At 40.6% G+C, this 72,089-nt stretch overlaps 3 protein-coding genes across 4 annotated transcripts in view; 1 reads left to right on the top strand and 2 right to left on the bottom strand.

Annotated features, from left to right (window-relative positions):
• Window positions 1–799: 799 nt before the first annotated feature.
• On the bottom strand, window positions 800–21,757 carry LOC115788455 (beta-1,3-galactosyltransferase 5-like). Its single transcript, XM_030741490.1, has 2 exons — window positions 21,656–21,757; window positions 800–1,904 (listed from the first exon to the last, which is right to left on the bottom strand). Exons 1-2 carry the CDS (start codon window positions 21,697–21,699, stop codon window positions 800–802), a joined length of 1,149 nt encoding a protein of 382 aa, XP_030597350.1. The 5' UTR covers window positions 21,700–21,757.
• A 1,418-nt stretch (window positions 21,758–23,175) lies between these two features.
• On the bottom strand, window positions 23,176–55,809 carry LOC115789410 (zinc finger protein GLIS2-like). Its single transcript, XM_030742814.1, has 7 exons — window positions 55,303–55,809; window positions 37,002–37,182; window positions 35,888–36,081; window positions 31,443–31,628; window positions 30,059–30,192; window positions 29,277–29,395; window positions 23,176–27,509 (listed from the first exon to the last, which is right to left on the bottom strand). The coding sequence occupies exons 2-7, from the start codon at window positions 37,165–37,167 to the stop codon at window positions 26,836–26,838; spliced, it is 1,473 nt and encodes a 490-aa protein (XP_030598674.1). The 5' UTR covers window positions 37,168–37,182; window positions 55,303–55,809; the 3' UTR covers window positions 23,176–26,835.
• A 9,981-nt stretch (window positions 55,810–65,790) lies between these two features.
• akap8l (A kinase (PRKA) anchor protein 8-like) overlaps window positions 65,791–72,089 on the top strand; it is a 9,687-nt gene continuing 3,388 nt past the window's right edge. Inside the window, exons 1-7 of one of the 2 annotated variants that reach the window (XM_030730533.1) lie at window positions 65,791–65,924; window positions 66,731–66,769; window positions 66,972–67,191; window positions 68,627–69,227; window positions 69,763–69,877; window positions 69,996–70,048; window positions 70,477–70,507. In XM_030730533.1, the coding sequence (XP_030586393.1) occupies window positions 65,900–65,924; window positions 66,731–66,769; window positions 66,972–67,191; window positions 68,627–69,227; window positions 69,763–69,877; window positions 69,996–70,048; window positions 70,477–70,507 (1,084 nt within the window). In that variant the 5' untranslated portion in view covers window positions 65,791–65,899. The other variant, XM_030730540.1, reaches the window with a different exon arrangement.

Consider the following 72,089-nt stretch of genomic DNA (forward strand, 5'->3'; position numbering starts at 1 on the left):
AACCTTGAAAAGTGCATACCAGCTTACTACTACTGTTATACTGTTATATTACCAGGCTCAAGTATTTGAGTGACTCCTCTCATAAACTCAAAGATAACGCTGCAAGTTATGGGAAACATATTAATGAAGAAAAAACATCCTGGAAAGTACATTTACTACAAAGCACAACCTTGATCTGCAAAATAAACAAAAATCTTGAAAAAATATTTATACCTTTTACTAGCAGTCGATTGCAGATGATTAAACCCAGATCTATTATTTTTTAAATAAAATCAAGTAAACCCAACATTCCCTGGATATCCTTAAGACACAACTTAACCCGCTGAATTATTTTCCTGCTGCTTCAGTAGCTGTAAAGTGTTTTTATTACCCTGTGCTTGTTTTACCTTTCAGTGTTCAGTAGTAGGTATGTATATATTTTTTTCCCGCCTTTGTCTTGTTACTTTACTTAAGTTCAACATTCAAGTGAATCACAGTTAACAGAAATGAGGATCCAGGTATCAGCTGCTCTTGTGGCATGTGTGTCTGCTTTTGTGCATGGGTGAATACAAGGATACGAGAAGAACAGTGCTCAATAAACCCAGTAGGGCTCAAATTATACAAATTCGTATTTCCTCATGTCAGAGCAAATAAATATTCCCTGCACATTGTTTTTTTTTCAATGAACGAATGTACTGCAGTAGTTTACCTTCACTTTTGCAAACCAGTAACCACAAATCTCATTTCAAAAATAAATAATTCCAGCAGTAAGTAGTAACAATCTATAACTACATTAAAACTCTAGCATTAAGTGAAGGTGTTAAGGACAAGGTGGCTCAGGTTTTTTCAGATCTGTCCAATACTCCACCAGGTGTTTTGAAGAATCAAGAATGTATGTGATGACCTGGGAGAATTCACAGCGATTATATCTTGTGTTATAGGGCATGAACTGTGAGGGTTTCGGTGGTGACGTTGGCGCGAGTCCAAGCTTTTTCATGCACATTCCAATGTAAGCATCTTCGATGTTAAAGGGTTTGACTGATTTTGAGATTTCCACAAATTTCTCTGGAAGATCATTGGAAAAGACATATCCCATCCCCAGAGTGTAGGTCGGGTAATTAGGCTCTGGGTACATTTCCTCAGACACGTACCACTTGGAGCTATTGGTACGAATGACTGGCCTGTTCCACATAAGCAGCCCTGTCAGGTAGTTCATCTTGGGGATGCCTGGCTGTTTTAGCATGATCACTAAATTGTCAATGTTCAGGAACATGTCAGAGTCAATCTTCATAGCATAGGCTGCTGTGGGGCAGTGTGTCGCCAGCCAGTCCATGATCACCATGGTTTTGATGGTCAGGTTGTGATAACTGTCTATGAAGTTACTCTGTATCAGGTCATGGTGTTGCAAATTCTCTTGTTTGAGCTTCTCAACATCGTTTCCCCCAGAAACACCCAACAAAAATAGAGTGACCACCACCTCACCCTGGACCATGCTTTCTTTGGCCCATGTCTGCCGGATCGCGTCTCGAGCTTCCATATTGTCTGGTGCCACTGGAACCATCAGGACCAGGAATGGGATCTTGTTCTTGCAAATCTCTGTATTATCCATAATAAATTGGTAGTTGCGAGGAAAGGCTAGATGGTACTGAATAGGATTCACAGTAAGAGGTTCGGTGGTTTTGTGAATATTATTTAGCATAGCTCTGTGTTTCGGATGAATGCGATAAGGAGGCATATTAAACATGTTGGTCTGATTTGTAAACTGCTGGTAGTCCTCATGGAGTGTCAAGTTCCGCCACAATGACTCTGAGCTGTTGGTCCGGGTGTAACACAAGACAAAGGCCAAAAGACAAACCAGAAGCAGGAACTGGAACCAGGAGCGAAACAGGGGCTTCTTCTGTGGAATCAGGTTCTGGACAAGTTGGCTAAAAAGACAAGAAAAACAAAGACAAAACTGATGAGTAGCAGATCTTTCTATGCCCTTGTTAACCAAGTGCACAGCTTTAGAGCAGCGTTACAGTGATGAGTGAAGTTGAAAAACAAATTATGGTCCCGCAAAGCACAAACCAGATGGGATGGCAGGTCTCTGCAGAGTGCTGTGGTAGTCATGGTGATTAAGTGTTTTTGGATTTTGAATAAATCACCAACAGTGTCACCAGCAAAGCACCCCCATACCATCATACTTCCTCCTCCATACTCCACAGTGGGAACTACCGTATTTTCCAGACTATAAGTCGCACTTTTTTTCATAGTTTGGCTGGGGGTGCGACCTATACTCCGGAGCGACTTATATGTGAAATTTATAACACATGAACCAAAATACTCCAGCCACTTGACATCTCCGTGAACCGGAGCTTTAAGGCAGTCTTGCGTAACCTGTGGGCGCAGTGGATGATGGATGGAGAGCACAGCTTAACGGCAACTGGGAGAATGCGCCACACAACTTTCCTGAAAGTCATTGGATGGATCAAGAAAACATGGGCTTCAGTGACAACCGAAACCATCCTGTCGGGATTCAGAAAGGCTGGAATAATTGGAATTGCAGCTGACGACGAGTCTGACGAAAGCGACACAGAAGAGGAAGCGGCGCTTCGTCTACCTACGGAGTGTACGGAATTGTTTAGAAGTGACACCGAGGATGAAGAATTCAATGGATTGATGGTTTGGTTAACTTGTTAGTATGTTCTTTATGCTATGGTTATCTGGAATTTGTTTTTTTCGGTCTGTTTACATGTTTTATTATTTGCACAGAGTACTAGATGTACAGGAGTAACACAGGAGGAAGCACTCTGGTGAAGTCTACTTCACTGCAGACTGGCTTTTTAAAGAACAAGTCAGCCTTTTGCTATTTTTGCTCTGTATCTTTCCTGTTTACATTTTATTAGCACAGCTGTGAGTCTTTTGTTATGGAGGAAAAAAGCATAAATTTATTTGAGCATTATTACTTAAATATGTCAATAGTTTATTTTTGAGTACTTTCTCATGTACCTACTGTATAACTTTTGGGAAGAAAAAATATCGATATATATATATTGTACATTGCCATTCAGCTAAAAAAATATCGAGAAATCCTTTTTTGGTCCATATCGCCCAGCCCTACACTGCGTACCAACTCTACCTCTTCAAAACACAACTGAGAAATTCAAGAAAGGAACTCTTGAAAAGGCACAGCTGGTAACTGAAATTATTATTTTCATTTTAGAGCACAGAGCACTGACATGCAGCACATTTCTCACTACCTCCCTTCCCCTTGCCCAGCCACTTGATTACCGTATCAGATTGGGTTGACAGATTTCAGATCCCTTGGTTCAAATTTCCTGAAGACTTGATGGACTGTTTGGAGAGAAGGGAAAGATCAAGCCCACAACCAAGTTTGGACACAAACTTTTGACTGGTACTGGACATGGAGAGAGCCACTTGGCACCCAGAAAAACGGTGAGATTCTGATTCACTGAAAAAACTAACCTGTGTAACAGTTAAAGATGATTTTAATAGGTGAGGCCCACTGTCATGTAACACTGTGTGGCAGGCAGGATAGGACCCCAATATGCAGAGTCTGAACATGGGACATAAACTCAAAAAGCACAACAACAAAGATCAGACCAGGAACTAAAGTGGTTGCACAGTTCAGTGTGCATTCATTTAACAACAGAAGGTTCCAGGTTCATTTATTTAGGTAAGTGTAATTCTGTTAGTGTATGCATTTGTAGAAGTTAAGACTGCATAAATCTGGGCACTAAAATATCCACTGTGATTAAAACTACTTGCCTGTGTCGGCTTTATGGGCATTTTCAACATTTGGTCACTGTTCCTTCTGTTTTTGATTAAATTGGAGGATAGAGATTTTTCTTATTTGTTAAGACTTTGTTCAAATTAAAGCACTGCTGCCACCCGGTGTCGCTTTGTTGTCCTGCAGTTGTGGCCAGAAGTTTTAGAAATGAAGTTTGCTTCAGTTATTTAGATTTTTTTGTTGTTGTTGTTGTTGTTCTTCATTGCAGCAGAGCTGGAGAATGCAGGGCTGCCTACTTCACAGGAGTGTGTGATGTACAGCACTTCGATTCATCATCAGTTTTTTGAGGTACTGATCATCAATGCTTTTTTCCTTTTGTTTTCTATACCTGACAAAAACTTAAATGTTAATATCAGTAATTATAAGCCCCATGTGTTTCTATAACCTTAAGAGTGCAGTGCTTAATGCATTTTAGACCACCTGCAATAAAAAGAAGAAACAGCATCACAAAGTGCTTTAATGCACAGTCTTTGCTCTTCAGTGAGTTCTCCGAGTTTTACCATTTTTAACAGCACTGAGGGATTTCACACTGCAGTACGGTTTTATACCCAGCACACTGGACTTCACTGAGGTGTCAGAAATTAATCAAACATAACATTTAACCACTAAAACTAATTTTACTGTTCAGGTTGCGAGTAAATAACTATAATTTGGCATCTTAATCAAAAAATTATAATGCACTTTTCTATTTTTTTCTGGGTTTTGTGAAACTGAAAATGAATGGATGACAACAATAATTATATTTTACATATATTAAAAATCTGACTTGATTGAAGAGCTTGCACATGCTGATGGAATAAACTTACAGAAACATAAAAAAGGTTTTGGTAGTTACTAAAACTGTTACTGTAACCTTACACTGGGTGGTGGTTTAATACATATGCTCAGCACTGTTTTACACATTCTTTTTCTCTGTCATTTGATTTTATTGTTTTTGCTGTGAAAAGCAGTTTTTTTTTTAGTAGTATTATTACAGTTTTATTTATTTTTTATTTAATTCTGGCTGCAGAGAGGATCATCCCGGTCCACAGCAAACAGCTGACTGACATGTCCATGTGAAACTCTGTCCCATTCTGAATATGGTCTTCAGTCTAATCTGGACTCATTACTCTTGTTCAGCGAGGCAAGTGACTCTTTCATGTCTCTTCATTCCACTGTGGATTATCTTCATATTTATATGGACACATGCTATTTTAAACACTGCCTTACCTGCATACTGGACAAGTAATTGGATCAATTATACCTTTTTCACAAAGAATGTATACATGCAAAAAGTGTTTTAAGAGTTTAAGAATGTGTCTTTGTTTGCAATGGGCTTTAAATTTAAATTTGGGCTTTATATGTTATTTTCTTGTAAAATCTTAGCCAGTGTTGTGCCAGTGTTGTCAGTGGTAATGCTGTCCCTAGCATCCTCCTCTATCACACCAACCCTCTGCACGTCCTCCATCACTACATCCATGAATCTTCTCTGTGAGTTTCCTCTTTCCCTCCTGCCTGCACCTTCAACTATCCCTCCTCTACACATGTCCAAATCATCTCAGCCTTGCCTCTCTAACTTTGTCCCCAAACTGCTCAGCCTGAGCTTTCTCTCTGATGTGCTCATTTCTAACCTTGTCCATGCTCGTCAATCACAACACTGACACCTCCAGCTCCACCTCCTGTCTTTTTGTCAGTGGCAGCATCTCCAAACTACACATCATAGCAGGTCTCAGTACCTTATTAGAAATGGTCTAAGTGGACGGGCGGCTGTCAAGAAGCCGTTCTAAAAGTAGGGAAACGGGGAGAAAAGGCTGAGCTGTGCCAAAGTACACACGAACTGGACTGAAAATCGGTGGCAACAGGTCTTATGGAGTGACTGTCTAAAAGCCACTTGTAAAATACACAAGAAGAGTAAGAATAACTTTACTGATCCCAAAAAATTCATATGTGTGACATAGCTCATCAGCTATTTGTATGAGAATTCAACAGCCTGATTCCTGTGGGTATGAATGGTTTTCTGTATCTCTCCATTTTACAGCAGAGAGAGAGGAGTGTTCCAGTACTGATGTTTCATTCCATAAAATAACTGATCGGAGTTGTTCAAACATTGGGCACAAAAAGCAGCCAACATCCAAAGGAAGGTTTTGGAATGTTGTTCAAAAAAGTCTGGAGAACTATTCCTGAAGGCTGCTTAAAGAAATCACAAGAAAGCTGCCTGAGAGAGTTCAGGCTGAGTTGAAGCATAAAGGATGTCATACCAAATATTGACTTTAACACTTGTTTGAACTGCATGAACTGTCTTTGTCTCATTGATTGTATTCATGTTTGCAAATCTATGTTTGTTCAGCAAATTGCTGCAAATGTTTTTCATGTTCCTAGCAAATTTTAAGGGGTGGCTCAAGTTTCACAGAGGCATACTATAAAATTAGATGAAGCCCTCTGAGAGTGCAAACCTCCTCCAACGCAGCTGACTCTCTGGGTAGCATTTACTTTTAAGGAAACAGAATTATATTTTTTATACCTTTTTTTTTCTCCCTTGTTCCTTTTAAATGTACGTTAAGAAGTTTGTAGTCAAGTGAAAACAAGTGCAGGCTTTTGTTATCCGCGCTTTTGAAACTCATTTTAATGTACTTGACATAATTTAGAGTAGATTTTTTAAAAATGTGGCTATAGTGCATGTGTAGCATTCATTTCATTGTTTGTTGAAATGTTCAGTAATGATCATCAAATGAATAAGGTTTTTGATCCAAAAAAATCATGAATGTTGTGCATGTATTAAAATACATGTTATGTATTTAAGCAATTATAAACTTTTACTGTAATATACATAACAAAGTTATAATAAAAATAAATGTTCCAATGCAAACAAAGGCAGTAGAATTTTAAGCATAGTTTTAAAGCTAAAAGACATTTTATTAAAGTTTGACTTTATTTGACCTTGAAGAAGAAGTCCAAAGTATTTGGAATCCCTATATTACATTCCCTATTTCAGGGATGGTGCTAAGATGCGTCCATGCATCCCTAAACACATGGACGTTGTCACTGGATGCATTTTGGAACTAGAAGTTCACCCCAGACAACATCCAGTAATTGGCATCCATATTGTCTCCCAATTAGGGGCCGAGAAATGTTGGAGCCAATGTGAACTTAAGATGGTGCAGCTTCAGTTTGTAGGTGTATCGTGTGTTCTTTATTTGTTATTGTTGGTTGTTGTTACTACTGCTTGTGTAAGGCATTAAATGGCATTAAATTTGATGTTAAAAATCCATTTGTTCTGTTGCTCTAGTTAGCTGTTAAACTAGGCTCTGCGCATGCTCACTAGGACACATGTTAGAACTGAAGTGTGGATCAGCGGCAGAGCCAAGTGCGGTGTAAAAAGGTTTTTTGACCGTATTGCAACTGTAATTCAAGATTGATGCTGTTATTATCTGGCTGCCACCTACAGCGTGGATCATCTTAGGGATATTTTCATGTGTGTCTGATCTGAGAGAAGCTCGGATGTATGTAGATGGAAATGTAACCTGGATGAACACGATGGTGGAAATGAGCGCTCAAAACTACAACCTGGTTCTTATTTGACTGGAGCAAGAGGAAGAACGGTGCATACGCATTAAGCCCATCATTCTTGCCAGCTGCTAGTACTGGCGAGTGGGTTTGAAATGACGTTTCAAGTTCACAACAACAGGTACCAAAACTTTTGTCCACTGCTGTTACTGCCAGCTGGAGCGGCCTGAGGTCGTAGGCTGTGGTACAGTATGAGCATTGCAGCTGTTTACCACCTCTGTTCTGTCCTTTTTTCTGCTGGATTCTTAACATAAATGTCAACATTTATATAAATGATTCCTCTTCTGAGCAAAACAGTGTTTTTTAACACAACAAAAATGTTCAACCATTTCTTCATTGCAGCAGAAAGTTTATGAAGGGCTTCTACAAAGGTCGCCACCTGGATTTAACTAAGCAAATAGGCACGAGCCTCCTGTTGGATAAGACTAAAGGGCCGATGTTGCGGTCAGCTGGCAACATGTGACTTTGAACATGATAGTAGATATAGACAGATAGAGAGAGAGAGAGAGAGATAGAGCGAGAGAGAGATAGACAGATAGAGAGAGAGAGAGAGAGAGAGATGAGAAGAGATATAGAGATACACACAGTAGAGAGATAGACACAATATAGATATATACAGTATATATAGATACATTATATATATATACATTATATATAGATATACATTATATATATATACATTATATATATATACATATATATATACTATAATATATATATATACATTATATATATATATATATATAAATTATATATATATATATATATATATATATATATATATATATATATATATATATATAATGAAGAAATTACTTGTTTTCCAAAAATATTTGACTCTACATTATTGTAGAGTCCTTTCTGGCTACTCTTTATAGAACTGTAATTAGGGCTGGGCGATATATCGAGTTTTTAAAAATTATCGATATTTTTCATACTTGATATAAGATGAGACGATATCGTTTATATAAATATAGTCTAGGTCGCGTTACAATCATACTTGTAGCTCCACCAGTTCTCCCTCCTCTTCCCCCAGTTTGTCTCTGCACAGCTTAAAACTGCCCTGCCTCTCTCCGCTTCACCTGTTAATCATGCAGGAAGTGACCGCATGGCGGCGTTCCCAACTTAGTGACTTTGTTGCTAGATTTAGTGGTTTTTCAGACGCCGCTGGCAACTTTTTCCCCAAAAGTGACTAGCAACAAATTTAGAGACTTTTTCCGGTGAGGTCGGAGAGTTTCACAAACCTGAAATCCTCCATTGTCGCAGTGTTTTGTGTACATACAGCCTTTGTCCTGCGTCCGTTTGTACGCTTTGGCATCGCCCGGACTTCCAAGAGCCCAGGTGTTGTGCCAAAAAGTGATCGCTGCCAGAAATCGATTGCGGGCCGCTGGAGCGCGCAACTCCTTAAAGCTACAGCGCCTAGCTTAACGCTCCTACCGTACACATAATAGGCTGCTCATTTCGGGATTGAAGTGACATAATGTGCAAATAACCACAATTTTATGCTCTTTTTATAAGGTAAAGATATGTATGAATGTATATATGTATGGAACTTTAGTGTGTCTTGAAAGTGAAAGATAACGACGTGGTTTGCAGTTTATAGCCCAGTCACGAATTAAACAATATAATTTATATCTATATGATAGTATGTTTACTATCTTTGTTTACCTTAGTTCAAAGTCTGTAGGTTTTGTAGAGTAAATAAAGACCCCATGCGCAACTATACTTATGACTTTGTACTGTTTTTGAAAGCAACAATTGAGAACAAGGAGTTTAACAGCTGCCAAGAACTGATGACAGTTCATAAGCCCCATATGAGACAGGTTATACTTCAAACACTCCCTTTATAACAGCAGAAATTACTGTAAAGGGACATCACAACTTAAAATATCTGATTTCTGTGCTGCCAAAAAGTGATTACCACTCATAATATGAGACAAAAATGTAATTTCTGCACAATATAATAATATTGTATCATTTTTAGTGGGTGAAATATAATGGGAAAACAATTAAAAAATCATCATTAGAAAACAAGTTTAGTGATCAATGTCTTAGAATTGACTTTTTTGCAAATATTTCTGATTTTCACCCATATTCTGTGTGTTCCCTTTAATGTTTTAGCAGATGTAATTTTCCTCAGCATCCTGGTCTTTGGCCTGGAGGTCAATTTATAGGCTGAAGGGTCCTTCAATTAGCAGTGCACTTTGACAATTAAAGAGTCATGGATCACACTTCGTATGCGCAGATTGTGTCATATAAAACTAACGAAACATTTCCAAACGAGTTTTCAACAACACAAAACTCAAATTTTCGTCAAAAGGCTGAGAGCTTTGAGGTTCAATTAGTACTTACGATTAGTACTTTTTACCCTGTCACTGTTATGCTTGCACTAGTTTGTATTTGAGACAAGATTTTAATTGTAGTTTAATAAAATACAGCGCACATCCGCGAACAAATGTGGTGTAACCTAATTATGTTTGTTGGGTATTTTATAGCCATTAGCAAGTCCCACTGTCCCCTACAAGTGACACTGGATAAAACCTGTATTTTTACAGGGTTAACAATATTGTACATTCCTTAAATTGCATAAACTTACGGTTAAGACTTTCATACTGATGAGGAAATATAATTTTTAGCAACATAAATAATTTTTGAAAGAAAATCAAACACTTCAAACACTTAAAGGGAAGTGCATGTGCTCTGTCAGCCACACCTCCACAAATGTGACATCAGTAGAAAGCCCAGGATGTCTTCTGTACAGTACAGTGGGACTATCATAGATTGGAAATGTAATTCTTAAAATATAAGGCTGAATATCATGTCCCCCACAGAGGACAAAAATGAATTGATGGGTCTCAGGAGGATACATTTGTCCTATAGCATTTATAGTCTCTTATATCATTACCAAGTGACCACCGTCATCACTGTCACCGCCATTAGCAGAGACGGTGCAGACTCGCACACGGTGCAATTTCTGGATAAGTGTTAAAGGTCTGCAGTAGTTTAAACTTAATTTGGTTATCAAAGCAAACAGTTTGTGAATTGTGTTTGTGACGCCAACACGATAACCTTTTATTTCTTTGTACAAATATAAATATTTTGCAGCAAAACTGAAGCAGTAGCAACAGAAAAATGCCACTTTCATGTTCACAAGTGATATTTATTCAGCTGTGGTCCAAACACAACAGTCAGCAACATAACAGCTTGTGTTCTTGTGCCAAAGTCTTTCCTTACAAGTAACCAGAAAAAATAAGCTGTTTTATTTATTTATTTTTACGTGCTGCTGTTGATCTTTGAACCGTGGGCATTTGCTAAGAACTACAGATTGTACTGGATAATGAATTACCTCTTATTATTCTTGAAATATTAGTGCATAAAAAGCAACTTGGTGATGTGAATGAAGTTGAACATGTCACTGTACAGTAGACAATAACATATTTATGAGTGCATTGTAATGTACAGACGGACACATCTGTGCCTTAAGGTTAGAGTGCTGTGTGGGCCCAAAGAGGCCAGCAAAGTATTTATTGATTTTCATGCCAGCAGTGGAGGTTCACACTGTGGCCAAAAGACAAGAAGAGAGGCCATCTCTGAGCAATTTTACTGGCCTGGAAAGTCTGATGACATTAATTTATGGGTCTGTATACACCTTAACTTTCTAAATATATTGTGGGTATTACAAAAAGTGTGTTCTTTATGGTAACTTTATGGTAATAAAATTACTACTTAGCTCCTACATGGAGCACAGATGAAAGCTGTTGCTGATGTCTTACTCATATCATATAAGCCATTTCAAATCTATTTGCACACGTTTTAAATGTTTAATATTAATTTTTTTTTAAAAAAGACTATTGGTTTATTTATTTGTTTTTTCTTCCTTCCAGGCCAAAAAAAGAGGTGGCGTACACACCAATACAGGTAAACTATTTATGTGTATTGTTTCTGTAATAATTTTTTTACACATAGACAAAGTTTGAAGTTTGAGCTCCAAAGCACATTCTTACTGATCAAGGGAAGGAGTTTATAAAAGATAAAGATAAACCCACCTTTTATAGCGTTGGTTATTCTGCTGCAATTGTACTCACTAGCAAGCACAGTCTAACCTTGTTTTACCTGTGTCCTTTTAAAATGCATTTGCATAATACAGATCAATAGAAGTGTTTGCAAAGTTCTTAATATTCAAAGAAGTCTGTGTGCCCCATAGCACCCACAGACAAATGGGCTGGCTGAAAGGATGACGTAAAATGTAATTTACACTTTTTTATATCTACATTTTTTGAATTCTGTCATATCCTAATGAATGTATTTCATTTGAAGTTTAATGCCAAGGCTAGAGGAATGGCCATACTTATCCGTAATAACGTTATGTTTGAACAACACAAAATAATAGCTGACGTAGAGGGCCGTTTCATAATTGTAACTGGCAAACTGCAAACTATTAGCTGGTGTGTATGGTCCAAATTGGGACGATGATATTTTTGTGTCCAGATTTTTTCATTTATGCCTGATGTGGAAAACTATTGTTTAATCGTTGGGGAGACTTTAATATGATCCAGGATACCCACTTAGACAGGTCGTCAAATGCCTTAATGTTTTTAAAACTTTACCATGCTCGTCGTACATACACACGCATAGATTTCTTCCTTATTGATGTCAGATTACTTTCTAAAATAAAAGCCTGTGATTACCACTCGCTAGCTATATCCCACCATGCACCAGTCTCCCTAGACTTAGAACTGGTTTGTCAACCTCTCTGTTTTAAATTTTGAAGATTTAATTCTACACTGCTTACTTACTGAGGATGACTATATATATATATATATATATATATATATATATATATATATATATATATATATATATATATATATATATATATATAGAGAGAGAGAGAGAGAGAGAGAGAGAGAGAGAGAGAGAGAGAGATAACAGAACAAATGTGTTAAACACTTTCCAGTTCCAGCATACTCTTCATCCCTTTGTGATTCTGATAATTGAAGAATTTATGCAAAGGAAAAAGGACTCAGTTTTTTTAATTACAACTTACCAAGATTTTTTAGGGGGGTTTTAGTTTTGTTTTGCTTTTTTACAATAATTGGCCAGCCATTTAGAAAGCATGTTCAAGCATATATTAAGTAGCACATTCAGTGTGGCTAGCAAGATACCAGTAAATTGTGATGTTTGTAATTCTAGTACTTCTACATTTAGGTGATCATACGGGGAGAGAAAAGAAGCCTTTTTCTAGACCCATTGGGGGAAAGAAAAACTAGCATTAAATGCTGCCTGGATATTACAAGGTAAATTAGTCTCTATCTGCATACTTGTAGTAATAATTTCATAATATTAGGGAAAAACAATCTGTTAATACTGCAACATCATCCCACTTCAAGTGAGTTCTGAAAATATACCACATTTTTGATTTCTCCAAGTGTTACTTGCATGTATTTTGTTTTTCATATTGTAATCGTCAATATCCTTTGAAGACTCCACTACTTTTTTCAGCACTTCACATTCAGTGTATTCATCCATTCTCTTCCACTTATCCTGTTTGTGGTTGTGGGGGCCTGGAGCCCAGCTGACATAGGGCGAGAGGGAAGGTACACCCTGTACAGGTCACCCCAGTGGATCATCTGCTTCCGTGTCTCCCTATCCATCGCAACCTCTTCTGTCACACCAACCCTCTGCACATCACCCTTCACTATATCCATGGACATTCTCTGTGATCTCCCTTCATCTTCATCATCCTTTGTCCACTTTATATACTATCCTCTGATGAGCTTATTATTAATCCTGTCCATCCTAGTCACCCCCTAATGAGGATCTTAACATGTCCAATTCCACCACCTCCAGCTCAGCCACGTGTCCTTTTGTCACTGTCACCACTGTCTTTAAGCAACACACCGTGGCAGGTTTCCCTAGTGTCTTACTTTTCACTCTTGCTGATATCCTTCTGTCACAAATTATATCTGACACTTGTATCCCCCCTCTCTGCCCAGCCTACATTCTTTTCTTTACCTCTCTTGTGCATTCTTTATTGCACTGGCTGTTTTACCCCAGGTTAGTCATCTACCATTACTAACTCAGTGCCTTGCATCTTCTCTGTTACACCTGCCTCCCCTAATGTACACACAGGAATTGTGTCATGCTTCTACTGAATTTCATTCCTCCTCTCCAGAACATATGCCCTCCTCTCCAGGCTCACTTGTAACACAGTTTTATTTTCACTAAAGATCACCAAGTCAACTGCCTTTATCACCTCTGTGACCTCTGCCTGGCCTCATCTTTTAACCTGTCCAGCACAATGGTAAACAAGAATGACCACTGAGCCAATCTCCGACACTATCCCACTGTTTTCCTCTGTCTCCATTTACCAGTCATTGTCCTTATATTTCAGGTCTGTATTCTCACCTCGACATTCCTGCATTTCATTCTCTCACTGCCTCTAACACATATCCCCCCTCTCCTCCCCCATCTTTAGCCAATAGTTGCACAGTTTATACCAGGGTTATTATAGTTAACGAAAACGAACGAAATAACGAAAACTGAAATTGAAAAAACATTGTCGTTAACTGAAATAAATAAAAACTATAATTAAAAGGAAAAAACGATAACTAATTAAAACTGAATTGTGAGTTTACAAAACTAACTAAAACTAACTGAAATTATTGATAAACTGACTTTCATTTACTTGTTTTTTTTTTTTTTTTTTAAGCCTTGTGGATTGATATGAAATCATTTTTTCCGCTCTTCGAGTTTAAGCTGGGAGCGCCACAGGACAACTGTGTGAGTGCGTGCGCATGTGCGTGCGCTCACCGCGCTGGTCCGCAAAGTAATGGCTGCGGTCTGCCGAGAAAGCGGCAGAGTCCCGTATGGAGGTTCTTTGAGTACAAGAGCACAGATAGAATCGAAAGTCTTGTTGTGGATGATGAAAAATGTGCGGAACACTTCTCAGTCAGGAAAAACCAGCAACATCAAAGTCCACCTGAGAAGCGCACAGCGGCTACAGAAACCGCTCTGATCCTTCCAGGTAACCTGGCCTGCACCTCTGAGAAACGGGACTACTTGTCGGGTCCACGCAGCCCAGAACGTTGTGACTAAACTGCGCCCTTGTGCGTTTCCGGCTACTTTATCAGTGAGAGAATAACAATCAGGAATAATAATCAAAGTATCAATATAAGGACTCACAACTGTCAGCAAATTCCTGGTAGGAGACTGCTGAAACTATGGAAATAGATGTGAAGGAATGAAGAAAGTGAAAAAAAAACAGGGACAAATATGTTTGCAGCCAAAAAACTGAGCACAAAGAGCGAGGACCAAAAAAGAAGTCCCAGCCTGCTCTGCACATAAAACACCTGCACACGACCACAAGGTAATTAACACACAATCCAGCTACACAAGCATAAATGTGGACATGAGGTCGGCAACTTCCGTAGGTTATGTACAGAGGCTGCAAAGACCCTGCAAGTTTAATTAGCGAGCATCTAACCAAGCTAGCTCCAAAACAGAAGCAGCATCAGGTGGTGAGAACATCAGGATGCAGCTGGATTTGAGCTTTGACTCCTTCAAAGAGTTTGTTTTCGTCAAACACCACATGTAGGTGCTGTTATTCTACTGCACTGATGCTGAAGTTTATTGTGGAGTTTATTGTAGAATTTATTGAGTTTGGGAGTTCATGTTTTTCTTTGTTTCTCCCTGTTGATGTTCATGTGTGTCCTAATTATTACACATTTAGCATGTCTTGTGAACAGTTGGTTGTTGACTATATTTCTTTAAACGGTATCTTTTGTCAAGTTTTCATTACACAATAGTCACTTTTGCGCCTTGAATCTTGCACCTGATTAGGTATGAAAATACTAAAACTAATACTGAAACTAACTGAAACTAACTAAAACTAAGCATGAAACCAAAAATAAAAACTAATAAAAATGAGAAAAACCACTCTGAAAACTAATTAAAACTAACTGAATTAAAGAAAAAAAAGTAAAAACTAACTAAAACTAAACTATAATGTAAAATCCAAAACTATTATAACCCTGGTTTATACCAGCACCCTCCTGGTCAGTAGCATTGGTGACAGTGGTTGACTGGGCCCACTGTGCATATTTTGTTCTCGAAGAGCCACATGTTTGGGTAGGTTTAGATATTTGCTTGGTACCCTTCCCCTGGCCTGTATCACTGCCCCTACACAACAACCATGGCTGGGTTTTACACATAATTCATTTTTGTTGTGTAAATTTGTACATATTTACTAAATTTGTCTTTCAGGTCCTTCATGAGACACAAAGGACTTAATCCGTCCAGACGGGCATGTGACACACTGCCTCACTCCAAACAACTGGATGCAGTTTCATGTGGGGCCTATGTATTGAAGGTATGTGTTAAAGCATGATGGACAGCATGATTGAGCATAATGTTGGTAACTGAATGAAAGACATTTTCGAATCTCCAGCACTAAGGAGTAGCTCGTGGACGGTAATAGGTTGGGTGTGCCAGTTCCGGACTTCACTTAAAAGAGCATACATACATATTTGAATCATGAAATAAATAAAAGTTCAAGATGGCGCCGGTGAGGTCAGCAGCCGTCGTACCTGCTCCTACGCTTTGTTTGTATATATTAGGTTTAGCTCTAATTCTGGACTTTATAATTCCGCCTGCTCTGTGTCATATCACGTATGACAGACAGACTCTTTTTAATATCAGAATACAGCACTCTGGCTGTATTCTGACACCTTTTTCTCCCGACCCGACTTGGCCCCAGGAAATACTGCGTTTCCAGTGGGCCAGCTCAAACAAAGGACGGCGCGGAGCACCCAGGTCACGGACAAGGCCCCGAGGGAAAAGAGCCGGCGTAAGAGAGAGGCTGAGGCGAAGGGTTAAAACATCAACAAGGGTTAAAACATCAACAAGAAGAGCCTATTGAGAACCTATAGAGCTCATCTTGAAATAGCAAATATGTTTGGCACAACAACGCATTCAGATCACAGTTCTGCTTGCAAGATCTACCAGACATGACAGGCTTAAAAAAAAAAAAAAAAAAAAAAAAAAAAAAAAAAAAGAGAGGCTGAGGCGCAGAGCGCACCAAACGCCACTGCCGAGCATCCTGTTGGCTAATGTCCAGTCACTGGATAACAAGCTGGACGAACTCAGGGCCAGGATACAGTTTCAGAGGGACATAAGGGACTGCAACATCATCTGTCTCACGGAGACATGGCTGACCCCCCTCATACCGGACCACGCCGTACAGCCGTCGGAGTTCTTCAGTGTTCATCACACGGACAGAACGAGTGAGTCTGGAAAATCAAGAGGAGGAGGTGTGTGCCTAAAGATTAATAACAACTGGTGTGACAGTAGGAATGTTGTCCCTCTGAAACAATCATGTTCACCTAACCTGGAGCTCCTAACCCTGAAATGCCGTCCCCACTACCTGCCCCGCGAGTTCACTTCGGTCATCTTCAGCGCCGTCTATATTCCACCTCAGGCGGACACAAACACTGCACTATCCGAGCTACATGAGGCGATTTCCACCTATCAGGCTAACCAGCGTGATGCGGCTCTCATCGTAGCCGGGGACTTTAACAGTGCAAACTTGAAAAAGCTGATACCGGAATTGATTCAACACATCGACTGCCCCACCAGAGGAGAGAGGACCCTAGACCACTGCTACTCTCCATTCAAAGAAGGCTACAAAGCAAAGCCTCTTCCGCCTTTTGGGAAGTCTGACCACACCGCTGTCCTTCTCATGCCGAAATACAAACAACGGCTCAGGCAGGAACCCCCTGCTGTGAGAGAAGTGACACGGTGGTCTGATCAAACAGAGGCCGCTCTGCAGGGTGCGTTGGATTCAACCGACTGGGACATGTTTCGCAGCAGCGCGGGCGGAGACATCGAGGAGTTTACAGAAACTGTCGTGGGATTTATTGGGAAAGTTGTTGATGACACTTCACTTAGGAGGACCATCAGGACTTTTCCCAACCAGAAGCCGTGGGTGGATAAATCTGTCCACGACGCCCTGAGGTCCCGCACCGTTGCCTACAACTCCGGCCTCGCCTCTGGGAACATGGAGGACTACAAGGTTGCATCATACAACATCCGCAGAGCGGTGAAAGAGGCTAAACATCGCTACGGCCGCAGACTGGAACAGCAACTACAACAGTCTGACTCCAGGGGACTGTGGCAGGGACTACGCACCATCACGGACTACAAAGCACCACACACACCCGGTGAGTGCCGACGCTTCTCTGGCTGATGAACTCAACATCTTCTTTGCGCGCTTTGAGTCGGGAAGCCGACAGCCCGCTGCGCTCCCGGCCGGAGGGGCGGAGACACTCACTGTGACGGAGCGCGACGTGAGGAGGGCGTTTAGACGTGTAAACACCAGGAAAGCGGCTGGACCAGACGGTATTAGTGGACGTGTCCTTAAGACCTGCGCTGACCAGCTGGCACCTGTGTTTACACTGATATTCAACCTCTCACTGAAACTGTGTGTGATTCCCACCTGCTTTAAAAAGTCCATCATAGTCCCTGTCCCAAAGAAACCACACCCCAGCAGCCCCAATGACTTCAGGCCCATAGCGCTCACCTCTGTGGTGATGAAGTGTTTGGAGAGACTCATCAAGACATTCATCACCTCCTCACTGCCCACCACCCTCGACCCACTACAGTTTGCATACCGGCCAGACAGATCCACAGATGACGCCATATCCTTCCTCCTCCACAAGACCCTTTCACACATAGACACTGGTAAGGGGAACTATGTGAGAGTGCTGTTTGTAGATTACAGCTCAGCATTCAACACCATAGTTCCCTCCAGGCTGGTCTCTAAGCTGCTGGACCTGGGCCTGGGCCCATCCCTGTGCAGGTGGGTTCACAGCTTCCTGACCAGCAGACCACAGGTGGTACGAGTGGGTCACCTCACCTCATCCTCCCTCACCCTCAACACTGGATCCCCCCAAGGCTGTGTGCTCAGCCCTCTGCTGTACTCACTGTACACCCATGACTGCGAGGCCACGTCAGAGTCCAACGTCATCATCAAGTTTGCTGACGACACTGCTGTTGTGGGACTAATCTCTCACAATGAGGAGACAGCCTACAGGAGAGAGGTCTCCCGCCTGGAGAACTGGTGCCAGGAGAACCACCTCCTGCTCAACATCAGCAAAACGAAGGAACTGATCGTGGACTTCAGCAGGAAGCAGCAGAGGGACTACCATCCACTTGTCATCAGTGGTGCTGAGGTGGAAAGAGTGGACACTTTCAAATACCTGGGAGTGACCATCTCACAGGACCTGTCCTGGACTCATCACATAAACATCACTGTGAAGAAGGCCAGACAGCGTCTCTACCTCCTCAGGCGGCTGAGAGACTTCAAGCTCCCACTCAAGGTGCTCAGGAACTTTTACACCTGCACCATCGAGAGCATCATGCGTGGGAGCATCACCACCTGGATGGGAAACTGCACCAAGCAGGACTTCATGGCCCTAAAAAGGGTGGTTCGTTCAGCTGAACGGACCATCAGAACCACCCTCCCCAACCTGCAGGACATTTACACCAAGCAGTGCAGGCTGAGGGCCATGAAGATCCTAAAACAGCCCAGCCACCCCGGACACTCTCTCTTCTTCCTGCTCCCATCAGGCCGGCGTTACCGCTGCCTGAGGACTAAGACTGAAAGGTTGAAGAAGAGTTTTTACCCACAAGCCATCCGTCTGCTCAACTCTGAGCCCTAACTGGACCATTATTGCACAATGTAAATATTATAATTTATAAAAGTGTGTATAGTGTATAGTGTGAATTACTTTTTTTTTTTTTTTTATTATTCTTATTTATGTGTGTGTATATATGGTTGCAGGTACAAAATACATTTCACTGTGCATTGTACTGTGTATAACTGTGCATGTGACAAATAAACACTATCTTAATCTTAAATCTTAAATCTTAAATTAAAATTTGTTAGTGACAATGCTGATACACTACATAAGTCAACACATGGTTTAAGAATAAACCATATTGTATTCTTTAAATATCAAAAGTTAAGAGTATGTAACGATCCAGGGACACAATACTAAAGCAAATTTCAGGGAACATTTATGGAGCACAAGTGCAATAATTTTTGTGTTAAGACACAGTAAAAAGTGTAATTGAGAAGAAAGGTCTTATAGATGTGATGCTTCTACATAATCGATGCTCATGGCCAGTTTAAGAGGTCATCAGCATCACAGAGCTGCTGCAAATTCATCAGCGTCGTACAGCACCACCAACATATACATTTTGATACAAGGAATGATGGATCCATGCTTTCCAATTGTCTGACCCTACAGTCTAAATGCTGCCACGCAAATCAAAAATCATCAAACCAGGCAATGTTTTTCCAATCTTCTGTTTCAAGTTTTGGTGAGTCTGTGACTTGTAGCTTCAGATTTCTGTTCTTAGTTGACAGTATTGACACCTAATACGGTCTTCTGCTGCTGGAGCCCATAGATGCACACTGAGAGGTGCTCTTCTGCATACCTTGGTTGTAACAAGAAGTTATTTGTGTTACATATCAGCCCAAAGCAGTCAGATATTGTCTCATAAAACTAAATATTTGAACTTTTTTGGAATTTTCTCTATAAGCCCCACAGATGTTTGTAAGAAAGCATTTTCTGAAATACACAACAAGCACACCACATTCATGATCAGTTCAGTCAATGTTCTTCCCCTGCTCCGTGAGAACCTCAGAAGGTCATCTTGACCATGTCCACATAAATGCACTGTGTTTCTGCCATGGGATTTGCTGATTAGATACTTGTGATAATGAGCTGTTTTATCTGTGTACCTAATAAAGTGTCCAGTGAGAGTATATGAATACAGTGAAGATGATCTAAGTACATCTAGTGTATACTTAGTATGAATGTCTGTAGCAGAATATGAATGCAGTTTTTGTATGGCAACTGTTACTTCAAGTAATAATTGCATTCTTGCACAGTTTGCTGAGTGCATTTTGGCTGATGGTTCATAACTCAGGCTCAGGCGTCACCACCATATCGCAACCAGTCTTCTTGAAAATACAGGTATGTCATAAATATATAAATTCAATTGCAAACAGTACCATTTTAGCTTGCAAGTGTTTAGAAGATTTATCTATTATTGTTGCATTATTATTATTTAGCCAGGCAAACACAGTTTATGATTATTAAAAGTAAATTACTGTCCTCTTGTTGTAGATGACCTGACTGACCTCTGCCACTATTGTGGGAACCAAGATGGTGACAATCACTGGGTAAATGCTTATGTTTTATGTGTCCTTTTCAGGTTCTGTTTAAGAGATATGATCATTTACAATAAATAAATAAATATGAAGTAAAAATTATGACAGAACATGTAATCACTGAAAATGACTTATTGCAGTTGTGAGGCATGATGACCTGCTTTATGATCTAGGAATTTTGCAACATTAGTAATTTGTACAACAATTTTTCCATAATATTTGTGTGTCCGTGTTTGTCTAATTCAGATTGGCTGTGATGCTTGCCCACGGTGGTACCACAAACACTGGCTGCCAGTGTTGCCAAAAACTGATTGCAGCCTCTACCATGAGACAGAAATGTTCTTTATGACTCAAAGTGAATTATCCTTCATAAGAGACAATGTTTGAGATATGCTTGTAGATTATAGGTCAACAAGTCATTTACAACAATATAAATACCAACTTTTTAGCAGGTGATCACTTTTTGGCACAAGATTCAGATAACAAATTGCTCAACTACCACTGCGTTTTTTGGCCCACTTATGGAAGCTTGAGGTAGTAATACAAAAACTACAACTTTGTAAAATGCAGGGGGAAAAAAGATAAAAATGTACAATACCTGGAATATGAACTCATAACAATTTTTCATTACAAAGATATTGCAAGAAAACCACCTCACTTCCCTCGTGTGTTATTTAACGTACTGAGCTTACATTTTAATAGGCTACCCACAGACTGTACCCACTAGTTTGTAAGGTTTTCTCTTCTTCTGTGTAGCAGCAGCACACTGGGCAAGAATTCGTTGAAACCATGAGAAGTATCTTTGAGTTAATCTTCGATTTCTTCGAGATGACCCGGAATTAATGGGCTAGAGGCGCGTACCTGTTACCTCATTGAGGGAACAATATGAGAACAGCAGTCTCCGCTTAATTTCATCCTGCTAAACTCTGTCGTACGGTCGTCACTTTTCTATCACAAACAAATGGAAATAAATATAAGCAACTGTGACAAGTTTAGCTCTGTCTGCGCGGGTCTAAAGAATAGCGGAAAATGTGTCCTAGAAGGACAACTTTATAGGGACCAGGTTAGAGTTTTAGTTTGAAGGCAGCTTGATAGGTTCTTACCTTTTCGCCCCATTCACACCTGAGCCGGTGTCGGGATCCCCCATGACTGCCCCGACTTTTCTTTCGTTGTTTCTTTATTTTCTTTCTTTTAAATTCTTCAGCCCAGAGATCGCTTATTTTAGCGACTTTCTTAAGTAGTTCCACGCAGTGTATCTCCCAAGATCTTTTTTTCTTTTCTTTTTTCTTTAAATAAATAAGGGGAGGAGAGGGGGGCAGGAGGACACGCAGTCGGGTGGGGACTGACGGCAGAGGCGGCGCAAGCGGTTGTGTCGTGTGTGTGTGTGTGTGTGTGTGTGTGTGTGTGTGTGTGTGTGTGTGTGTGTGTGTGTGTGTGTGTGTGTGTGTGTGTGTGAGAGAGAGAGAGAGAGAGAGAGCGCGCAGAGAAACGCTTATTGGAACAGCTCACCTTCCCACTCAGGTTAAGTGCATATCCAGTTAATATCCAGGCTAGTAAGGAGATGTTTAGTGAAAAATTGTTGTGCCCATACATTTCCAGTTAGGTAAAATAAATCAGTGCTGTAAAAATAAGAATTTTGTTCAGTATTTTCTTATACATGCCATGAAGCTCCTTTATGCTAATGTTACTGCCAGAGGAGGTTTGGAGTTAACTTTTACATGTGACTGAGCCGCTGTGGTTCCTAAACTCTTCCACTTTGCAGTAATACTTACAGCTCAGGACCATAGCTGGTTGTGGAATACGTAGGAGGGAATAAATATGAACTGGTAGGTGTCTGACTTTATATGGGACTCAGAACACCTGAATTCAAAGATGAAGAGGTGTGACCCAGAGTTTTTGTCTACAAAAACTAATGTGGAGCACTGTAATGCTCCACATTAGCATTACAGTGGTAATTTACTAATGGAGTAGGTGGCTATGATACTTAAATAATATAAATAATCAAGCACCAGTTATATGGCTTTCAAAGAATCAGAATCAGAATCAGAAGTGGATGGTAGTGGATGGTGGTATTGTCCCTTTACACAGGCTGTAAACTCCCATGAAATGGTGAACATTAAATCCCAGTACTTTGACAGTCATTAGTGTCACTCTCCACCCACTGTTAGCTTTACTGTATTTTATGATAAGGCCTCAAGTTCCAATGGGTGGGCTCAAGCAAGCTGAGAAACATTATCTCTCAGGAATACAGTAACTCGGGTGTGCCCCGGGCCTTCCTCCTGGCACACCTGACCACCACACTGCTATAAGAAGTCTGGCTGTATAGAAGTCTATGGGAAAATGACTCACCTCACCACAGTTGACTTAAGAGGAGTTCTTTTTCATACATTACGTTCTTTTTATGTGGTGCGGTAAATACATCAAAGGTTCAACGTTTTTGACAAATTGCCTGAAAAACTACTACTGCTAGTGATTAGGTCAAAGTACAGCTCACAGAGCTGCCAGCATGTGTAGGTTGTCAGTGTATTTATAGCACTCGCTGTGCTATCAGCATGTTCATAGCAACAAGCGGCTTAACTTTATCTTTACTGGCTGCTCTAAACACAGAAAAAAAAACAGCAGGTGAATTTCAAACTGATCTTTTATTTAGTTCACTAAGCCGATCAAACATGTTAGGCCTTCCTTACATTCACTCATCACACTTGAAGTTTTGAAAATGTCTCTATTCTTATAGTAAACCATGGAAAGAGGCAGCCACAGATATCATGAAGTATTGTGCAAAGGTCTCCACCAGTCCATCACTAAGCCTTCCACTGAGAGCATTTCTGATGAGGCTTCAGTGAGCAGTAGATGGCTCAGCTGAAGGGCCAGATGCATCTCTCAGGTCCCATTTCAGGTCTTTGTTGGATTTTTTTCTTAAGGGCACGACTTTCAGATTCTGCTCATCTGCTATAGATAGTTCTTTTTAGGAGTGCGACTTCTTTTATCCTCCACTTGTCCAGTTTCCTCAGATTGCTTAAGGACACACTGCACACCATGCTGAGGTATGCTAAGTTTTTGGCTAATAGTTCTTTGGGAGTTGACTTGTTGGTACACAAATACTATGTTATTCCTGTAAAACTGTGTTATTATTCATATTTTGTGGCCGAGGCATTCCAAATCCCATCAGAGACTGTTTATGGTTCATATGGCATGTTTATTTGTGGAGATGTAAAATTATAACTCACTTAGTCTCAAAGTGCCAAGACTATTTTTTTTTTCTCTTTTGAGCTATCAGTAACATTCAGGTGGTATAAGGGGGAGAACATGCAAACTCCACACACACAGAGAGAGAGAGACCTGGGCCAAGGTGGAATCGAACCCAGGCTTTTCAAACGTTACTCTAACTGTGAGGCAGCAGTGCTAACCACCACACCAGCGTGCACCACTGTATGGGTCTTCAAACTTCTAAAGTAAATAAAATGTTACAACACAAAAAAACTGATAATACGCCCTCTCCTTTACTGTTTTTATTGACACTGAGTCATTGTCATAGTCATAGACACTGGTGACATCCTTGGAAGGTGTTGCAGCAGCCCTGATGTACAAGTCACATCTGTTGTCAAGCCTGTAAAAAGTTTAAGGTTTTCTAAAATGTATTTTTAAAAAAAATAGTATATTTATTCACTTTACATCTGAGTACATATGTTCCATATGCTGAGTGATATATTTCAGCTGAAACACAAGGCACTTACTTGGGTACCTTTGAAATACTGATCAGGATGTGCAAACAGGAATACAAGATAGAGCAACAGATACTGGCCACATGTGGCCATCGTCAAACATTTATCCTTCCTTTCCCCTAAAAGACAGACCCACTGTTTCTTCTTATGTACCATGTCCCACCTCAGTGTTTGTTTAAAGTTAATGTGTAATCATTGCCGCCATATACACACCTTTGTCTACTTATTGGAATGTTTCCTTCAGATATTTCAAAGGCAGGGCTGATCCTGTTGAGATCATTGTCTTGGAGTGATTAGTACAACACTAAGCTGGGATAAACTGCAAGCAAAGGAGTTCCACCCTTCACTTTTTGTTTTTTTCTTCTTGCGACTAGAAAAATCACATGGTCAGCCATATAGTCACACATCACTGTGTTCCAAATGTGAGCTAAAATAAACAGCAGTGGAGCTGAGAGACACACTGAGCACGTTTCAATGTGTAAGTCAGTGAGATGGCTACTGAAATTGTCCTGTCTAGCATGAGGCCTCCGGTGGTTTAGCTTTCCTCGAGGTTTGGAGGCAAGGCAATTATTCTGCTTGCTGTTGGCTGGGAAATGAAGCAAGTGAGGGGGTACGTATTGCACCTAGCAGCTGATGTACCAAACTGAAACCATAGGAACCTTTACACAATGAGAGTGAGTCAAAGCTTTTGATTCCAAATCGACTTAAGTACAATCTGTAGCAGACTGCTGTGCAAAATCCATTTCAAAAACACATAATTGCATTTCATACACATAAATATTGTTTAAACAGCTTTGCTAAAATAAAATAAAATGTAAAAAAGGTAGCTCTTAAAGAAGTCCGCACTGTGTATTTTAGTGTTACACGAAAGTCTTTGTGTATGGACTGCATTTCCTGTTGCTCCCCACAATCCTGGTTCCCTCCCAGCCTCATTGATGAGCAAACAATCTGAGTCAGCGGAGGCACTCAGTGGGGGGGTTGTCAAGCTTAGAAACTACACAATGGTCAAGGTGCCAGCTGTTTCTGCTTAGCAGGTTTGGAAAATCGAATCCAGGAGATTGTCTGCTGAAAAAACATTAGTAAAAACAAGGTGTAGATGAAAAGAAAAAGATATGAGTCAGGGCATACCAAAGGCTCAGTTCACCCAAATTAAAGATATTCCCTAATTTACATGGTATCTAGCTGTGCAACCATGTGTTTTTTTTCCTCTTTGTAGTTAAACTGAGGTTAATATGTAGGGCTCATAACCCTCTAACAGGACAGGCTAAACGCTCTTTGTAGCTGTTACAGCTACAAAGCTGGTCTGTAACAGCCTGTTACAGGCTGTTACAGACCAGACAAATGATGACATCAGCATGCATGAAGCATGGACACTTTACATGCTAATGGTTAGCATGCATTAAATATTACCTTGTTAGCCATCTTAACTATACTCCTAAAAAGAAATTGAGTGTATAAAAGGGCAAGTCTACATTTTAACTTTTTTTTTTTTTTCTGTTGACAAGAATCATTAGCTCAGTAAACATATTCCTGGTGAGTTTACATTCTTTTTCAGTGCAGCATGATGTTAACTGGGTAAATTATGGTCAGATTTAGAGTAAAATAACCAGTCAAGGTGGGTATACTTTAAAGCCTTGTCACTACTGTATGAGCATGCTCTGGTTTTCTTGCTCATCGTACATGGTTTTAAAACCAGAGATCGAGCAGTTAAACCAGACAAACTCAAAATGCCACACTTGAGGCTCCAAAACTAGTCCACAGACCAATGGGCCATGTCACTGTGCCTACGTCAACCACACCAAGTGGGTACATCGTTTTTATCAAGCCTACTAGCAACTGTCTGAAAGTGGAGTAAAGGACCATCACTGAACAGAGGTGATAATACCAGCTATCAGTGTAGTCTTGATATCCCTTCCCAGGCACTTCAACCCCCACTCACACCTTGCCTCATACCTTGGCTCATGTGGCAACTTACATAATCAGTAGTGGATCAACAACCTTCAGGACCACGTCCAAAGGAGATAACCCCGACCAGGGACTCTCCACCTTTTGTTCTTAGCACAGATGAAGCCTCTTGTATAGGACGTGAAACATCTTCATAAACCTAAAGAAGTCCAATTGCCTTCTTTTTTCAAGCTCTCAAGACTATTTCAAATAGAGAAACTTTTTGTATACTTTGTATACTATAATTGTATACTTTTTTTATACAATTATAGAGATATCTGAGGTCAATGACAGAAAATACAAAATGGGTCTGCGTGCTCCCGTTAGTGACCTACCTTTTTTTTCTTTGCAATATGGGTGAACTGACCTTTTCAAAGTTGAGACAGCTAAATCGTGCATGGTGTAAAACCTTACTGTAATACAGTACAAAAAAGCCCTGTCAGGGTTTGTTCATTACGAGACCTCTTTAATGAACAAACCCCTAAAGGGTATCTTGTACGTATCCCTGTGAGATGCTAGTGACTTCTAGTGAATATGGTAATATCTGACACCCTGGTAGTGAAGGTGGGCTGGAAAAACACAAACTCCCTGGTTCTGTGAATTGCTGAGGGCTCATTCTAACTGACAACAGCTGGTTTGAGGAGTAGCGCCCTTGATGGAACAACGACCCAGGACAAAGCGTCACTTCGTCTCAGCCCCACCCCTGCAGAGAGGTTCAGCGCTTCCCCTTCCTCTCCTTCCTCTGATTCCTCTCCGTCCTCTGGCTCCCTTCTTGCCACCTGCCCCAGACCTCCCAAAGTGCCCAACCCGAACATCGAGGCAGCTGAAAGTCCAAAGCGCAACAGTGGGGAGTCTGAAAGGCTGAGCGGTCCCATGCTTCCTCCTCCACCCATGGAAAAGAGTGGTGCCCCATGGTGGCCTAGGGCTCTGGCATGGCAGAAAGCAGAGAGTGGCAAGGAGGTCCCAAAGCCCCCAAGCAGAGCTGCAGCAGCCCCGGGAATGATGACAGGAGCTCCGCTTACAGAGGGCTGTTCAGTGGGACTCTGGTGGCCAGGAAGGCCCAGCCCTGTCCCCGACCTGCTTGAAGTGCCTGGCTCCTGGGCAACAAAGTGCCCATGGGCTTTGATGTGCTTACGCAGGGAGCTGGGGTCCGTATAGCGCTTCAGGCAGCCTGCCATCTTGCAGTAGTAAGGCTTGTCCACGTAGTGGGTGCGAGTGTGCTTGAAGCGGTCACTAGAGTTGGAGTAGCGCTTGCTGCAACCTTCATAAGGACAGATGTAAGGCTTTTCCCCTGGAGGAAAAGAGAAACAAAGAAACAATTGTGAGTCAGAGACAGGAAAAACTGAGGGAGAAGAAAATAATTTAATTTGAAGACAGAGCCAGAGAAGGGTGTTACTTTTCTACAAAGTTTGTGCTTTCATTATTTTTCTCATCAAACCTTTAAAATTCAATTAGTTGCTAACTTGTGATGTGCCATTGCTTTGTGAGAAAAAGCAAAGAAAGGAAAGTGTTATTTCAGCATGACATTTTCAAAAGGGCAAAAAAAAAAAAAAGAACTTAAAAACATAAGCTAACATGTTTGTTGATGGCAGGCACTTCTGGATTTAAAAAAGGGAGATTAATGTGTTCAACCCCGGAATTATAAAATAAGATGTCAGGCATATTACACTATTAAAAAAAAGAGAAGCAAACACTAAGCAGATGACAGGAGTTGCTGCCGACAGCAAATTAGTTCAGTGCAACCAGCAAAGATTTCCAAGGCAGCAAATGAGATCTACACATCACTTTTAAAACTTTAAAGAGGCATAAAGCATTTGCTGCAGATATGCAGTATTAGTGAAAATCCTGTGTGTCCAAACTTTTGACTGGCACTTCATTTGGTTCTGTTTGCTATTGTAACCCAATCCAGCATAAAAGACTTTGAAGTATATTTGAACAGGGTTTATGCAAACTGTATATACAGGACCAGTGGGTGAGTGTGTCTAAACCTTTGACTAGTCCTGTATTTCATTTGTGGGTGTGAAAAGATTTCACAGCAAACAGGATCTGGATTAAACAGATCCTGTTTGCTGTGTGATTTAAGCATCATTTTTGCTGTCAGTGAGAAGATGGAGGCTTTGCAGGGAATTATGATTCACACTTGAAAAAATAATCAAATAAATGGTGAGGACACATGCATTAGAGGCTTCACAAAGTCAAACATCACAGCGGAGATGTGGAGGGATAACGGCAGCACTCAGCACCAGTTACATTTGTCATCTTTGACAGGAAGTGTTTGAAGGAATCTTGTGCGACAGTGTAGCTGGTGTTGTCATGAATAGGTGTGTGTCTGTCATTATTCTAAAGTTTTACAGGTGTTGTGTGTACATTTATTTGTCTGTCAATGTCAAAGCAACTGTGTGACAGGACCACTTGTGACAACTTGACCAATTGGTCAACCACTGGGTGACTACTTACAATTGGTCAGCAAATGTGGAAAAATTCAATACAATTGCCAGGCAACCACTGATTTTTCTTAGTCGCGAGGAGGCTGACATCTTATTTTTGGGTCTAGTGTGACTGAGCTATAACTGGCCAGAAATCAGTGGTTGTAGGTTAAAAATAATGTGGGCAATAAACACATTCTAAGCATCACTGTGATTCATTTGAAACTGTGTTTTTGCCACCTGGTGAATTCCATGAAATATAAGTTAAAACTGCCAAAGCTGCTGCAGTGTTTTTATCAAACTTTAGCTAGTGTATTGTAGTGTATTTCCAGTTACAGGATGCTTGCTGGTACAGCACGACAGCTGGGAAAATAAACTATAGAGCCCACGTTTATGATCATGAAATATACAGTATGAACATTGTCTGTCTGGCTTCTGTGTTTCTTAAAAAGTTGTAGGAAGAGAGAAGCAGGCTGTGCAGCTTTGGATGAACAGACAGTACTTCTTACTAAGACCAAGTTACTGCTGAATTTGATATTTTGATGGGATTAGTTAGCAGTAGAAAAACCAGGAGTAACATCACACCTTTCTTTCAAATCAGTCTTGGTGCATTTTTTTAACAGCGAACTCACCTGTGTGTGAGCGGGTGTGTATCTTCAGGTTCTCCAGACGTGAGAAGCTCTTGTTACAGGTGGGGCAATGGTGTGGCTTCTCATTGGTGTGGGTACGGATATGAATCAGCATTTTGTACCTATAAATCATAGCACATCAAATAAAGATTTACAAACAAAATATGTAGCTTATAATTTGTTCAGTGTCTTTATTTAGGGCATGCTGCTGATGTCTTTGTTATGGTCCTGGGCCTCTGGCCAAGTGTTTTGTGGGGGGGTTTTTTTGTCTTGTGTTGTGTTTCATAATTTGCTCATGGTTTAATTTTTTTTGTATTTGGTCATTTTGAGTTTTTGTGCTCTAGATTACTAAAAATCGAGTTTCAGTTCTGCTTCCATTATAAACTGCAATTATGGGTAATTCCTTGAGTTTGTTTTCCTGCCCTCACGTGTACTGTGTCAAGTCCCATTTCTATGCCCCATGTCCAAAAGACTGCTTCAGTTCAAGGAAGCCTTTCAGCTGAGACGTGAAACATCTTCAAGAAACTTAAAGACGTCCAGTCACCTTTTTTCAAGCTCCAGAGACTACCGTGACCTGGATGACTGAGAACCTGCACAGACATGCTGCTATTGTGTGTTATTTGAAAGCCTGTTAACCTGGAAACAGCTTTATCTTTTGCACTCAATGCCTGGTATGATTTACTTGATAGAGAGCAGAACAAAGTAATGTTAGTTTACACCAGGTCAGGAAATAAATACATCGTTTGTTTGAAGACTTTACTGACAACCTGCTTGGCACACAGTACCTGGCATTGAAGCCTCTCCCATTTCGAGCACAGCCTTCCCACTGGCAGCAGTACCCAGAATCCTTTTCAGGCTTGACATGGAAGTCATTGATGTGATCCACCAAATCCTGCAGCGAATCAAACAGCAAGTGGCACTGGAGGACAGAGGAGGGAATGAAGCTGATGAGTGACGATGAACCGGATCTTTACCGTCTTATGTCCATTTCACACAAACAGTCGATCTTTTTCTTTATTAGTGACTTTTATAATTCAACATTTCGGTGTAGTATACTCACCTCACTTCTTTATGTTTTCATGAAGCCATCAAAAGTATTTGATAAATTTTTAATTTAAAATAAATTAAGAGCATCTTTTGATAAAGTATCTATTATTTTATGGATTAGACACACAGGACAAAAACAAAGAGCCTCTGTTTCCTTTTCAACATCGTCCCAGGAAGCATATTTATGAATGATGTAATAAAATTAAAAAGCAGAATTATTCTGGGCAAAACAAACCAATAAAATGTAAACTCATTGACAACAATAAAGACTCTGTGTGCTTTTAGGATTGTGAGTATGAATGTTTGACTGTGGTTTGCAGAGTAAGAGCACTACTGTGTGTGAATGTCGATTTGCTTAAAACCACCTGTGTGGATTTTCCTACAACATTAGGCTTCACCACATTGTGCTGTGATAACACACTCACAAAGACTCGTAAGGTGAAAACAACACAAGCAACACGGCTGCTGGCAAAAATGGAGATTCTGGCTCTTATTAACCTGACATAATAACCTATAATTACAGTATGTAATAGAGTGAAGCATGACGTACTGAGGAGCGCGCCCGCTGAGCGTAGTTTCTGTTGTTCTCCCTCAAAATTCCTCAAAACCAACATCAATTTGCTTTTTCACAGTTACTTGATTGGTTTTTTATAATGCTTATTAAGCATATTTATTAATTATTTGGCTCTTAAAATACCAGAAATAATCTATAGGAAATGTTTGATTTTGACCTTCTAGGTAATCAATTTAAAATTATACAAATGGATGGAAATTAAATTCTTACATTTAATGCAAAAAATAGGATCTTTCTTTGCTTGATCACACTGAAACACCAATCCTTAGTATGGTCGTCTGACCTCTTGTGGCTGTCGGCTTTATATTTTTTTTTTGTTTGTAGCGCCACTTAGTGGTCAGACTAATATTTACAGGCTCTTTTTGTCCCTTGATATTGAGCTCATTGCAGAAACTGTGCCTTACCTGCTACTAAGCGTGGGGTTTGATGCACAGCAGATGTTTTTTGTTAATATCTGACAAATTGCTGTGAAGCAAGCTTGTGGTAAAATGCAAATAACAAAAGTACTTGTGTAGGACTAAACTTACAGTATTCATAATTAAATGTACCTTCATCCAACGGCAGGCCAACTGAGCATCCATGGAGGGTTCTGGAGAAACTGGCTTTTCTCGAGTCTGGCTGATGAACATGGAAGAGGGAAAGCTGTAGCTTCTCGGTGGACTTCTAACTGGGAGATAAAACGGATAGCCCTGCGGTGAAGCTGCAGGTTCCACGCCTCGGTGAAAAGCTGCTTCCTGAAGTAGGGGAGGATAGAGAGGGGTCAGAGCAGGAGAATCTAATACAGTCATTATGTAAATATCAATAAGAGAGTGATTATGATAAAGCAAGTGGAATTGTGACTATCAATAAGCAGTAGTAAGGAGCTTAGTGAGCGAAGACTCTTAATTATTGCTCTAGATGTCATCTATAATGTTACATTGGTAAATGCTTTATAGAAACTAAAATAAGCCACTATGCTTCTAATGTGCACACTATTAATAAAGTAGGTGATGAATATGTGTACCTTAATCTAAGGTGTCACCAGTAATAATGAGCTAAGTAAGACAAAATGGTCCAAATGTATACTTTTATTATAAAAGATTCATCTTAGACTCTTAATTGTGTAACTTTTAGTCTAGAGAGTCGTAATAAGATGATGTTAAATATCTTGTTTGTTTTCTAGCACCAACAGAAAGAATTTTGTGGCAACAATGCTGGGAGTTCATCAGCAGACCTGACATTAAACCCTGCAGAATCTCAGCTTTGTCCTCAATTATTCGAGGGATACAATTATCAGAGGAAACAGAGAGAGGTGGACTAAAAATGAATGATTTCTGCTGTGGATTCTACTGCTTTGAAATCTGAGATATAACCCAGTTTAATACTGATAAAATGATTGTTTACACAGCTTGTCTTTGCTACAAAACAACTTAATTACATCCATGACATCCATGTTTATTAAACGGGGATTGAAGTTCTGCACTTTAAAAAACAGAAATTCAGCAAAATGAATTATTACAGACAAAAATGCTTTGAAAATGTAATTTCGCAGTTACATGATTAATCTGGGCCAAGTGGGGAGATTTGGTGCCCTAACAAAACGGGACTTTGTGTTTGATGTTTTCACCATTAAAGCGCAGCTAAAATTTGATTTGAGTCGCTGGGCGGCTGTGTGCTGTGTGCAGATGCTGCACCAGCAAATTAGATTCACTCCCTGGATCCCAATTTCAATTCAATCCTGCTGAAGGAAAAATGGAGCACATTCAGCCACAATCAGTCACTGGTTTGAGTATTCCAAGAGTGCAGTCATGCCTGTTCACAAGATTAACCGATTATATGAAGACACACACCTACACAGAAAGGTTTCCCCTGGATCGTCTGCTTGTAAAACAGAATATTTTTATTCTTCCAGTCCTATTTAAAATGAGTGCCGCACACACTGGCTGTGTGTTTGTAATGAAAACGACTCAGGTTAAGGGAATGTAACATTCCAGGGTGGCAACATGGCAGGTAGTTTAAAAACCGGACAAATCTTAGAGGAACAGTTTGACCTTTTCAGTAACATAGGAGGTAGCTGCCGCTCACATGTGTACTATAAATACAACACTGCAGCCAGCGGCCAGTTAGCTCGTTTAGCATTCATTTGTGAGCTGTTCAGGTGCAGGTAGGGGGATCGCCAGGGCTGAAAATTGAAGCCAACATGAAGTCTCAAAAACTGCAGTTCTACTGCTGTCCTCTTGAGTCCTGCTCCCATCTTAAAATGCCTAAATGCAGCCATTACAGTGCACGTTTACATCTATGTACATAATGGAATTAGCTGTCAAACAACCCGGCCTAATTTGATGTGCTTTACCTGCCATGAGGTACGGCACATCAAAGAAGTGACCAGCTTGTATTAAATTAGTCTGTTACTCAACACTAATTACCTGCTATCACTGCTGTGTATACAGCCACTATAAAAATTGACAGTGACATCACGCATTGGTGGTGACATCCCAGTATGAAACCTCCAGTGTGTGAAACCAGACATGATGAGCCAGAGGTGGGTGGAACTGTGACAGCACACATTGAAAGGCCAACAACTTATGGCTGACAGGTCATTGGTTAAAGAGCACTTCCTGGTTTGTGCTCCTTCCTCACTCTAAAAACGACCACAGTGAACTCCATGAATGAAAGCGCTTATTGAAGTCACAGTTCAAGAGAGCAGGCACCAATTTCCCATAGTCTTCTACACAACCAGAAGTCTTTTAGCAACTGGCCACTTCTGGTCATTAAAAACAATGCAGATTTAAAGTTCAGCTACAGGCCTGTGAAGAAGTATTTGCCCCCTTCCTGATTATTATTTTTTTGTATATATATCACACTTGAATGTTTTAATTCAGCTACACTGAAAGGTTTTTGAGCATAAACGGCCTGTTTAAGGTCAGGCCAAAGCATCTTTTTACTTTTTTTAAGGATCTTTAAAAAAGCTTGTTAATCTTTATTTAATTTTAATTTTTTAAATATTTTATTATTCATTGTATTATTAATATTGGTATGATACAGTTTACCTATACCTGACAGGTATTCTGAAAAGAAGGCAGAAAAGAAGTGACAGATGAAAAAAAAAAAAAAAACAGCACAAATAACTAGATGCCAACTGCTGCATCTGTAACAAAGCATAAAAATAGAGAACAAATAGCACCTGAAAGATTAAAATAAGTGAGTGAGCGCGTCTGTGTATTGTGTGTTTGTCATAAAAGGTACTTTGTAATGAAGGTGTCAAAGCATCTTAATTGGACTGGAATCCGGACTTTGACGAGGCCGCTCCAAAACCTCTTTAGTTTGTTTTTCTGAGTCATTCAGAGGTGGATTTGCTGGTGTGTTTTGGATCATTGTCCTGCTGCTTAACCCAAGTATGCTTGAGCTGCCGGGCATGAATTGATGGTCGGACATTCTCCTTCAGGAGTTTCTGAATTCATGGTTCCATCAATTACAGTCGTCCTGAAGCAGCAAAGCTACCCCCAGACCATCACACTACCACCACCATGTTTGACTGTTGGTTTGATGTTCTTTTTACAAAAATGCTCTGTTAGTTTTATGCACATGTAACGGGACCCAAACCTTCAAAAAAGTTCAGCTTTTGTCTCATCAGTCTACAGAATATTTTCCCAAAAGTTTTGAGGATCATCAAGATGTTTTTTTGGCAAAAACAAACCTCTGTGTTCTTGCTGGTCAGCAGTGATTTTTTTTTTCTTGGAGCTCTCCTATGGATGCCATTTTTGCCTGGTCTCTTTCTTATTGTTGAATCATGAACTCTGACCTTAACTGAGACAAGGGAGGCCTGCAGTTCTTTAGATGCTGTTCTGGGTTCTTCTGTGACCTGGACGAGTCGTCGATGTGCTCTTGGAGTAATTTTGGTAGGCCGCCCCCTCCTGGGAAGGTTCATCACTCCATGTGTGGATAATGGCTCTCACTGTGGTTCAGTGGACTCTCAAAGCCTTAGAAATGGCTTTGTAACCCTTTTCAGACTGATAGATGTCAATAACTTTGTTTCTCAGCTGTTTCTTTAGATTCTGGCATGATGTGTTGCTTTTTGAGATCTTTTAGCCTGCTTTACTTTGTCAGAGAGGTTTTTTTTTGCAGTTTGTATTAACTCAGGTTATCTTTGACTTATATTAAAATTTACTAATGATATGAAACATGTAAATTGGGGAACTATTCAAAATTAAAAAAAAGAAAGAATGAAATCAGACAAATGCTTCCATCTTTTGTACTGTAGCACTCTTATGAATGAAAATTGCTAACCAAGATTGCAAACTTTACCTGATAACTTAGCGCTCCACCTTCCAGCCTAGATTAACTTCTGTTTTTTCCACAAAAATCTTTGGAAAACAACAACATGGTGGCAGCCAAAACTTTTTAATTATTCATGAAAATTTTGAGCTTTTAATTATTTAGGCATGAAATAAAAAGGACAGAGAAATGACCAAATTAATTATTAGTTAAGGTTTGACTTCAGTGTCAGCTCAGATATAATGTATCTCAAATCAAGATAGGCACACTAAGTGGATTAAATTTGGAAGCAGAGGTTTGACGGTCCAAATCTGCAGCGTGAAAGCTGTGATTTACAATATGAGATCATTTCTTCTTCCATGATTTTTTGCACCAAATAAAATGCTATGCATCAAATCCTTGCGAGCACCATGTAGGCTTGCAAACGTATGTGCAATTTGTCAAATTTGCCACAGTGCTCACAAATTACTCTTATAAAAATGCACCACAAGCCCTTAGGAGATGGATACAAGATATGGATTTGATCAGACTCTCTGCATGCTAAGTATGCTGCATGCAGCCACACAGTGCTAAAGGAATTCAAAATTTTTAATCAAATCCCAAAATCCTGTTTGAAATGTCAAATGTGATTGAAACTGTTACGGTCTGATCTGATCCGATCTGATCTGATGCCACATGCAAAGTGTGTCAGCAATAGGAACAGCAGCATTGGTGTACTCCAGCAAACACCTGGACTCACCCGAGAGAAGAGATGCGGCTGAGGGCTGCTGCTGTTGTGTGGGGACTCCATGGGAGAGGACGGAGGGAGGGAGGACGGGGAAGAAGGGGATGGGGAGAGAGAAGCGGCATGGCGGGAGGAGGGGGACAGGCTGAGGTCCATGGCTGGAGGGGTGAAGCAGGACCCAGGTCGTTCTTGTGAGGAAGACAGGGAATCTAGTTTGGAAATTAGAGATAAATCAGGCTCATATTACATTTGTCACAGTGTCGTGAGTCATTGATTCACTGCTTTCTCGAGGGTGTTTGACAACATTCTCGTGCAAGCTGATGCAAGAAAAACCTTTTTATTCTACTCACTATGGCAGTTGGTGGGCCAGCTGGGTCTGCTCTTTCTTGCTTTGGGATTTTATGGCATCTCATTTATAGAATTGACAGCATGGTAAAATACATTAGGGGGTAACCTAGGCAGCTGTACCCTGTAATGCCCACAAACAACCCACTAACAACTTAACAAGTTAAGTTTTTCCTTGTGTGAACCTCAGAATTTTTTCTTTCTGCCCCAGGATCCCTACTCAGCCCTGCTCCAGCCCTCTGACCCTCAGCCAGTCCCACTCGCCCAGCTCTCTCCACAGACCTTTGCCTTCAGACTGTGAGCCATTCCCACAACTACATTTACAAATCAAACTATTGAGTTTTTAAACTCAGTTTCTATTTTCTGCCTGTGGGTCTGTGTTAAACACAGAAGGAAGAGCACAATTCAGAATTGCAGAGCACAAAAGCTAAGACAAGAATGGAGTTACAAAGTCGATTTTGTTTTCGAATGTCGCAGAGGTGCTGTATTTTTTTAGGTCACTCCATATCAGTGTCACACTCCCCCTGTTATGAGCCACACTGACAAACTTGGGGACAATCTATGTCTTTCTGAGGACACAAATGAGCTGCTGTTCATTGGATTTACAATATTAGGTTAGCAGGAGGACAGAGAATCAACTTATTACACTATTGCATTATCACTGATAAATTTACTCACTGCACCACGGCATTATCAAAGCCATGTCATGTGTCCATTTAGGAGAGTAGAAATGATGAAGACTACATTCCTGTCATGGTAAAAGTGCTTTCTGGGTAACTCTTACCTGGGGAGGAGGGAGGGGATGGAAAAGTCGTACACTGTAGCCGTGGTCGTTTGGCGCTGACGTGGGCACAAATAGAGGAAGGGCAGCTCCTCTTTCCCAGTATCGCTGGACCGTGTGTTCGTCCTGATGGAAGCTTCAGGTCCAGTGGCTCATCCACAGACAACATTGCCGCTGATTATTGCTGCAACAGAAAGACAGGTTAACAGACAAACTGAATGACTTTCTGCTCTTTTGATTAACATCCTCTTCTGGCTTCCAGCGTCTTCATGAAGACACCAGTGACTCAAAAACAAATTGGAGGTTTTTTTTCAGTGCCCTCCACGAATGAATCTGTACAGTAAACAGTGCATTTCTTTTCCCGTTTCTCTCTCACTCAGGGATACTGAGTCTGTCGTGGGTTCTAACCGCAACAGGAAATCTCTTCCCACACTCACAGTGGGGTGAGATGAGTCTGATTCATCCCTCAAAAGACATGCCTAAGACCCACAAACCAAAACAACCTTATTTACACACAGTGGGACATTACTTTCACACAACTGTGGCATCAGTGCCACAATACAGTGTGGCAACAGCCAACTGCACTTACTTTTATAATACTAAAAAAGATTTTCTTGATCCAACATCTACAGCTCTGCATATTCAGCATTCAAACGAGTAGCACAGAGTTACTTTTACATATCTTTCTTCATAAGATTTCATAAAGGGATATCGTTCCCCGTTTATAATTAGGATAGCAATATTCCTCTCCTCTTTAAAATCAAAGACAAGATAGTAACACACCTACATTCAGACTCCCAAATGTGCAATCACACTAAATTATAAGATGATTCTAGCAAAACTATCACAAAAAACTACTTAGTAATAGTAGTAATAGTAATAGTAGGTAGTATAGGAGATACTTTACTAAATTGTGAATGTTTATTAATTAGCACACACCCTGCAAATGTTACTTATTCTAGTCCATGCATTCTGTAAGAAGCCAAATTGAAAATAGCAGGGTTTTAGTCCTTTGTTGTCAATTTTAGTTGTAGCTCAGTTCCCGGGGGGAAATGTCTGAAATGCATAATCATGCGGGTCTGTTACTTTGATCCTCTACATTTTTGTGGTGAACACTGGAGGGGCTAAACTAGACTTTTCAGTAGTTTTCCACTTCTGATGGTAAGATACTCTGGGTGAAGCATGCGACAAAAGCTATCCTAGCCTCTGACTAAACTCGTGGGCTCTTGTTAAACTAAATGAGTCAAGACCCAGATATGTGCTACAAAGAAAAAAAAACATTTCCCAGGAGAAAACCAAAGAGAGGAAACTCTTGGACCAAACCCACAGTAAATGCTTGACAGCTGCCGGGAAAGTCGACACAGCACACAGATTTTTTTTGCACCTGAGAGCTGCCTGGAATATCGGCTATCATCTGTTTGTTTTAAGCTACCGTTACTGAGGACAGTTTCTCTGATACATCAGCACAGCTGTTATTTACCACCAGTTTGAGAAACTGCACTACAGGATGTCAAAAAAGCTCAGTGAGTTTGGTATTAAATAGTTTGTCTGCACTAATAGAGCAGGCCGTTTAACATTTACTTGTTAAGTCTGATGTGTATTACAGATATCAAAAATACAGTTTTGATTAATCATTACTACATTGTTACATTGTTTAAGTCAATATATATAACTACAACATAGATATATGCAAATTATAGCTTAAATGAGAAAACCTATAATGTGACATTGCCAGGAATCCAGTGCTGTTATGACCCTGCTCATAAGGCACAACATCAAATGGAGACACCAGAATCAATAAAAACATGTTAGGTTAACGCCATCCTTCTTGGCCAAAGAGATTACAGCAAAAACTTCTATTCCCGATTAAATAAAGGGTTTTAAAAGCCCGGGTTTTAATTCAATTATTAAATTAAATCCATGGGAAAACTGTATGAACTGCAGCCAGTATGACGAGCTCTAGCACAAAGCTAACAATTAGCAATTAACGATTAGCCCACGAAACACCAAAAAGACTCTTGTACGGCCGCTGCAACACCTGCAGAGGTTGCAGAGGAGTTTAACATTGTACGAGTTGGTATATCTCATAACTCCCCTTAGGTCACATTTTTAGATAACTGTTTGTGTCCACATTTTTTGTTGTTGTTGTTAAAACAGACAGAAACAGGTTGAACTGTTGGCCCTGGCTTCCAACTCCTATCCTACCACACAGGTGAGACCATGTTTTTTTGTTCTGGTAAAATAAAACTATTTCCCATCCTCCAAAAAAAAAAAACACAAAAAAAACAAAAGAAAGTTTGAAAGCATTTCTGTTTTGCAGACTTCACTTGAAATCGTACTGTCATGGTCCTGGGTCTGGGGCCCAGTGTGTCTGAATTGGACTTTTAAGTTCTGCTCTGTCTCAGTTTTAATTCGCAGCTTTGGTACCTTTTGTTATTATAATTCTTGATTTGGTTCCTGGTATTTATGCTCCTAGGGGCTGGATTTGTTAGTTCTGTGATTGCCTGACTCCCTGGTGTTTCTCTGGTTTTGTGTCTATCTCTGTGCCCCTGTGTCTGTCTGGTTTCTGTATCAAGTCCACGTGTCTTAGTCCTGGTTTCTGTCATGTTTAGTCACTTCCTGTTTTTATTTGATGGGCTTCGGTGTTGTTGGTTTGACATTCAGTTTTGCTTCCTTTGTCTTGTTCGTGTGATTCTGCTAAGCTGTGCTCCCTGGTGATCCCATTTCCCTGATTGCCCTGATCTGTATTTATTGTCTGCATTTCCCTTTGTTCTCTGTCACGTCCTTGTTGTCAGTTCCCGCCTGCTTTGTGCTCTTCGTCTGTCAGTTTTCTTATTCCAAGTGAGTTTGTAATTTGTTCTGCTGGCTGCTGTCCACTTCCATCGGTCCTGAGTTTCCAGCATTAAAGCTGATGATAACGTAACATCCTGTCCTGGGTCCTACTTCGGGGGTCCTAAAACTTGCCTGCCACAGCGTGTTTTGTGACACTTCCACCCACAGCACAGAAGCGCTTTCAGGTATCTGTTTTCCAAACAGTAGTATTTGAACTGCATTCAGTCAGCTTTTGCCTCCAGTGGAACTCCTAAATGGCGCCAGACGTGGGTTCTGAGTGCATTTGTGACACAACTGCAAACCCTCCATGGTGTGTCTCACTATATGACTCTTTAATGATATCTGGCAGTAAGAGCATTCTTAATTTACTTTCACTGGCTGGATTAAAACCGGCAACTTTCCAGCTACATGTACACCTCCTTAACTTCTAAACTCGCTGTCACCACAAATTCCTCCACAATCACCCACACAATCCCCCGGCATAATATAAGGCAGAGGCTAAACCACAATGAAGTCAGTGTTTAGGTCCTCCTGTCGGCCTGCCAGCTACCTCACCACACTAGTTTCACATTCCACAGCAACCTCGCTGACTTCTCTCTCTCTCACACACACACACACACAGCTATTTGGAGGTACTGTAAAGGCACGCACATTCAGGACCATATGTATCCAGGCACGCATGCAGAAAAGGGTCACACCAGTAGACATGTGTAAGGCTCATAACCACACATGAGCCCCCAAACTCCAACAGTTCCTCCCCCCCTGCTTTTTCCCTCAGTGACCTGCGTTTGGGCAGTATGCCCAGATCCACTTATGGATCCTCCATTGCCTAGCAAAACACATACTTTGACTATTCGCAGACTTGCAGTCAAGCGTATGTACATACTTGCGCGCTGGTGCGTGCACTCACACTCACATACAGTATAATGCATACTTTAAACACATGTGAGGGCTAGCCTTTTTCACTTAGAGATGGTCTTTCTATACTTTCGAGACCCCTAACTGAGAGATGGCACCACCCTAGCTCCAACCCTCAACCAACATAGCTATATGCTTAAAGCCGACCCTCGTGATTACCAACACGAACTCCTTTTTGTTTCTTCTAGTGTGAAATCAAGACCAGCCCGAAACACCTCAAAACTTCGACGTGTCCTCACACAATGGTCACATATTGTGTGAGGACACTATAGTCCTCACAAGGAAGGCAATACAAGCCAACAAACACACACACACGCAGGGAGAGTGCATACACATGTGCATTTTTTGCATGCAAATCAATATAACTCAAGCAAAATGGACTGCTGGTGCTGTGTATATATACAGTTAGATTTTTTTTACACTATTATATGTGAAGCAGAGCAGACAGACACACACACACACACACAGTTCAGTTTATGTCACCCCTCAGGTGTAAGACACGCACGCATGAGAGTTTTTCCTCCTCTCACAGGAAACATTTGCTTCCACGGTGCCCCGATGTGGCCTCTCCCTCTCCTTTTTTTTTTTTTTAACTCCCCTCTCTCTCTCTCTCTTTACTTCCCTCCCTCTCAGTCCTTCCTGTGGTTTTCCTCTCCCAGTCCTCCAGCAGAGCATACCTCTCCCGTTCTCTGTACCTCCCACTCCTTTTTCTTCTCTCCTACTTTTTATTCTCCAGTGCATTTTTGTGCTCCCTTCTTTCATTTCTCGTCAGTTTCTGGACTTGTTGCTGCAGCACGCATTCATATCAGGATCATAAATGATTTTTAATTCCTTTCCTCTTCATTCCCATTGTGTCTTTCCCGTCATCTAACAAGATCCGATGACATGAAAATGACAATATTAATAACTGAGAGCGTAGACCCTAAAGTTTCAGAAATTTTGAGCAGGATCAGAGAGTAAACACTCAGGCTCAATCCTAGTCTTGGACTACAAACTTTTTCAGTTGAGGTATTCATGGATTCTTTTTTCTTTTACTCTAAAACTATGCTTAATACACTTCTGGGAATCTAAATTAGCTGTAAAGGTTGGGATGAAGAGGAATCAGTTTTCAACAAGGGAGCAGACAGGGACATAAGACAGTCCATCACTCCAGAAACAATGTCAGCCCTAATAATTTTAGGGGTTATAGCCTTTGATCTTCCATCCAGTGTCCTTATAAGGTATTACGAAAGACTGCTGCAACAGTGAGGATGACAGGAGGCTTTGTTTTTGTCATGTGGAGGCATACAGAGACAAAAAGAAAGAGGCTGAAAAAGCTGAGGTGCCCTCGTGAGAAATGAAATCGGACACCTGCTTGAGCAGCAGTGGACAAAAGCAAAAAGAATGGTTTGCATTAGGGAGAAAAAGGGTTTCTAAGGACATAGAAAGGTTGTCGAGAAGCATGGAGAAAACAGCAGGGGGTTCCTCTTACCACACACTCTGGTGAGATGGAGGTAAACAAGTTCTTGGAGGCAAGTTTGTTTTTCTTTAAAAGAAAGAGGACAAACATGAGTTCTTCTTTTCTTATTGATGTCCAAGTGTTGCACAATATGTTTTTCAAGGGCCCAAGACTGCGCAGCTCATCCAAAACACTAATGACTATATCACATTTCAAACTCGAGTCACAAAAACAAAACCACCTCCACTGCAATCAGGCGGTTTCTGCCGCCACGGCAGCAAGAAGGAAATTTACTGTCAGTGTTCACAACTTCAGAATGAGTTGCGCTGTTGTTTTGTATGATGTCAACTCTGATTCACAGCGTGCTCGCTGTGCCAGCATTCAGGAGAGTGAACTTCCCTCAGGAGAATGAAAAATGGCACGGTACAGGGAGACTGAGAGCGAGTAGGCGATGAAAAACTGCAAGCAGAAAACAGAAACTGTGGGAGTCAGACATGGGCTCCCACCCTTTCCTCCCCTCACACTTTTCCCATTATTTGTCTCAGTGTTACCCTCCCTCTCCCTCTGTCTCTCTCTCTCTTGCGTCCCGGCAGCACAAAGTGATGCAACTCTGCCGAGCAAGTCTGCAATAGCCACCAGTAGAGCCTGCAGTGTCTCTCAACACTGACACTGGCGTCTTCACCACTTATGAAGGGAGGGGTGGCGACTGACGAGGGGGGGCAGGGGGGTTGTAACCTCTGGAGTCAGTGACTGTCTTTTTTCACTTGAAACATACCGTAAATCTTAAATCTATGTACATCAATAAGATCATTTCTGAGTTTGGCTGACAATAGATGGACTGTTGACAGGGTTGAATTAGCCACTTACTTTCCCACCAAATTTGCTAAAAAGCTTAACAGCAAAGTTTTACGACAAGAAGTGCACATGATTAGAAAATTCAAGACAACTGAACTTTATTTAAGCTAAAATTGACTCACACAAACAATAGTGTGTGGAACTCAGCCCAGTGATGGACAAACAGGTGAACTGTGATACAAAATTAAACTTCCTAATTGCTTGCATTAAGGCCCCCATCACACAGGCCTAGAGACCAGTCAGAGTCCCCCTGGCAACCACATGTCTCCATGGAAAAATGTGTATTCCCTGACAGGTTGCCAAGTTGTTGCTGGAGGATGCTCAGTAAGTAAAATTGGTGCAAACCGAAAACCTCTTCATGATTGTTTGGTTAGCAAGCATTTGCAGACAAGTCATATCTTCCATGCAAACAACCACAGCAATCACAGGGAGGTTTTTGGTGTAGCACCATCTTTGCAACTTATTTGACCTCCGGCAACCACTTTGCCAAACAGTTGCCATTGACCAATCTCTGGGCCTGTGTAACTGCAGCCTGAGGTTTTCTATACACTAGAACTTTCCATTCAAGACCTTCACCAATCAGGAAGTCAATTTTGTGATTCAAGCAAACTTTTATTACTAATGCAAATTATATGAAATCTGTGACTCAGTTGTGATCTCAGCTGTCACACAAGTAATAACAGTTATGCATCCATGACAAGGCAGGCTAATGTTAAATATTTTTTATCTTTTTTTTTTATATTTTAAATTCCTATTTATAATGAAATGAAGTGTGTTTCAATAGTGACCTGCAGTGGAGCGCATCAGACAATCATTAAGATGTAGGCTCATTTAAAGGTGCAAATAATCTTTTTTATTTTAACCTCAGACTGCAACAAATAGAATAAGTTGTTAAAAAAAGAAGAAAAAAGTCACCTTTTTAAAGAAAGAAAGAAGAAAACTTGTATTTTGAAATTGAGACTGAAGCCTTCTGTGCTGACATATAGACTTTAATCTATCATATATACCAAATTCCTGGATTTTTAACACTGTGTGTGCCATGTTACAGTCAACTGTCCAACTGCATGCCCTTTCCCTTACTGTATCTTTGTTGGTAATGCCCTTTAAAAAAAAAAATCCCTGTCATAGGTAGTATATAAATGTATCAACCAAACTCTGCTTTATCATCCTTTTTGACTCTGAGGACTGTAATTAACAAAATAAACCTCACGTATTCAGTAAGACTTGAACTAGCGACAGCTATTATGGGATGAGAGGTGGGGTACAGAGACAGACAACCATTCACGTTCACATTTGCACCTATGGCCAATTTGGAATCACCAGTTAACCTAACCCCAGTAACTGCATGTCTTTGGACTGTGGGAGGAAACCCACGCAAACACGGAAAGAATGAAGATCAACAAAGCAGAATTCTTAATGCAGGCAGAGGAGTCGCCCCTGCTGACCATTAGAAAGTGTACAGACCCTGAAGTACAGTACAATCTTTTTTAAGCAGTATGATACCAATGTAGGCATTTTTATTTGGTCGTAAGTTAACGATTTGTGTGAATCAGATGACAGTCTAAAATGAAGCATGTTTCTTTTGTTCTTTTTGTTGTCTGTCCTTGATAGTTTTTGCTTTTTCATACTGAAATCCCAAACAGCCGGACTGCAATAAAGCTATGACCACATGCTGCATTCTCATAAAGAGGCAGAGCACCTTTTTTCTTGTGACTACAAATGGTCATATTTGCTTTGAAATAAACAGAGTGGAACAAGTTCAAGCACAATCCACAGCTTGTCAAACTGCATACAGAATGCTGAAAATCAAATTTGAGGACACTAGGCAGCGACGTGTGTTTATTGCCAATGTTGGAGGTCCTAGGAGGAAAATGGTGGAGGGTTCATTCTAAGAGAAACAGGACACATGGGGAAAAAATAGAATAATCTGATGGAAGCCTTATAAATGGAAAGATCAGTTAAGGAAGAGAGGGCTGTAATAAAGGATGAGCCCACCTTGTTGCAGTTTATCCCGTTGTGACTCAAAGATGAACATAACCATGTATAGTAAGCTTCATGCTGATAGAGGTTCAGAGCATGTGTGAACTAACTGTATACTTCTTGCTCGTTAGCTAAAGAGGGTGCTGTTTCCCGCAGAGAGGTTTGAAATTCTTCAGTTTTAAAAAATGTTCTTATTTTGGAAAACCTAAGTCTTTGCTTTTCAAGAAACACTCTAAAATCATTCCTACAAGGGAAAATATCATACTTATGATGCACTGAGATCAGTGTTTATATTTAATAAAATGGGTCAAATGAAAGTATGTAAAAGATGTCATTTATAGTGACCAATGACCTAACTTTAACCAAAATCAAACCAAAGCACTGTGGTGCTTTTTAGTATTTGCTCCCCCCGCCCACCCCCACCAACTGTCTTCTGCCAAATGGTTTGCTAAACCAACACTACTTTCTTTGCCCAACATTAAACAGCAGGCAGACAAAGTAAGCAGCTAACCTGTCAACATTTAATCAACCAATTAGCTTTGAAAGAGCCGTGACTCTGAGCAAAACACCCAAAGAGAACAAATATTGGATTTAAATGCATGAGTTAACCAGACACTTCATCACAAATTATACCTCAGCTCTGCTTACACCTCAAAGTAATGCTTATGTTGCTCAGTGTTTATAAAGTAAGTTCACGCTGGGCTGTGACGTCTGTTTTGTTGACTCCAAGTGTTAAAAAAAAAAAAAAAAACACTTTCTGTTGCTTTTTTTTAACATTCTCTTTGGTCCGTTTCATCAGTCATCACACGGTCAGTTTTTGTGCTCTGTGTCCCTTTATGAAAAGTTTGTCAGTGGCAGAACGTTAACGTGTTGACAAGAAGCTGACGCTTTTGTCCCTACATGGCTTAAATCGGAGTATAATATAGTCTTATTAAACCTGCTGTAGACAAAATGTAATCATATGAATTTTTTGCTTGTTTCTTCCTGTCTGATTCATAGTAATGCAACCCTCATTTCCCATAACATCTGAGATGTTGAAAAAAGAATTGTTAGAGACTTAATTCATTGTAATTAATTAGCTAGTAATTAGTACAACGGCAGTATCCAAAGTATGTCCTTTTTGGGAAAAAATGCTCATTTAGAGTTTTTTATGGCAGCAATACCTTTCAAAAAGACACCTGAAAGGACATCCCACAGTAGTTTAAGGTGGAGAATATGGTTTTGGACCACAGACAAAAAGGCATTCTTATTACGTTTCCCTGAAGGCCACCTAAAGGGTGGATGCATAGTTGCTGTGCTGGTGTAGCGTTTCCACAGATGAGTCTGCGCATGTGAACATGTGCGTGGATCCTCGTGCTCACTGTCTGCTGATGAATACTCACAGCCACATAAACAATAACACGGCTTTAAGTCAGTGGGCTCAGTAAGGTGATTGGATACGAGTCTTTCAGGAGTAAAGATAGAGGGGGTGGTTGAAGACTGTGTAGGGCAATTCTTTTCATCAATGTAAGAATAACTTCTCTTAATTTAAAGTAACAAAGAAACTGTGGATTACATCATCTTATTTGGGCCCTGTCCAAATTTTGGTAAAACAAAGCAATTTTCATGAGTTTTGCTCTTTCATCCACATGTAAACTGGTTTTTAGCTCACAAAAAATGGAGCTTTTGAAAAACTCCTTTCAGGTGAAGACTTTCAGAAAGTCAGTTTCGGCATTTTTGTAAATTATTATCCTTTTTTCATGTCAGACTGTGCACGGTGTTACGGTCTGAAGGCTTCAGGTTGCCCAGCATTTCTATACAGTTGAAGTCATGTTGCCTCTTGTTGCTTTGGAATTCTCTTGAAATCATTTTTTGCTTTTTTTTCCATGTTATTTTTTTCAAAATGAAAGCATAAAATACCTGTTTTAAAAAAATGCCTGTGTACATGTGGGCATAGCCTTAAAGGGTCCTGTGGTCTGGCCAATCAAAAGGTGAAATAACTTTAAGAAACCACGGATGCTGCATCCTCGGGGCTAAAGAGGGCTCATCCAGCTTGTTTTCAGCATACAGTTCAAAAGCTAGCCTACATGGTGGTATGGTGTGCTGTGAAGGCACCATTAATGTTGAACGATATACAGCTTTAGGAGAAACATCCATCCAGACATCTTATTCTTCAAAAAAGGCTCGTTTTCTCTTTTTTTTTAGCAATATAATACCAAAACATATTCTGGGTGTTGAACTGGCCTCCCTGTAGTCCAGATCTGTCACCCCTTGGAATTTTTTAGTACGTCAAGCATGAATGGGAGAACATTTGGCCTTTTAAACTACAGCAATTGCTCCCATCAGTTCCCAGACTGTGCGTTGTTAAAAGAAGACGAGACGCAACACAGTGGGAAACGTGCAGCTTTCCTAACGTTCTCAAACTTGTTGCAGGCATCAAATTCAAAAGGAGCAAATTTCTGAAGAGCAATAAAACTTTTCAGTTTCAACATTTAATATGTTGTTTTTGTACTAGTTGGAATGGAAAAATGCATTTTAAATGATTTGCTTTTAATTTTTCGTTCCTGTTATATTTTACTCTCTTCCCTTACATCTGTCTCTTCACCTCCTTCAGAACCCCCACCCATAATGCCTTGCAACACCACCACTACCATCATCCCACTGTTTGGCAGCAGGACAAGATCAACAGAGAAACCTCTTTGCTTCTCCTCTCTGCTTTGCCTCCCTGTAATTCCTTGCCGTCAACAGAGCAACAGACCCCCACCCACCCTGCCCTCCTTCCTGACTGTTTCATCCACTGCTGCCCTCAAAAGAGAAAGACTACGGATGGAGAAGGGGATGAGAAAAGAGAAGTCCAGGGATGTTGAAAAAGAATGAGTGCAGACATCTAGAGCTGTGCTGAAAATATTGAAAAGAGGGAGGATGAAAAAGGGAAGGAACATCAGGAAATGAGAGACAGTGAGAGGAAAGGGGGGGGGGTTGGCGGAGAAAGATAGAAAGAAAAGGGAGAAAAGTGTTTTTAACCTTGTCAGGCGAGACAGAGGAGACTGAGCGCAGTCTGCATCCCAGAAATCAATCTTTTTTTTTCTGCTGCTTTTTTCCCTTCCCTCAGTTTTGTTTTTTCTTTGTCTTTTTTCCTCTTTCTTTCTCAGCCTCCCTCTTTCATTCCCTCAGCTCTGTCATCCAGACGTAAAACACACAAACACATGTGCCTCACATTCCTACGTGCAGAGCAGATTCACCCAATTTGTTTCCACTGAGTGTGTTTGTGTGTGTGCATTTCTGCATGCATGCTTTTGCGTGCGTGTGCTTGTGTGTGCGCCAAGCCAGTAAATAATAACCAATCCCAGCTGTACTGTAGGCAGTTCCTCTTATTCTAGCTGGGGAAACAAAGAGGGAGGGAAAGGAAAAAGGCTCCATCAAATAGCAGAGTAATGAGCTGGAAAAAAGTCAGCTGAGAGTTGAGCAGGAAGAATTAATTATGTTTTAATGCTAGCAGACATTATGAGTCCTGTAGGAATGCCAATCAGTATAGGAGTTGGGCCACATGCCATATGAGAAAAACGTCCATTTGTGCACATTTCAACATGGAGTCAAAGTTAAACTACCCCTAAAGTTTTCCAGCGTTCTCGTTTCAGAGAGAAGAAGCAGCTATACGTAAATCACTGCTGTAGATTCCTTCCAAATTCCTTAAAACAATCCATCACTAAGTTGGCTTTCTCACACTGTGGAAAACAACCAGCCAAATTATTTCATCCAGATTTCTTTCTGGATTTGTGTAAAATAGCAGACTATGAACTGAACTAAATCTGAAACTGAAACAGGTTAGATGTTTTGTGACCTTAAATATTAAATAAAGCAGAGAAATGTAAGATTGGGAGAAAGCAACTGAATGAAGTAGATAGGATAGCCTACATGAAGAAAGGCAAGGAAAATAAGCAAGAATGTGAGTGTAAGAATTGAAGGTTAAAACTGACTTTAAAATTTCGTTTACAGTAATAGATTATTCTTTTTTTTTTTAATAAAAATAGAGGTTGTTGCTGTTGTTAAGACTCAAACCTTTAATGAAAACAGAAGTGTTTTAACCACTATAATTTCAAGGCTTTTCAGTGCTCTGCAGATTCCTTCATAAAGGAAATTTAAGACGCATGCCCAATACTACTCCCTCCATCCATCTATGCATTTTCTACTCCTGCCCCTGAGATGTCGTCACAGGGGCAGGAGTGTTAGCAGCATTGTCCAGACCTCCGTAGCCTTGGCTATTGCCTCTAGTTCTTCCAGGGGGATATGTTCCTGAGCCTGCCAATAATAATCTCCTCAGCATGTCCTGTGTGCCCAGGAGACATTAGCTCACCTGGCTCCTTTCAGTGTGGAGGACCCTTTCATTAAGTCCAGACAGCCTTCTGCCACTTGTAACCGGGATCTTGTTCTTTCTGTTACTGCCCACAGGAGTAACACCACTGTTTCTTACTTTTCTGTAAATCTAAGGCAGGGGGGTCAAACATAAGGCCCAGGGGCCAGAATCAGCCCAGCAAAGACTCCAGTCTGCCCACTGGACATCTTTGGAAAATGTGAAAGAGGGCATAAATTTTAGACTTTTAATTGTGTTTTCTTAAATTTTACTTAATTTTATTTTACTGATACAGTCCTCCCCCACAGTCATTCATACTGCACTCATGGCCAGATTATCCAATGGGCAAACTGGGCAAATGCCCAGGGGCCTATGCACAATCGAAGAAGCAGCAGTCTCTTAGCAGTTGCTCCAGCAGTTGAGGCTGATGTTGTCCCCTGTATGAAAACTTTCCTAGGGACCAGCAAGGTTCACCATGCAGCTGCAAGATCTTGCGATTAGTATTCTTTTTTTTTTCTATCTACTATAGAAATGTTTTTATGTATCCACAGTAAAATAAAATAAATAAAAGCGAAAAAGCAAAAAGCGAGACACACCCAGGACAGGTCATCAGTTTATCCCAGAAATAAGGGCACCATTGAGCAAAACTTTCTCTGGGTTCTGAACAGTGGGCCAGAAAAAACAAGCAATTTAAAAATGTTACTTTGATTTGAAGGGCATTTTTCACTCTCTTGTTTTGCATGGAGACAAATCTATCAGATTAGTGCACAATTATGAAGTGTTTCCAATGGAAATATTTGTATTCAATGCCAACAGATAATGGAACAACACCGTGTAGAAAAAAAAAGAAATGGGTTTTCCAGTCATTTATTTAAGGCAAATAAATGCAAGTTCAGTATTTTCCATCTATGGAAAAAGTAGAGTTGGCTTCAGGACTGACTATTTCTCACATTTGGGCATTTTGCAAGACTGGCTCACTGACGTTTTGGGCCACTATTTCCATAAGTTGCAAGATGTCTGAGGGGTTTCATGTATGTGTTCCTCATTTTAAATAGATTCAGATTTCTCCCCTTTTATTGACTAGGTCATCCTCTAGTCCTCCATCTCTTCCTTGATTTTTGGTGGATTTGCTAGTGTGTTTGGGGTGATGATCCATTTAAAATATCATTTTCAGTTCAGCTTTAGCTTTGCCAGTCCCAGATTTAACAGTAACATTTTTACAATAAGACTAATCATATGAGGGTTTTCTGCACCAAAAATGCATGTTCTAACTGTAGTCAATTTTTCTTTTGTTCCAAAAGTCTTAGCCTTTGTCCCAATTGAATAGGTGAAACACTGTTTTGCTCTAATTTTCTTTTTGAAAAGCAAATGCTTTTCTTTTTTCCTGGCATGCCACCCAAGCAGTTCAAATGTGTGCAATCTCTGATTGTAGGTGAATGAATTGTGACACCGAGAGGTGACTTCACATCCTGGAGTTAAATTTCGGGCTTTTTGGTCTGAGTCTTTTGAAATTGATGCCACTTGATTTTCCTTTCAGAGGAATGACTTATTTAAAAAGTTTGGGGGTCTTTTTAAATCCCATGCCAGACTCATTATCTTTTAAAACACAAGGGTTTTTCTGAAGGCCTTGGCCTTGCCTCACAGTTTAATTACAAAGATCCTGGATCTCAGATGGATTTCATCCATCACACAATAACAAGACCCTAGACATGAGTGTGTAACCTGGAGCCCCTGATTCTACCTTTATGGATTTGAAGGTGTAATAAATGTAGTGGTATTCCTAATAGTTCCACAGTTTACGCATTGAAAATTACTACCAAATCTTAATGGGTTATTTGTTTGAATATGTCACTTTTAATAAGGGGAACTGTTTTACAGAGTGTCAAATCTTTGCTTGACCACATAAGCCATGTAGGCCTACTTACTTTTTAATGTGACTCTTTATGTGGCAGACTTGAAGGACTGATACCAACACACACAAAAAAGAAACAAACAAACAATCTTTCCATTGTTGTCCACATCTAAGGCCACTTGAACACAGAACAAATTTCTGATCCTACGCCCATCTGCCATGGCACTTGATCCCCCTGTACCATCATAATTCCCAACCTTGAGAAGACAAGGCTGTTTTCCTCTTTTTCTACCTCACGGCTCACTCACTCTCCCTGCCAGACCTTTTTCACTGAGGCCAGCATTTCGTTTTTTCCTCTTTCCTCAAACACAGACCCAAAAGAAAGAAAGAGAGTGCAGCAGGAATAAGGACGGAGGGGGGAGGAGAATATGAGCGAGCGAGAGACGGGGGGGGGTGAGTCGGGGTTTTCGGAATTTGGTCTATGTTTGGATTGGAAGCGAAGGCCCCAGTGCTGGGCTCTCAGGAGGATAATGGAAAAGAGAAAGAGAAGAAAGGGAGGTTTATGGATGTGTGTGTACCCTCACAGGTGGTCGGCACATACTGATGGGGGGGGGGGGCTTTTGTGTGTCAAAACGTGTGTGTTCATGTGTGCTTGCTGAATTGTGTCAGCGTGTTGGCAAAGGTAAGGCCGTGTGTGTGTGAAGCATGTGTGGGCATTGGTCTGTATATTTGCAGATGTTGGCACAAACGCATGTGAGCTTTAGCTTGTAAGAATCAGAGAAGAGAGATGTAGTGAGGAGGTGAATAAGACATTCCTTAGATGCAGAGGAGGAGGGAAGGGGGATGCAGGGAGCCAGTGGTTAGTTAGTGGTTTGAAACTAAGAGGAGAAAAATGAATGTCTGGTCCAGGGCTAGGCCCGAAAATGTTACCACAAACCAGCCAACAAGCCAACTGGGAGAGGAGAGGAGAGGAGAGGAGAGGAGAGGAGAGGAGAGGAGAGGAGAGGAGAGGAGAGGAGAGGAGAGGAGAGGAGAGGAGAGGAGAGGAGAGGAGAGGAGAGGAGAGGAGAGGAGAGGAGAAAAAAGTTATGAAGAGAACCAGTGAGGCCTCCTCTTCCTCCTTTTCCCATATGAGGCCGGCTAACTCCTGCCTGTGCCGCAGGGGAGAAAGAAGGGGAGTGGTGCTTTTATAGCTGGACTGAACTGACTGAACCCATCATGTACAAACAGCAGGGAAAGTATGGAGACAACAGAGGGCTGAGGCCAGCAGCCACACAGGGGGCTTCAGATGGAGGTTTCAGGTTGAGGGCCACAGGAGGGCTGGAGGTCCAAAGAAGAGAGTGATGGAGGCTTAAGAGGAGAGTTTCCCTCAACTCCCTTTCCAGCGATCCAGCAACAATTTGATTGTTCTTTCTTTTATTCATTAATTTGCCTTTATGTTTCTTTCTTTCTGCTCTGATTGGTCCTTCCTTTTTTCCTTTGGCTACTTCGCTGTTTCTTTTCTGTCTCCTTTCCTCCCTCCTCATCTTAATTCCTCTTTTTATTCCTGCCTCATATAATTTCTTTTCTTTTTTTTTCTGCTCCATTTTCTGGCTTTCTGGCTTTTTTTTCTTCATTTTGTAACCTTTCTTTCTTTTTTCTATTATCCCTTCTTTCTGGCACTGTTTGCTTCCTTTCCCGAACTTTTTTTCTTGGCTTGCTTCACATATTAAATCATTCATTCAGACAGTATCTTTTTTTTTTGTTACAATTGCTTTCTTCCTTCATTCCTTTTGTCTTTTTCTGACTGCACTTACTTTCTTATTTATTATTCCTTTTGGTTTTTCCTTTCTCATTCTTTTTACTTCACTTTCTATCATCTTTGCTTCCTGTGTTTTCTCTGCCATCCCTTCATTCTTACAATAATTGCCTCCTTTCTTTGTTTCTTCACTTACTCCATATTAGATTATTTATTTTTCCACATTTATTTTTCCTCTTTCTTGATCACTCCTTTCATTTTTGCCATCCTTCCTTCCCTGCAGTCCTGTTAGCACTGACATTTTTGCTTTCCTTCATTTTTTGTCCATACATTTCAGTCATTTTGTGTATTTTATTACAATTGATCGGTGTTGTGAACTATCCTTCATTCCCTTTTCTTCTTCTTTACAGTTTTTTATTAACTTTCTTTACGCTTTCTTTCATTTTGTTTTTGCCTTTCCTCCCTTTGACTCCTCCACCCGTGTCTTTTTTTAATCTCTACTCTTATCACCCTTTCTATTTGTTTCTTTCTTTGGTCCTTTTTTTTTCCTTTTAACACATTACTTATTACTTATACACACAATCATACAGGTTTCCATATGTATGAGCAGTGTTCCCACCCTGTAGCAGACCGTGTGGGTGGAAAGGGGCTGTAAGACAGATGCACTCAACAACAACAGGAAAGGAGTTTGCTTGGCTCAAAGCCTTCCATGTGCGTCTGCCCAACCTTTGGAGAGCAGCATGATGCAACAAGACTGCAACACGCACAGCACTGCATCACATGAAAACCGCAAATCCTCAAAAATCCTCGTCTCCCTGACCACTGTGTAGCATCACTAAGGGATTTTAGTGGGGCTCATGTGGGCGCTCTCAAAATCCACCCTGCCTTTGAGACGTTTCTGATACAAACTCATACAACCCAGTAGGAAGGATGAGGAGTCATGACTGGTGTCAGAGGGGTGGAAGTCCTGTGGGATTTGTGTCCACCCTGCCACACTTGAGGGTTTGTAGGCTCGGTGTATATGGGAGTACTGCCATATGTCAGCCTGACGGTTTTAAGCATAAACATTTCGGTCTTACGGAAGCACAAGTTGGTAGCTTGTGGACAGAAATGATCTTGTGATATACAGTTGTACACAAATACAATTGTGGATCACTGCAAACATGACAATAACACCACTGTTACAATGCATGAAGCTGGAAATATGTCCCTTCTCAGTGCAACTTGTCACTGTATGGGCTTTGTGCAAATTCCTCCGGAGTGAAAATGCTACATTAGTGTAAATAAAAGAATAAAGATTAAAGATATATTGGCCTTTGAAGCAAACATCTAATATTTTGTACACCTATCCATTCACCCAACCCCCTCCATTCGACTTTCCATGTAAGGCATTGGTACTCTTCAAACTAGGGGAGAACTGATTGTAAAATTCTGAGCTTATACCCATGTTCGAGTTTGAGCTGGTTATATTTGTCTACATTTCTCATTTCTCATTTGTTGCATGATGAATGTAACTCACAGCCATAGTCTTTGTGTGCCTTGGTGGCAACATTATAACTCTGCAATGTGATCAGATCAGCACACGAACCCGTTAGCTCAGTAGGACGAGAAATGGCTCCAGAGACAGGTCAGGAGATTAAATTGCCCTTGCAGTGTATATATTTTCTTGGTGTTTTCTCTCAATCCAGACTGTTTTGTTTGCTTAATAAAACAATTATTGAATGCAAACTTTTTTCTTGCTAGATAGCCCAACAAGGGCATCCAGCCAACTGTTATAAGTTATATCTCTAATGTCAGCACAATTTTCCTTTGGGAACTATTTTTCAACTAGACATCAGTGGAAAAATGGATAGCAGGTGGTTTTTAACTGGTGGTAGTTCTTTTAAAGCTTGTTGAACTCTTACAAACATCATTCACCTCCCCAGTTTGTTACTAATCATTTCATTTGTGTGCTGTCATGTAAACGGAGTGGATAATGCTGTTATTTTCCTAGCTAGGGCTACTGTCATTCAGATAAGTGTTTCATTTGCTTAAAATTTACTCTAAATCAATATTTTATTAAGTCCAAGTTTTGGTGACTGATTATTTTTTTTCACCAAGCAAAAGTACATTTCAGGAGAAAATTAGAGGTTCCAAGCTTGATCCCTGAGGAGCTCCTGAGATCAGCAAGAGTGGGTAAGTGTGTCCAAACTTTTGACTGAGTTGTGTCCACACACACACACACACATATATATTGATATCTCTAATTTTGGTTAAAAATTACATAATTTGACTATAAAATGATGTACTGGTTTAACCAAAATTAGGGAAATATCACGGAACTGTTAGATTTATAGCTACATAAATAAAGATGAGGTTTACCTTGTAACAGCCTGTAGAGTAAGGCAGATCTGCTCCTTGTAGTTTGCCTGAAGATGCTTTAGGTTCTTCAGTGTTTGCACTGTGAGTTCAGAATTCACCAAAATCAAGCGAGTGTGTCCGACGTTTCCTGCATCATCTTCATCTGAGTTATCAGTTTTTACTAGCTGCTTACAAAATAAAAGAAATCTCTATTTTTAAAAAACAAATCCTCCCCTCAGGGGATCGTTCGGAAGATAAAATGTCTATTGGTAGTGGTCAGTTTTCACATATGCAATGGAAAACCTTGTCCTGGGTATATTTTTTAACAAAATGACTATTATGTAAAATAAAAATGAACAGTGAAGAGAAAGAAAACTATGTGTCATTCAGATGTAAGAATGCAGGATACTCTGCGGCGTGAATGTCAAATCTAGCGTTTAAAAAAAAGAGGCTCTCCAGGAGGCGCATCGCTCAGTTGCGACGCTGGTCAACTGAGCTTCCAGCGGCGGAGAGGAGGGAAGAAGCTGTCTGGGTGGGAGTGAGAGAGAAGGGGGGCGTGGGGAGACACTGAGACAGACTGAGCGAGAATACTGACACACTCACGGAGAGAGAGAGAGTCTGACATCAGAGCCTGCGTCTCTCCTCCAGCTGTTCAATATGTGGAAAAACATTTTCACTGCAGCACTTCTTCATTTTTATTTTGTCGTAAATTGCAGATCAAAATTGTAGCTGCGTATCAGCCATCCATTTTCCTAACTGCTTGCACCTATGAGGCTTTAAAAGTTTAAGCGCTTCAATCATTTTGCTGGCTCTGTTTTAAAGCCGCAACTTTTTTTTTTTTTTTTTCTTTGTATTACTATTTGCTTGCGTCTTTCTTTCTTGGCCACAGCCACTCAAAAAATAGAAATAGGCATAGAAAAATGTTGGTGTGAATGGGTCAACGAGGCTTGTCAGTCAGGGGATAACAGTATAATCACTGGGTTCTTTTTCTGAGAACAACCATGTACAACAAACTTCAGCATAATGCAGCCAGCACAAAATGCACACTGTATCTCTCAGGATTGGCCAGACATTTCTATCTCTAGAGTCCCCGCACGAAGGACATCGATTTCAAATGATTGTATTTAGGTCATATTGCCAAGTTCTATCAATTTGCTGTATATTATTGCGCTAACAAAAGAGACAATAAGACAATAAACCTCAAATTAACACTGATGGAATTCATTCCTGTTCAGTTTGTACTCATTGTCTCCCTCTTGTGGTTATAAGTGGAGTCTTCACAGTTACTGTGAATTTCTTAATGCTGTGTTGTATAAGTCAACTTATCAAAAAGTATGATTTATCTTTTATGATGTATGACTGCAAAAGAACTGTGATGAATGTACTGTATACAAAACTAATGTATATGTATTAATGCATGCAAAGTATAAACACAAATCCCTTTGGGGTTCCGTAAGGGCATCTGGCGTAAAAATTTACCAAATCTAAACATGCAGCATTACCCACTGTGGCAACCCCTTGTGAATATGGGAACAGCTTAAAATAGCTTTTAATTAAAAAAAAAAATGTGTTTGCCAGCAGGTCAGTAAGCAGAAAGCAGGCATAGAAACAGCATATGTGACTTTTTTAGGGTTGTTACTCTGTACAAACCTTTTTGGGGAAAGTGCTTGGACTGAGGAAAGTGCTGGAGTTGCTAGTGAAGAATGGACAGACAGGTGAGTGGTCTGAGGCCGGCAGGCTGTGTACTGGCTCACAAGGAAGAAGGAGACGGCTGAGTTTAGACAGGGAAACTCTTTACACAGTGCCCTGGTGGTTAGCTGGTGGTGGCTGCTTCCTCACAGCAAGAAGATCCTGGGTTTGAATCCAGGAGGGTGGAACTGCAGGCCGGCCAGTCCACCCTCTCCACTCCCAAATTCTAGAGGTGGGCTTTGATAAGCCCCCCACTCCACCCCACCCCCCTCTGTGGGGGCCAGCACTGTCATCTTGGCCCGCGTTTCCACCGCGTTTCTGTGAACTGCTCCTTTACGTATGAGTGTGGGCGGGTCCTCGTCTGGACACGGAACCCGAAGCGCACAAACGTGGGAGAACACGCTCCCCTTTCTTGTGCTGCAAATACGTTTTACGGTCCAAACCAAACTACTGCAGCATCTGTGTGCAGCACAGAGGGAAACAGACAGCGATTAGAGCAAGAGGACACTTTGTGTCCTTTTGTCTGTGATATGAACTCAGGGGTGCAGCTATATACTCTCTGAGGTGTATGCAGACACATTTTAGCCCCCCCCCCCCCAAAAAAAAAACAGGGGCGGGGGTGGTAATGCTAATTAGCAAGCTAATACTAACCGCTAAAAGCTGCTCCCGCTTGTTAATTGAGTGAAGGGGCCTACACATGTAACCAGAAAGCACACCTAAAGCCTAATCACAGTCTTTGTGAACCTGTAGTTACATTTCTCGAGGTGCATGTGATGTGATGGGTCGCAAGATATTGAAGTGCTGTGGATGGAACTCACTGATCAGTAACAAGAACTAATAATGATCAAAAATAACAATCCAGTGTGCAGTTTGAATCAGGAGAAACAGGAGAGGTGATTAAAAATTAAATAAAATCTTTCATATGTAAAAATTAAAGAAACTACAGTGACATGATCAATCATTTATGTCATACCATGATCCCAATACAGCTCCCAATAAAAATACTAGTAATTAATAAGGCAAAGTCTGAAACCGGCTTCAGGATCAAATCTAAGAAAACATTTTCAATCTCATTATTTGAACTCTCGTATTTATCTTAACCTCTGGGAAACTGTGTTATGAATTCAAAATTCTAAGAAGATATCCTCCTATGTAATCTCTACAGCCCTGAAGTGATAAATATGAACATATTTCACTTCCTTGCAACTTTTTGCAAGGAAGTGTCATTAACAGCAAAGGAAGCTTATACAGCTATCAGCTCTCCAGCTCACAGCCTCATCACAACATTAGAGAGCCGTTATGGTTACAAAACAAGGAACCTTTTCTGTATTAAACTAAACCAGCAAATAATAAAACAGCTGAACAATGCTAAGGTGACTGCAAATTGGCAATTTACTGCAAAACTGGAATTATATGTTAAAAAAAAAAAAGTAAAATCCTGGGAACCTTTACTGGATACACATCCTGGCCAGTATTCAAACCCCCAACCCCTCATGCCAAAGGTAGCAATGTTGCCACCACACTGTCCAGCTGCTCCAGTGAACATTTGTGAATGAAGTGCATAATCTAATGGTTCTTTTAGAGCTCCTGGTATGTGGTGACTTAATATTATTGCAATATGGGAAAATTTAAATGCTGATTTGACATAATATCCAGACTTCCCATGTAAAATCTTGAAATGACAGTACTATGCAAAAGTCTTAAGCCACCCCTCATTTCTTTTGGATTTTGCTTCCAGACTTTCTTGACTTTTTCTAAAGTGGTCTTGAGCAGCAATAGTTCTCCAGTCTTTCTGAAAGTATTTTTAACTCATTTTCAGTCCAGTCCTTGTACCTGACCATTTTCAGGAAAATGCTACATAACACTGACCTATGAATGATTCAAACATTTTTAAAAAAGGCACCCAACTCAAGGAACGAACCAGTGAACTCAGTGAAGAACCAATTTTCCTTTTGTCCTTTAAAGGAAACTGGACAAATGGACCACAAAAGAGATAGCAGGGCTAAAAAGCTATCCACAGCAGGTATTCAGCACAGACCTACAACAGTGAGCGTCTGCAGCCATCAGCAATACACAGTGAAAGATTTCTGCAAAGTACTGTAAATGAAAAAAACGAGTTTGTTTAGATAAAAAGTTAAAAGAGGAAGGAAGGAAGTCCTGGTTAGCAATACATGTGGTATATTTACCATCATCAACATCCCCCCATCAAAAGATGAAATCTGCCTTTGCTCAGAGACTATCAGTTTTGCAGGGTGAGTTACATTTCACATTTTTTTTATGAATATGATTAAAATAGCAGTTGTAAAAAGCCAGATGCAAATTCTTCTTTTTGTTTTAATTAATTTTCTTATTAATGTAGAATCTTGAGGACTACGGCAGTCATGCTGTTTTCAGAAGCTCGGTGGACATTTATGTGTTTCAATCTGTACATAACAGGTATCAGTTACTGCATTTTGTAGCTCTGATATACAATTATAAACTCTAAATCTTTCACAGCAGCCATTTCAATGTAAGATAGGAGGTAAACATGGGTGTTAGTAACAATATTAATGAGGGTTATGTTCTAATTAAACACAGAGCCTTGATACACACTTTATTAGGTACACCTTGTTAGCACCTGGTTGCACCCCCCTTTTGCCTTCAGAACTTCCTTAATTGATTCTCCTAATTCTTCATGGCATAGATTCAGCACGGTTCTGGAAACAGTGCTCAGAGATTTTGGTCCACATTGACACTGACCGCTGCTGCCAATTTGTCAACTGCACATCCACAACACTAATCTCGGGATCCAAAACATCCCAAAGGTGCTCTCTGAGATGGTGACTGTGGCATACAATGAACTCAATGTCATGTTTATGTTTACACCAAAATGTGTCCCTACCATCCAAATGTTGCAGCAGAAATTGAGACAGGCAACAGTTTTACAATCTTCTATTGTTCAGTTTTCTGAGGTAAATTGTAGCTGCAGTTTCCTGTTCTCAGCTGACAGCAGTGGCACCAAGTGTGGTCTTCCGCTGCTGTAACCCACCTGCTATAAATATATTGTGCATTCAGGGTGCTCTTCAGCATACCTTGGTTGGAATACCTATATTTGAGTTGAGTTACTGTTGCCTTCCTATCATCTCAGAGCAGTCTTCTCCGATGATCGCTGGCGTCAATGAGACATTTTGCCCAGAGCGGTACTGCAGCTCACTGCATAGTTTCTTTTTTCAGACCATTCTCTGAGAAAGTTGCTTAGAAAATTCCATTACATCAGCAGTTTCTACTGAGACCAGCCCATTTGTCACCAGCAACCAGTCACTCAAATCCATCTACATAAATCAGCCTACATGATAAATGCACTGAGCTGCCGCCGTGTGATTGGCTGATGATATATTTGCAGTAACGAGCTAAACAGCTAGTTAAACAGGTTTACCTGATAAAGGGAGAGCATGTGATAAGAACACCTGTGTTTATCTGTATACTCAAAATGATGTAGAAATACACTGATTAAAATCGCAAAAAAAACCCCAAAAAAACATTGCATATCACTATAAAGTTTCTTTACTGTATATATTGTGGTTAATTGACATCCAGTATTCAAATGACATACATCTCCTTCTGTTAAAGTGGTTGAAGGACAAAAAAGCAGCATTTGTGCTTTAAAAGGTTCATCAGTGAATCTGTCCTGCTCAGCTCAGCATGCCACCTCAGACATGAGCTGGTACATTGTAGACACCAACGGCTCCCTGCATTCCCTGAAAGAGCCCTCTGCAGATGGAACTACTGGAACATATAGCATGGCTGAAGAGACTAACTTCACTCTAACAATCCACGATGTTAGAGACAGTGATGCAAAGCTTTACTGCTGCAAAGAAAGCACCAAGAACCCAGAATTCTGCTCGAACAATCACATTGAGCTCCATGTTGCAGGTACAGCTGCTGCCATTTATAAAGTACCACTGATATACTTATTGTAGTGTCCTTATTTTATCCACCCTTATTTCAGAGCTGCAGGTAAAGGTGATTCCTGCCACAGAGGGACAGACAGTAACACTGATGTGCAGCAGCAGCAGCTGTCCTCTGACTGAAAACCCTGCAGCCTACATCTGGTACAAGAACAGAGAGTTTCTCTATGAGGACTGGTCTCCCTGGTACCAAGAGCTGCTCAGCAGTGAGGAAGCAGTCACATACTCCTGTGCTGTCAAAGGCTACAAGCATCTCAGAGCCCCTGAAGTCTCTGTGGGTGAGCGGCACTGCACAAATATTATGCTTTTAAAAAGCCGCAAACTATTAACACATTCTACAGTTAAAATACAAATTATCATCTCTTTTTGTGCAGATTCTGTAACTGAAACCTGCTTTAGTGTGACTTATACTAAAAAGAGCATGTGCTCTCATAAGCCGAAATCAGAGGACCAATTCTGCTCCATCACATATCCAACAGGTTTCCACATGCAAACAGACCACTCTCGCCCAAATATATCATAGGTCATGAAAAAAAACTTTTTTTAAAAAGCATTTATTTTCTCCCAACAGATCTGCGTGTTCAAACAACTGCTGTAAGGAACTTTATCATTCTGACCTGTAACACTAGCTGCCCTGTGACTGACCCTCACACTCTGTACCAGTGGTACTGGAACAGCATGGTTCGCAGTGACTGTGAGAGACAAGACATTACACTGTTCCACACTAGTACGGAGGTCTTCTCCTGCGCTGTAAAAGGCAATGAAGATGTGCACTCTGATGAAACCTGTGCGTATGAACCACATCCTGTGGCCCCTTTTTTATGTGTGTAAGAAACATATGGCAACTGACTATCACTCCCACACTGTTTTATACTACACAATGTATTTAATGATACTGGGCTGCATGGAAGTTCAATTATTTTTTTTTTTTTTTTTGTGCTGGCTTTGTATCTTGAACCTCGACTCTTGGCTCAGTTGTCCATAATTAGATTCTAATGAAATTTCAGGCTGGTTGAAACAGAAGTAAATATCTATTGAAGGTTTTAACCTCTGTTGCAGGCGTTGGTGCTGCACCCTGCTGGGCTGTGAATTATTTCACCAGGAGAATCTGTGCCTTGGAAGGTTCTTCAGTGACCATTAACAGTAAAAACTCACTCAAGTACTACTCATGGCATAAAGTAAAGATTGGTAGCGGGGAGAAGGACTGTGGGAGGGTCTTGCATGAAGTTGCAGGCCATGTGACGTATGATGACAAAATCAACCGCATACTGAGAATTAATGATGTGATGAAGAATGACTCAGGAGAATACAAATTCCTGAGGGATTCTGATCAGTGTCGCTTACCTGGAGTGATGTTAGTTGTCACAGGTAATTTTAATACATTTAATAGAGAATATGATGCAGTAGTCAACACATTGTACTCACAGCTCTGTGTGTGTGTGTGTGTGTGTGTGTGTGTGTGTGTGTGTGTGTGTGTGTGTGTGTGTGTGTGTGTGTGTGTGTGTGTGTGTGTGTGTGTGTGTGTTTTGCTGTCCAATTTAACTATCTTTCAGGTCTGAAAGTGACCGTGAGTCCTTCTGCAGTGGTGACAGAGGGTCAGAGAGTCACACTGACCTGCAGCACCAGCTGTCCTCTGACTCACAACACAAACTACATTTGGTACTTGAACGGTCGACCTCTGATCCTGAGAGAGAACCAAAACAAACATCTGATCCTAGACCCAGTCAGCTGTGACCATGATGGAAACTACTCCTGTGCTGTAAAGGCTTCTCAGATGATTAGCTCAGCTGAGCAGGGTCTCACCGTCAAAGGTGAGAAAGACTTTCAACTTTATTGAATAGCTGTTGCATTTTGAAGCACTGGAAACAAAAGCAAAGGTCTTGATTGGGAAATTAATTCACCTACCACCAACATTAATGCTATTAACATGCTGTAACTGAGTTACACGCTCACTTGCTGACTCCTTTTACATTTGGTTAAAGGAAAAATGTAGACTGAGTGAAAGCAGCAGGCAGAAACTTCAATCAATGAGGATTTTGATGATTCTTATTCATGGAGCAAACTAACCTGTTCTGAAATATTTTTTGCAACGTTAACTCACATCTTACCTCAATCTCTGCAGCTCTAGAGAAAACAGTAGCAGCACTGAATGCATTAAAAATGTCTCTTTTATTGCTGATCCCTCCAGCTGCATTTCTGCTCTACCTGAGGACCAGGTAAACTACTTCCTTTCATTTGTGCCGTATCCTCTTACTGACTTCAGAAGTCTTTCTTTCATATCGGAAATGTTTTGTTATTTGATATATTAAACTCTAGAAAGCAGAAAACCGTGACTGCCACTGCTGAGCAAAATGACAGAGAACAACCTGGACAGGTAGTAAAGAATGCCAAACTGTGCAGTTCCTGTTTATGTGTGCCCGCAGTCATCTGTAGTCTCCTCCTTTCAGAAGGACGTGCTGTATGAGAGTGTTGCACTCATGGCCACGACGCCTGCTGCACAGTGAGAAACCAGCAGAGCAGCAGGAGGACACTATGTAACATCTGGTTGGGTAGATTGCTGGCATCTACTTTAGGTGGGGCTCTTTGCAGAGAGCACATGTGGCCTGTCTTATTCTATTAGATCCGTGCTGGCAAAATATGATCTGGCATGTGCAAATAGGCAAACGGGCCTGTAAACTCAGATTGTGCCAAGCCTGAGGCCTGTGCTACGAAGCAGGATTTCATCTTATGGAGATAATGTCAGGGTTAACTCTGGGTTTTCTGTGCTATGAAGGTAATTCACCTGTTACTGGGGTACACTGCCATGGTAACTTGTGCTGTGAACCAAACCTGCTCAGGAGCAAATTTGGTCCCAGGTTAGATCCGCAGGTATAACAGCGTCATCATTCCTGGGAGATCCCCGGGAGCTCTTTGTGTGGAGGGCAGGAGGACCTAAAGTTTTTCAGTAGCATCTGATATCTTTGTGCTTCCCCAGTGAGCATCAGGAATAAATAAAGATTCTTGGCCATAACTTTATTCCTTAAATTTCTCCTGTGTCTTAATAATACAGCTGTGATATTGATAAGTCTGTAAACTTACCAAATTGGTATTTTTGCCAGCTTTCTTGGCTTCACATGGACTAGACTTTATTAATATTAGCAGAATTTGTCCAATCTTACTGATCAACGTGCTTAAAGTCCTCACACACGTCATACTAAAGCCCTTTTAATACTATGGTGGTTCAACTTGCATAACTCTTGCTCTTCCTGTGAAGCTAATGTCAGCATATTATTGGTGCTGTTAGAAAACAGCACGTCTGCATTAAAACAGTTTTAATGTTGTGATTAAATCATTTTCTTGTTTTACTCTGTATGTTTTAATGCCATGCTTTTCATTTTTGGTTTCTTAACCTTGTTTGTTTTGATTTGATTTTGATCATATTTAATGGAATTATGACTTTGTTCCAGCCTCTGCCCAGCTTCTTTTGATCAAATTTCATGCCATCTTAACTTGATTTTTTTTCTTAATTATTATTATGGTGTAAGTAATAAAAATCAAAAAGATTGTTTTATTTGTAAAAATTTTATCAATACAGTTCAAATAAGATGCCAGCTTTCCTGCTTTCTCTTCATAGACAAATTTTTGCTTCTGAACATTTTTAATATACAATTCAGTGATCGTGACTATGAACAGTCTGTTATCAGATATAACCTGAACTGCAATAAAATGATGATGATGCCAGATGAGAAATACTTCATTTATGCTGTAGTTTGGAGCTGAAACGTTCAGTGTGATGTGCAAATGAAACAATGTTCAGAAACTGCTTAATTCTCTTTCTACAAACCAAATATGTGGGTGTTTAATTCAGCATCAACGAGGTTGGGAAGCAGTGAATTACGTAATAGGGATTAAGAATTCAGCTTACAAAATATAAGTAAGTAAAATCAGCACAGATTACATTTAAATAAGTGTAAGATCATAAGTAATAATTAGTAATAATAATGAGAGAGAGATCTTCTTTTAAAGCTGAAAGAACATTTTCTTCAGGGTTTAATTTTCTTAAGCTACATTTCTTATCAACTCTGGGTTTCCCACCTTGTAGCAATATATAGAAACAACATAATATTCCTTTCTTTCTTTCTTTCTGTTAAATCAGACCTTATGTAACTGTGATCTTGACAAGCAGAGATTCAAATGTTGCTTTTCTCTCATGTGGTCGTAGTCTTAGAAGGTTATAGAAGTATGGGAGGTTGAATGCACTTAAAAGCCAAGATATTTAATCTTCTTTCATATTTAGGATCAACTGTGCTATCTTTTCTTCCTTACTGTAAGATTTAATGTAATGTGGCACCCCTAATGATTGACAGGTAGAAAATGATGTTCATTTGTTCCATTTATAACCAGTTTCAGTCCCACCTGCATACATCCTTCTTGCCTTCTCATGGTTGCGTATTTTTTAAGAGACCAGGTCATTTCAAATGCTAAACCGCATCTCGGAGACGAGATGGAGAGAAAGAAAGATGTGAGGAAGAGAGGACAGGAGAAGAAGATGAGAGATTATTTTCAAAGCTAAGGACTGCTTAGCAAATGACATCTGATAGTAAATGAAAGCTACAAGTAATGTTCTAATTCATGTTTCTGTTGTACAACTGTACTGTTATTTCATATATGGAAATGTCTTTAACATTTAAATGATAATAATTTCATGTTATTCGAGGCTAAACTCCTCAGTTTGCAGTACTGTGGTAGAGTTTACAACAGCCTAGACCTATTGCAGTATAACTAAGGGATGGTTCAGGGTCACCTGATCCTATTCAAACCAATAAAAAAGAGATATCTTTTATTAGAATATATTATATTAGTAGCATACATGTGACGTAATAGGGCCTTGTTGGTCACGTGGTTTTGGCGTTGTCGGACTTGACTCGATACCTTTCGCTGCAAACGGCCGCTCTTCTGGGATCTGTATCCGCTTGTTCTGTTGAAACAGCGCACATAATATTATGGAAGGCAGAGGTTACGGCTCTGGTAAATATACTCCGCTTAGTTTTTACATTTGGCTACAGATAATTATCCGGTCAGCCACATGCTTTGTGGCTTCAAACATGTCCAGTCTTTTAGCTGTTTAGCTAAGCTAATGCGATTTTTTTTTTCCTTTAATTTTTAGCTTCCCAGCAGTAAGAGCCAGCCTTTATCCGGCTGTAGCTTGAAACAAAGACTTAGCTGAACCCTGGTCGTGCTTTATTTTTCCACCAGTTATTACAATATCTGTCATATACCAGTACGTTTGTTTTATTGGGAGCACGAACTCCTTTAGCGTCACAGCAGGCCCGTGAGCCGACATTAATGAAACTAGCTTTAGCTAGCTGCACGACCCACCGCCATCGCGCTTATTATTTGCTAATACGCTAACGCGGACCACTCTGTGGGCCTTTGTTGGTTTGGTGTAAGGCATTTAAGGTGCTCCGCCAAAGTTTGTTGGCTTATTCTTTTAAAATGGAGTCAGCGTGGAATTAGTTTAAAGGCTAACTGATAAAATGGCCGCCTATAATGAGATAGCTCTACATTTTTGGATTTCACTGTGATTTTCTAAACTGCAGAGGCTGCAGATTCATCGTCAATTAAGAAAACAAAATAGACAGCCACCAGTTTCATTATCGTTTCATATGGTTTCATTGCACTGCAAGTGCGGTGGATTTCCCTTTTTGTGCTATTAAACAACTCGCTGTAATGAATCTGCACATCGATGTGGACGTATTGCCAACAAAATTTCATGTGCGTTTAAGTTATCAATGCTTGTTTTTTTCTTCATGGCATATTCTCTCGTTTTGTAGGATACTCCAGTTGGGGAGGTGGAAGTTCTGGAAGCAGAGGTAAGAAATGTAGTCAGTGTGTACAGCCCTAAATTACTGCTATTTATAAAGCAAGTGAGTAGTGCATTTATTCTCTTTAATGCATTTGTTTCATCAGTGTCAGGGTTGTTTCGTCCATTAGTGAGAGTCTGATGAGCTCTCTCGTTTATAGAAGATTCAATGAGTGTGTTAATTAATGTTTTTGGTTCCCCCCCTTTATTAGGTTCTGGTGGTTTTGACCTGCATGGGGGAGGTTATAAGGATTCCATGTCTGGACTCGGGGGATACGGAGGTGGTGGTGGCCACATGAAAAGAGGGCTTTCTGGAGCATCTCTGCTCTCATCGACAGGCACGCATGCAGATGCAGTCATTGCTAAGATTAACCAGCGCTTGGACATGCTCACTCAGTTGGAGGGGGGGTTTAAAGGGGCTCGGGGCGACAGGTAATAATAGTTTCCTTTTTACTACTCCATACCATCTTTATTAGTAGGATACCCTCACCACACATCCATGCAACTGAATGTGCCATATTTCCCAGTGGTGTCCTTGGTGTTTAAAACTCATCTTGCATAGCACATGTTGCGATTTGCCTTCTGGTTGCTTGAGAACTCTTAATGTTATGTCATGTCTGGCCAATATCAAGTTACCAGTTTGTGTTACAAGCGTGTCAGTAAATGTATATAAAAAGATGCTTAGGCCTTCTAATGCCATTCGTAATTTCAGTCCAACAAGTCCAACACTAAACCTGCCCTCCTAGTTTGCAATTCTCCAGTGGTTCTGAAGAAGACTTATTTACAATGTATGGAGAAAAAAAAAAGACAAAGGCCGTGCCGTTGTTGACAGATGAGTGTTGACAGAAATGTGAGGTTGCACCAGTAAATTGTGCTGTTTTAGTTTGTTATGGCATTACTGTTTGCACCCAACCCTTGTGGAAGTATATTGCCTCAACTTCTGTTTGGGATGAAAAGATTGAGCTCCCCCCCGGCTGCATTTGAATGCCTCAGCATCTGAGGAAGCATTGTTTGCTCCCCATTTGCTATGTTGCAGTTTGCCTGATTTGTTGGGAAGAAAAATTATGCTTGTGATCCTTTAAAAGAGAGACATTGTGAAATGCATGATCCCCGTGTTGAAGGTGCAGTTATAGCCCAGTTGTTCCATTTGTTGCAAACTGACATCCTTGCACATAAAGCCAGTCCATCTTTATTTAAAACTCTTTGAACATTGCTTTTGTCCCGGCTTTGTGTTTGTGTTCACACACATTGTTTCTCTCATCCTCCATGTGACCTAACCCTGTCTTCTGGCTTTAGGTTACTGAAGAGAGATGAGTTTACAGGTGCCCTTTTAATGCCTTGTGAGCTGAAATGTTTATTGAAGGATACTCACTGTATTTACAAAAACACCATTACCCCTTGAAAAAATGCCCAGTTTATATATGTTTACACATCAACCCCTTTCTTTAGTATTCACTGTAATTGAGTCACTTCCCAGGATACTTTACTCTTTGTACCTGTTTCAAGACGTCATTGGTTCTGATGGACCATGTTCATGTCTGTTCAAGGTTTTATGGCCCATCCTTTAAAAAGGAATAAGGGTTAAAAGGAAACTGCATTTCCCTAATCTGCAGTAATTGCTGTAAACGTCAGACAAAAAAAACATTATTTTATAATGTACTACAAACACAGTGTGTAAGTTGTTGTGGATCATTAATTTTTGATCTAATGTGTTTTCTGAAATGAAGCTGGGAGTGACAAGAAAAGATGGAGAAAGCGAGACCACGGAGGAGAAGGAATAGCAGGTGGAGAAATCCAAACCTGGCTGCCCTCCCTGCCTCCCTTGCTCTCTGCTCTTCTCTACCAACCCTCTCCCTCCCTCCTGCAGGTTTGACCAGTACGAGTCATTCGACTCGCGTTCCTCTGCTTTTGCCTCCTCCCGAGATCTCTACAGATCTGGCGGCGGTAGCTATGGTTTTGGTGATGGCCGGGAGGACAGCATGCTGTTGAGTCAGCGAGGAGGCCCAGGCTTCGGAGGGGGACTTGGGCTAGGAGGAGGAGGAGGCTTTGACAGCCCCTCCTCTTCCTATGGAGTCGCTAAAATGCGACAGAATATGAGGGAGTCCTTCACCAGTCCCCAGGGAGGAGGTTCTGGAGGTGGAGGATGGGCTGGAGCAGGCCGACGTTCCCCCAGAAGGGGTGGAAGTGCCGGGGGTCGAGGAGCTGCAGGAGGGTTTGGAAGCCGCAGGTCTGACCCCACTCCATTAAGCGGAGGTTTGCGGGGAAGTGGTAGCGGTGGTCAGTCCCACCGTGGCCACTCTCCAGGAGGTGGTAGAGGCAAGCTCCCTTCCCTCCTGTCCAACCGCATGTACCCTGACAGTGGGGGCTTCCAGGGTTCTACTCAAGGGCCTCACGACTTTCCTGGGAGGCATTTTGGAGGGGGCCCACGGGCTGGCCGGCAGCGAGGCCGCAAGAGACCCCTTAACAAAGTAAGTATCTCCAGCCAAATAAGACCTCCTCAGATACCTGGAAAAAGTTAGGCCCTTTCTAGTTCCCTCCTTTTGTTTTCTCAGTCAACTGGCAAGTCTTGCTAAACTGCCAGCACCTGCTATTTGCTATCTAAAGCAGTCTGTCACAGATAATCCCAACACACATTTGTAGTATCACTTGCCCTTCTTACTCCACCAGAAATGTCTCATTGAACTGCCCATATCTACAGTAAAGACAAGTCACATCTCCCCACTCAATTCTTTGTCCCGTTTATCTGTGCGGATGCTGATTTTTGCACTATGTAGCCTAGTTAGTTTTCCTTTTTTCTTTCCTTTGCCCCAGTTCTGGATAGATAGACAATAAGGCTAACACTATTGATGTGGCGGTGCCATGAGAAGAATATGAAGTCTGTGAATTGGCTTTGCCAAACATTAAGTCTAGAATTCATTAGTAGCAGGTGTATTGTCCATGTTTTTAACACTTATTTTTCTCAGTAAAAGGATTTGTGTGCAAACGGATTTTTGTGTACTGTAGCAGGTGAAGCCACAGCGGGATGTTCAGAAGAAAAGAAAGCAGACCCCTACTGCAGGTGATGAGCCAGAATCAAAGATGAACAAGACAGAGAGTGCAGAGTCAGAGGCTACACAAGGTACCTTAATAGTTGAATGTGTGGTATTCTCATAAGACCTCATTACTTGGCAGATATTTTCTTTCTTGGTCTTATGTGTGTGTGTGTGCTCTGTTTTTGTTTTTTTGTTTTTTTTTAGAGCAACCAGAGAAAAATGGTGATAATAGTGAGCCAAAGACGACTGCTGCAGCGGTGAGTGGATCAACCTATGACACGAGCTCAGGGTCTTTGGCTTTTGCTCTTTTGGCCTTTTAAATCTGCCTTTGTTGTATTACTTCAGGACCTAATTAATTTGCTTGCTTTAAGCAAACATCATGTTGTTTCCGATTTAAATATGTTAATTTAAATGCAAATGAGGAAGAAAAAAAAATGTGGTTTTACAGAACAGGTAAAAAGCCTGAATGCAGTGTTTTCTCTTTTGTCAGCTTTTTTTTTTTTTTTTTTTTCCTCTCACAGATTTGAGTTGATTGTGTAGCACAAATATTCATAACAGCTTTGCTACATCCAGCAATCTTAAAAGAGTAAATCTTAGCTGCACTAAAGTATAGATGATAAAGTCAAAGCAGAAAAAAACCTGCTTTATGGCAGCTTCATGAGTAATGGAATACTTTTCTTTGCAGGAGAAAAAACCTTCTGAAGAAGGTGATAAAGGTAAGTTTAACTACAGTGACTCCTAAGCTGCTTTTTTTTTTAATAACTCTGATCCCAACAGTTTTGGGATATTGTGTAAAATATGAATAAAAACAAACTGCAGTGATTTGAAAATCTCTCAAACTCCTATTTATGTTTAAACTGATTAAATGTGCCGTTGCACGGCCATGTTTACCACTGTGTAGTATCCCCTCTTACGTCTGTAAACATCTGAGAACTGAGGGGAGCAGCTGCTGGACTTTTGGGAGAGGAATGTTGTTCCATTCTTGTCTCATAGAAAACCATAGCTGCTTAACAGTCCTGGATCTGCCTTTTCATAATTCTTGTTTTCATGATGCTCTGAATGTTTTCAGTTGGTGAAAGGTCTGGACTGCAGGCAAGGCCCATTCAGGCTCTGGACTCTTAATATTTGCAGTAGGACTGTAACGATTCCTCGAGTAACTCGAATACTAAGATTATAAAAAAAATCCTTGACACAAATATGTTGCTTCAATGCTTAGCAACTAAAAATTGACCTCCAATAGAAACGTATTTAGGAGGATGCATGTGAAAAGAAAGCATTACAACATTAAGCTCATGCAGCCCTCAGTTTTTCAACAAAAACGCTGATAATGCAACAGCAGCAGTTGTTTTACATGCAGTCTGTCTGCACATCCGCGGCAAGTGCAGAGAGGCGGAGCCGTTATCAAGATGGTGAGCTCAGGTGGAGCGAAAGGAAGCTGCAGTGCTTTTTGCTGTAACCACCATTAAACCTTCACTGGAAAACTGCTGGAGGTCCTTCATCAACCACCTGATCAGCAAGTGAAGAAAGGAGAACTTTGTAGGTGCTCCACCCACTGCTGCTTGCTTCCCACAGCGAAAAATCTGCAATAAATCTACAGAAGTTAAAATATGCAGATGAACTGTTAATAAGACAAAAGGTGTTCTTATCCGATTACTCAATTAATCGATTGAATACTTTATTACTAAAATAAGTGATAGCTGCAGCCCTAATTTGCAATATGCAGTTTAGCATTATCTTGCTGAAATGTGCAAGACCTTCCCTTAAAAGGATTTCTGGATGGGAGCATATGTTGCTCTAAACCCTGTTTATTCCTTTCAGCATCGATTGTCTTTCCAGATATGTATTCTGCCAATTCCATTAATGGCACTAATGCGCCCTCCATACCATCAGCGATACAGGCTTTTGAACTAAACACTGATAACAAGATGGATGCTTCTCCTCTTTAGTCTAGTCATCCATGTTTTCCAAAAAAGGATTTTTTTGGACGTTGTTCATATATGACTTCTTTGCACAATAGAGCAAGTTGTGCCATCTATTTGTGGATGGCACAGTCAACTGTGTTCAGGGATTTCTGGAAGTGTTCCTGAGCCCATGCAGTGATTTCCATGACAGAATCAAGCCCGTTTTTTAATACAGTGCTGCCTGAAGGCCTGAAGCTCACAGGCATTCACATATAGATTTTCAGTCTTGTCCTTTGCCCACAAACATTTCTCCAAATTCTCTGATAGTATGTACTGTAGGTAAACAAGATATTTGAAGTCTTCACAATTTTACATTGAGGAAGGTTATTTTGAAATC

Source organism: Archocentrus centrarchus, chromosome 1 (assembly GCF_007364275.1).
Source record: "Archocentrus centrarchus isolate MPI-CPG fArcCen1 chromosome 1, fArcCen1, whole genome shotgun sequence".
Classification (NCBI taxonomy): domain Eukaryota; kingdom Metazoa; phylum Chordata; class Actinopteri; order Cichliformes; family Cichlidae; genus Archocentrus; species Archocentrus centrarchus.

Coding starts and splice junctions, on each gene's coding strand:
- LOC115788455 (XM_030741490.1), bottom strand. CDS start 21,699: ATGGGGGATCCCGACACCGGCTCAGGTGTGAATGGGGCGAAAAG. Junction 1,905..21,655: donor GGTGTGAATGGGGCGAAAAG/GTAAGAACCTAT, acceptor TTGTCTTTTTAG/CCAACTTGTCCAGAACCTGA.
- LOC115789410 (XM_030742814.1), bottom strand. CDS start 37,167: ATGTTGTCTGTGGATGAGCCACTGGACCTGAAGCTTCCATCAGGACGA. Junction 29,396..30,058: donor GGGAGAGGCTTCAATGCCAG/GTACTGTGTGCC, acceptor TATGATTTATAG/GTACAAAATGCTGATTCATA. Junction 27,510..29,276: donor ACACACCCGCTCACACACAG/GTGAGTTCGCTG, acceptor CTTTTCCTCCAG/GGGAAAAGCCTTACATCTGT.